This window comes from Aulonocara stuartgranti (genome assembly GCF_965226115.1).
Source record: "Aulonocara stuartgranti genome assembly, chromosome: 22".
NCBI classification, from domain to species: Eukaryota; Metazoa; Chordata; class Actinopteri; order Cichliformes; family Cichlidae; genus Aulonocara; species Aulonocara stuartgranti.
In genome coordinates this window covers 14,946,221-15,018,309 of record NC_138957.1, presented here as the reverse complement: position 1 = coordinate 15,018,309, position 72,089 = coordinate 14,946,221, and the positions used below count along the sequence as shown (strand labels likewise).

Sequence of the window (72,089 nt, the reverse complement as noted above, 5' to 3'; positions counted from 1 at the left end):
TTTAGAGTGCAACTTGCTGGTACAGAATCAGGCCCTCTATGATAAAGGCTTGATGAAACTCTCCGTTGTTGTTTTTTTACAGTATTTTTGCGTAGTAAGCACTATCCTCAATGGGAGCTCCAGCATATTACTTGCTTGTTCTCACTTATCTCTAGTCTGTGCTCTTCCTAAACCATATTAAGGAGGTTTGTGACTTTCCCGGTGATTTCCCCATTCTCGTACGGTCTAATATGTGTTTTTATTTTCTGCCACTTTTGTTCTTCCACATGATGCAAGAGAGCAGGAAATTGCTCGCTGATATAATCTGCCACAGAATGTAAAATTTAATGGTGTGTGTGTCTGAGTGGGTATGCATGTGCCTGTAGATGTTTGTGTTGAAGTTATATTTAGAAAAAATAAATAAATAAAAAAAATAAAGCATTCTTAGGATGGAGGTAATTGTCTCTGTCTTTGTCAATACCCGGACAGATGCATCTTCAGTGTCCTCCATTTGGCCATGGACTGCTGTTGCATCCGAAATTGCTACATGAGGCTTTATTATATTTGTGCATCCAGTGTGTAAAAAACACGGAGTGCACTTGGCTCCTTAATGCAGTGCTCCGGAGCCAGGCAGGAGCGGCTGCTGGTTTGTTTACCAACCAGCACACTGATTGTTATTAATATGCGGGAGCCCAGAGAGAGTGAGGCAAAAGTAAAGGAAGCTTAAAGAAAGTAGAACAGATTGTCCCTCGATCATAACAGATTCTTTTTCCAGGAAAAAAAAGGTAAAAGCCATAACAATGAAAATACTCCCTCCTCTTCTCCTCTTCAGACTCTCCCCTGTGACAGCCTTATGGCTTGTCATGCAGACAATGGTTTTCAGAGGCTCATTTGGGGTTTAAAGATGTCCTTTATTGCTTCCTGTACCACTCTACAAAGCCTTGCATTGATATCAGTAAAAGCGATTACGACCTGTCGCTTTAGCTTGTTGGCTACAGACACCAGAAACACATAGTATGGAATAAGTTTCTCTTTTTTGGATGTGGGTGGGTATTTTATGAGGTAAAAGCTAACACTGATATATCACCTTTTTCCTTTTAGCTTTTTACCCTTTTAAGCTTCATTAAAATCTATTTTTGATTCAACCAGCTCCTAAAAGAAATGGCATTTTGTTCTTAGAGAATACAGTGCAAAGCAACACCTCACAGCTGCTGTGGATCTTATTTATTTTTTAAAATGTGTTCATTTGCACCCCCATCCCATTATATTTTGCTAGAAAAAATGGGAAATAGGTGCAGTGATTTATTGAAACCTGTGCAGACATACATAAGGATATGGTATATACGTTTCTACCGTTCTAACGAGGTAGAAAGTCAATATTTTGGAGGACCACCTTTATTCTTAAACACAGGCTGAACTCTCTTAGACAAGCTTTCTTGTCATTTCGTTAAGCAGTCTTCAGAAATAGTTCTCCAGGCTTCTTCAAGGACATTTAAAATGCTTCTTTGATGTTGTCTGCCTTTTGTTATACTCTCTGTCAAGATCATTCCACACTGTCGAGGTCCAGTCTGTGACTGATGTGTTTTTCTAACCAGACATGCTTTTATGCACTAGAAGTGTGTTAGTGATCACTGTCTTGCTTGCAAATAAATCTTATTCTTCTGTTTATCATTTAATCAATTTTGACAAGACCTCCAACTCCACTGGTAGAAATGAAGCCCCAAACCATGACAGAGCCTCCACCATGTTTTACAGATGTAGACACTCACTGTTCTTTTGTTCATCTCACTTGTACTATTGTATACTTATTGATGACAATTCAATCAATTTGAAAACAAAGTTTTTTTTTAACTCAATGAGACCTTTTTCAGTACAGCACTTGCTTAATTTAGCATACCTCGGCCTTGTCTTCCCATTTTCTTTCCTTAAGATTCGTTTCTTGACAGCAATCCTTCTACTGAGAACATTTCTGATGAGTTACCAGTGAGCAGTAGCTGGCTCAACTAAAGAGTCTGATACATATCACAGGTCTTTTGTCTGGTCTTTGCTGGATTTTTTTCCCATTTCTTGCCAAGATGTATCAAATTTCTTTTGTTTCTTTTTAGGTAGCTCCTTAGGAATTGCCTTCTGTGTACAAAAATACTCTTTCATGCCTGTTAAACTGTTATGTTTGGCATTTTTCATAGATTCAACAAAAGAAATGGGAGAACATTCTGTGTTTTAGCAATAGGTTGCTAGTAGCACAGTACCACTGTCAGATTTAGCAAGCTAAAGTTTTAGGACTCCAGCAAAACAGGAAAAGGCAAGGCAAGAAGGCAAGAGGTAGTTGAAAATCTTTATTCAATCAGGCAATCATTTATATGAAATAACAGTGGCAATGGCCAACAGGTGAGTGGTGATCCAAGGTGGCAGGAAATAAGCGGCGTTCGTCTGAGGTGGGTGAAAGCACATGAGACTAAATCCGAGGGGTGTTGGGTAAACGTTGGAGACAAGGAGAAGATTTGTTAATGCACAGGAAACAATCACTAGAAAACGCCTAGCTGGACTGGCTGGTTTACCACACTGAGTGACCTGATAATTTGGTGAAGACTGAATGTCCGCGCTGGTCCGTTTGAATGGTAGTTGATTGCATCTGATGATTTGCAGGTGATCTACAGAGAAGAGACAACATCAGCTGGAGCGGACGATTACAGCTGCTTTCCAAAAACAAACTGCAAACTCATGGAACCAGGCCTCTTATGACAGACAGTTAAAATGTGTTTTCTTTCTAGAGTATTTTGAGATTGAGATGTTTGCACAGTACTGTTTTGCAGATTTTAAAAATATCCTTTAAAGCTGTGGTGATTTTAAAAATTGGGAGATATTTAGCTGTGGATTTTTCACAGGGATGGGACCTGCATGTTGGATCATGTAGATGCTAGCATGTGGGGAGTCTGTTAATAGTATAAACTTTGCATTAGGTTTAGATGCAAAACAGTAGATTAAAAAAAAAACCTAAGCACAGATAAAGCGTAGTTGGAAATGCAGGCAGGGTTTGACAGATTATGTGCCATAGTGAAAAATTAAAATATTACACTATTGCAACATTTTTCTTACAAAATTTCAGTGTTTGTAGCAGCAGCTTCACACCGTGACTCTTCCAGTTTTAAACAGCCAGCGTTTACCTTTATATATTTTACTGTATTGAAAACATTCAGATTGTATAGCCCTGACGACCTCCAGGAATCACTGTGTAGCAGTTTATTCAGTCACATGTATACCTCTATTGTGACTGCACAGCATGAAACCCCGAGTTAGATACTGTAGAATTTGAAGTTGTTTTTTATTGATGGGAGTTACACAGTACTGACCTTAACTACACATTGAAAACAAAAGCAAAATTCTAACACTATAAATGTAAAATTTGAAGAATAAAAGGCATGCTGTTAAATAAATATATATGTGGCTTCTGCTAGCTCGAGTGTTTTTCTCCTGCAGGCTATAATATTAACTGACAAAGAAAGGAGCTCTCCAAAGGAAATACAGCAACAATATCATTTGTGCCATTTCCACTGCAGTGGGGGCTTGAGACTTCCACGTTGCTCTATTGAATCTGCTGTTTGTAGATGATGTATGTGGAGAGCGAGCCTTCCCAAATGAATTAATACCATAACCAGTTCCAGATGGCTGCAACATCTTGTTCCCCTTTCTGTGATCGTTTTAATGCTTTATTGATTGCTGTTGTCCAGGGAACCCAACCTGTGTGCAGTAGTATTTATTCCTTCCACACACGCGCACGCAAACATGCACACACACACATATTATCCTCTACCACACACCTCTACCATTCCTACACTTCTCTGTCAGTAAACCCACAATCCATTTTTCATGGAGCTCTGGAATGATTATGCCACAAGCTGATTGGACACGCCTTTTCATCCAGTCAATTCTGGAAGAATGGTCAGGCTGGAGGAATGGGACATGGACACGATATAAATATTAAAGGGTCACAGTTCAGTAGTTTCATTGCGGTTGTTTTATTGTTGTTAGCTTCTTTTGCAGGAAACTAGGAACGGTGGTTTTTATCATTGATAGATGGTTTCGTGTACATTGTCCTGTTAAGTGTATTACCAGCCACTGCTTCTATAAGACTTTGTTTTATTTATGATGTATAGCTGTTGCTCTGTAATGCATTCAAAGCTCAGACTGATAGTGTGGTGAATTCATGCAATGCTGCATGAAAATAGACAAATTAGTGCTGCATTCAAACATAAGCAGGACTTTCCTAGCCTCATATGCTTCAATGCAAGGCACTATAACTTTTACATTTCTTTCTACAAAACCAAATTAACCTTTAGGGTTTATTTTGAAATTGTTTAGAAGAAGGCTTAATCATGGCAGATGAGGAGGTTGATACCCCTCGTTAGATTTGACTGTGGAGCCAGCAGCTGGTTAGCTTATCATCAGAAGTCTGAAGGTACCAAAATCAGCCTGTCCATACTTGGTTGCCTAGAAACTGGTCTGGGCTCAAAAATACTAAAGTCCAGTGTACATGTGTGTTTCTTTTTTAATACCACCTGGCATTGTTTGTCTATGGTACACAAACTTCTCAAATCTGCCACTGCAGATTTTGGAACATATGTGTTTTCTTGTCTTCAGATGGCTACTGGATTAAGACATGAAGTTTTTCATGCAAAATAAAATGGCAGGTTGTGTAAGAGTCACATAAATAAATACACACTGCGTTAATGATTTTGGTTTTAATAACAAATGCCAAACAACACATTTTGCTGCTAATTAAAACACATTTTCCTGATCATTTTAGATATCCGATTTATATTTAAATATTTAAACTGTAATTTTTGCACAGTTGGTCTAAGTAATTAGTCTGCTGTTGTTGATAGAATTATCAGGTGGCCACAGATTGATGTTCCACCTGAAGCAGCTGTGGGGGAGTGTGTTCTACAACTCCTCAGCCCACTGAAAGGACAAAATGAAAGGAAGAGGTAGACAGACGTACACAAAAAAAAAATGCAACAGGAAATGTGTAATTACATTTGATATCAGGGGGTTGATACTACAGAACATGCAGGAGCATGATTTAATACTGAGAAGAATTTCTCCATGAAAAATGATTTAAAAACTTTATTCAGAGATTACAATACATAAACATCTCAGAACAATCCAAACGAATGTGTCTTAGTAAACGGTTGAGCCACTGTGAATAGCTTCAGTGTAGCCTGAAAGACGTTAATGAGATCTTCAAAGCACAGGGACATAACACCATTCTTCCAAAATAGGTACTGTGCAAAAGTGGAGCCACACATTCTAAGAAGCCAGACTTTTCAAATTTTTTAAAGTGGTCTCATCCAAATGTTCTGAATGTGGAAAAGTGGCTGTTAAGAAGCTGTGCTTAACAAATAGAAACAGTGAGACATAATATGCCTGAAAATCAGTATCAATAGGTCAGACAGGTTGATGAATCCAAATCTGAAATTTCTGGTTCAAATTGTTTTCAATAAGTACAGAGAAAGACAGGAGAGAGACACAACAGTGTGTGTCTACAGCCATGTGTAAAATGTAGTGGAGGCTCTGCCATGGTTTAGGGCTGTATTTCATCCAGTGGAGTTGGGGATCTGACAGAATCATGAATACAGAAAAATACCATCACATACAGAGCCACCATGCAATATCATCTGGATCGTGTCTGATTGGCAACACCTTCTTTTTATTTAGAATGATCCCAAACATTGCCAATGCATGATAGAAAAACACACAATGGAACACTATCAGCCTCCTGCTGAGCCTGCACCTGAACATTCTTGAAGCAGTGTGGGATCATTTTGACAGAAACAACAACAAAAGTCAGCCGACATTCAAACAAGGGCTTTGAACATCCTCCAAGAAGCCTGGAGAACTATTATTGAAGACTACTTAGAGAACGAAAGATCAGGCTGTGTTGTAAAACGTGGTCATATATATGTTGGTGTTCAAGCTCATTAGAAATTTGTAAACACTTACATACTGTATTTCATGACAGTTTGCTCGTATCAGTAAATGACCTATTTCCCATTTACTGAAATAAGAGTTGGCCTAAGGTTTTTGCACACTTCTGTATATTCACTCATTTGGTATTTTGTCGACATGTCTAGTCATAAGATAAATGTTATCATTTAGAACAATTCATTTGGAGTGAATCTGCCTTTCAAGGGTACAAATAGTAGGTAGGTCGATGAACCCAGCAAGCACAACATATCCCCATTAACATACTGTATTACAGCCCCCAGATCTCATTATTGTAGGATTCACTGGCTTCATAGTTGTATCCAAATAGAAGAAAAACTTCTAATATCCCTACAACCCAGCAGTGTACACTCATATATTTATATTATATTTTTTGTTTTAAATTGGCTTTGAAAAGTCTGATAACCCCACTGTTACCGATACAATTGTCTGCATGAGCTGTTTTTTACTGAGTCCTGCTGTCTGGAGCGAAAGGAAAGTATTCTAACCTTCATCATGGCCAGAGTGAACACAGAGGGTGCTTCAGAGACACTGTACAAGGTAAGTATTTTGAACATTTCTTACATAGCGACCATTTTTTTTTCTTACCAAATGATACCCTGCCTGGCAGTTCAAATACAAGCAATTTGCTCTGGTGCCCTTGTCACTGGTTATTTGTAGTGATGGGTCGTTCGCGAACGAAATGGCTCTTAGAGCCGGCTCTTTGACGTGAACGACGCGAGCCGGCTCCTTATCGCGAGCCGTCACGTGGGTTTTTTTTTTCTTTCTTTCTCTCAGCCTCTCTCTCGCACTTTTTTTCCGCTTCACTCTGCACGCGAGCCTTGTGCTTTATGCTGGGCAGAGGGGGGAGGGGCGGTAGTTACACTCAGTAGCACAGGAACAGAGCCAGAGAGAGAGAAAGAGAGGCAGGGACAACAACATTAGAAAGGTATAGTAATCATCCACAACTATTTTCGGTTGCAGATGATAAAGGATTGAGAAAGTTTATTCATGCAGGTCCATATGACAGAGAATATGCATGTTCTTTTTGTTTTCATATTATAATTTATATTTAATTGTGTTGTGGTTTGCAGTGTTTTGTGTTCTTTTCACTTTAAATTTGTGAAAGGAAAAAGCTGAAAATTTAAATAGTTAAAACTTGAAATGTGAATAGTTGATTTTTGTATTATATTTATTTATTACATTTTATGTGGAGTGAATAAATAAAAGTATATTTACGGTGGCCCCTAGAGACAAAGCACATACAAACTTCAAATCACGTACGAACTCTGAAGCATGTACAAACTCCAAAACACGTAAAAACACGTACAAACTCCAAAACACGTAAAAACTCCAAAACACGTAAAAACACGTACAAACTCCGAAGCACGTAAAAACTCAGAAGCACATAAAAACTCAAAACACGTACAAAAGACAACAGAAGTGCTCCAGGATGCTGGGCGCAGTGTTGAGCCTTTGTTATCTTGTGGCTACACAAGCCAGCAAGTACCAACGACCGGATTTGGTGTGTGGTAGTAACAGGTAAATGAACTTTTTTTTAAATTATTTGAATATATATATGAGTGCCTGTGTATAAATACACAAACAATACACACATGCTTTCAATTGTGTAATTTAAGTGATCTAGTAGCTCTGCTTTGGAAGTTCAGTTCATGCTAGAAATGTGTTTTGGAGTTTGTACGTGTTTTGTCTCTAGGGGCCACCGCATATATTTATATATAAACATATATAAATAAAACCACTTGTTTTTACGTTAGTAATTCCTTTTGTGCATAATTTTATATTATTGTTAATAATAAATTAATTAAAGCAACAAAACAACCTGAAGAGCCGGTTCGGAGCCGAAAGAGCCGTCTCTTTTTAGTGAGCCGAACCGAAAGAGCCGGATCTCTAAAAAGAGCCGGAAATCCCATCACTAGTTATTTGCAGGTCTTTGCAGGAAATTCATGGAACAGCTGATGATTCAAGGGACTGGGTCTGCACTAGTCCTCTTATGTTGCCCTATCATATATGTATGTGCTCTTAACCTGAAAGGTATAAATACGGAAGTGTGTGTGCAATAAATGATGGCGCAGAGGAAGGTGTGTCCCTCTGATGTAAAACTCTAAACAACGTGTGTATGGTTTATTCCTCCGTGAGATATGCGAGTAACCCCGGTATTTCTGCCCTAAAAAAATGGAACCTCCAACAGGTTATGGGCCCAGAAGGGATGTGGGAAGCCGGTGGAACCGTCTATGCTTCGACGGAGACCAGAGAAACTATGAACTGTGGGAAACAAAGTTCCTGGGATACCTGCGGCTACTTGGGCTAAAGGCTGCCATTCTGAACGAGCCCGGCGAGTCGGAGGAAGAAGACAAGGACTTGGATGAAAAGAATGAAGTAGCTTATGCAGAGCTAATCCAAGTATTGGATGATAGAAGTCTTTCACTCGTGATGAGAGATGCCAAGGATGACGGACGAAAAGCGTTGGAGATTCTGAGAGAGCACTACGCCGGTAAGGGGACACCACGTGTGATTAGCCTGTACACGGAGCTAACGTCGCTACAGAAAACTCCCAGTGAGAGCGTCACAGACTATATGATAAGGGCTGAGACTGCCATTACAGCTCTGAGGAATGCAGAAGAGACATTAAGTGATGGACTGCTTATTGCAATGGTGCTAAAAGGGTTGCCTGAATCTTTCAAGCCGTTTGCCATACATGTAACCCACAGTGACAAAGCAATGACATTTAGTGAATTCAAAGCTAAATTAAGAAGCTACGAGAGCACCGAAAAGGCCACATGTTCTGAAGACAATGTGATGAAGGCAAGTAACTGGAAGAAAGAGAGAGACAATGCAGAAATAATATGTTACAACTGTGGAAAAGAGGGTCATATAGCACGTGAGTGTTACACAAAGACCGAAAGGAAAGAACAAAAAGTGAAGCAGTGGTGCGGTTACTGTAAAAGCTCAACGCATAAGGACAGCGACTGTCGCCGACGAAAGAAGATTACTGCTAAACACGTAACTGATGCAGAAGATCATAGTTTCGCGTTCAAAGCCAAAGACTGTGGAAATCAAGGGCTGAAACAGAGAGGCCTAACGGTGTGTTCACACCGAACGCGATGGACGCGAATAAAACGCCCCTAATTTGACGCGTGTACATTCGCGTCTCAACGCGTGTCCAAGAAAAATCCATCGCGCGTCAAAATATGATATTTTGACGCGCGTGAACCGGAAATGTGGGAGGAATGTGGGAGGGAGTTGTGCCAGACCTGGTTTTGCAAGATGGCAGCTATCGAGCTAGCGCTTGAAGAGAGAGTCTCCCTTCTCTATGTACTGTGGAGAGCAGAGCAGCAGCGTAAAAGACGTCCTCGCCGTACCTGGGTCCATCAAGTCCTCCAGGCGCGTGAGCAGTTTGGTGAGTTTCACCATTTGCTCCAGGAGCTGCGCCTGGATGACGGCAGATTCCAGCGATATCATCGTCTGTCACCCGGCCAGTTTGAGGACCTGCTTTCCCGCGTCGGTCCCAGAATCGCCCGCCTAGACACCAATTACAGGCGCTCAATCCCACCTGCAGAGCGCCTGTCCGTCTGCCTGAGGTTAGTAAAAGTGGTCAATACGGTAGTCCTTTATTGATACCTGTGCTAATATATGCTAAACCATCCATTTATACACTGCTAACATGGATGTGCTATGCTAACAGTGAATGCTGTCGGCGTTTACTGATGGCATAGCACATCCATGTTAGCAGTGTATCGTGTATACACTGCTAACATGGATGTGCTATAACAGTGAATGCTGTCGGCGTGTATAAACTATCGTTTATACACTGCTAACATGGATGTGCTATGCTAACAGTGAATGCTGTCGGCGTTTACTGATGGCATAGCACATCCATGTTAGCAGTGTATCGTGTATACACTGCTAACATGGATGTGCTATAACAGTGAATGCTGTCGGCGTGTATAAACTATCGTTTATACACTGCTAACATGGATGTGCTATGCTAACAGTGAATGCTGTCGGCGTTTACTGATGGCATAGCACATCCATGTTAGCAGTGTATCGTGTATACACTGCTAACATGGATGTGCTATAACAGTGAATGCTCTCGGTGTTTACCGATAGCAAACTGGTACTGTTTATAATATTTCTAGTGATACTCAGATGGTCTCATCAAGTCCCGATTTAATTCGATTTATGCTGTTATCAGTGGTTGAATGATAGCATGGCTGTGGTGTCATAGGTATGCTCTCGGTGTTTGCTGATATCAAACTGGTATTAGGACCACTGTGGGTTAATCTTTGTAGTGATACACACTCCTTTTGTTTATTTATACCTGGTTTAATTTCTGGGATAGTTGAATATTTGTATATAATCACTGCAGACTGTTTTAGATTATATCAAATATATATCATGTAATTATCCTTATAATTACAAAATGTTTTATGTAAGATTTATGTTTTGGAATTTGTAATTTTGGAATTTCAATAATGTATTTTGTAACTGCAGTACACATAATACACATTTTAAACAATTTTGTCCAGGTTCCTTGCCACCGGGGACTCCTTCAGGACCATCGCGTTCAGTTTTCGAGTCGGTGTGTCCACGGTGAGCTAGATCATCCCCCAGGTAGCGACGGCCATCTGGGACTGTCTAGTGGACGATTTCACGGCTGTGCCTTCAACTGAAGACTGGCGGTCCATCGCAGAGGGATTCCAGGAGCGCTGGAACTTCCCCCTCTGTTGTGGAGCTCTGGATGGGAAGCACGTCCAGACGAAGGCACCCCCCAACTCAGGATCCATGTTCCACAACTACAAGGGAACTTTCTCCTTTTTAAAATTTTCTTAATAAATGGATCTCTACTCCAAAATAACCTAACCTCTCTTTATTCTCTTAAGTAACTTGTCTTCACTATGTTCCTATAACCAGTGTGATGCAAAAGTTTGAGCAACCTTATTAATAGTCATTATTTTCCTGTATGAATCGGTTACAGTAAAAAATGTCAATTACATATATCATATAGGAGACACACACATTGATATACACTACATATTTATGTTATTTCTCTTTTTATGTGTTGCCAATATATGCACCTGCTTTATTTAGTGTAAAGTTATTGCACACTTTCTGTAAATCCAGTGAACTGCATTTCACTTCTCAAATATCACTGTGTGTGTCTCCTATATGATGTATTTAACTGACAATTTAAATTGTGACAAATAACGATTTGTACAGGACAATGATGGCTATTAACAAGGTTGCCCAAACTTTTGCATCCCACTGTATCAGTATATTTTGTCATTAGTATAATATGAAATAAATTCTACTTGTGTCAAGTCGGGTGCCAATATTTGCTGTGTAGTAGAACAGAGACATTTGTCATTATAAATGTTTATTTGATAAAATATATAAATTCAGTAATAAAAAGATTCAACATAAATATATGAAATTTAACTATTTACAGAGAGAAAGGAATAAAAAGGACCCAGCTTGGAGTGGAAGAGCCTCAGGGGAGAAGGAGGAGAAGAATAAGAACATTGTTTCTGCCCTGGAGAGCTGCTGCCTCATCAGAAAACTACTGATCATTAGGGTCCAATGTTTCCAAATTTAGCACAGCTGTGCTGTTGTCAAAAACTAATTTATGAATTTGGAATTTCACGAATTCTCGTGTCTGAGGCGGCATGCTCTCCAGAGCAGGAACAAGGCCGAGGAGGAAATACTCTGTTGCAGACGGGCGTGGCCTCTTTAGGGACTCCAGGATAGCCAGCTCCACCGCCGATGGACCATCCTGGGACCCTTCCCTCGACCGCCTTCGAGCTCTCCTCCTCTGTGGGCCTGTAAAAAACAGAACAAAACACCACAAAGAAATGAGAAGGCTGCTACTAGATTGTCATTTTCAAAATTGAAAAAAACCAGGATATGAACAGATTGGTTGTAGATATTTAGTAAAGGTGATCACAAGGGAATCCAAGCAAGTAAAAAGCTATCAGTGCTTGATGTTCATACCTGTGGGTGCAGCAGCAGGAGTGGAGGGACCAGGGACTGGGGAGTCAGGAGAAGCAACAGGGGAGGACTCTGCTGCATGATAACTTGACTCTATCAAGACAATATTAAATGTTAACAGGTTGAAGACAATAGTCATAGAGAATATTATATTATTATATACTTATTATTATATACAGTGGTCTCCCATTTATTGCAGCACATGAACAGTAGTCACAGTTCTCACAAGTTGATTCTCAAAGTGCAAACCTTTGTCGATTTTAAAACGTAAAAGTATTATGCCGCGCTTTTACTCCGTCTGCGGCGCCACTTTTGTGCGCCTTTTTTGCTCCCGGTGCAGGTGTCTATTTCCGAATGAGGGTCATAGTTATGAGTGTTTTTGTGCTGTTTTTTTCTATTTGAAGTGATGGTTATCAAAACCAAACATGATAAGTTTGGCAAGCGCAGGAGACACGACACGGAGGAGATTTGTCATTTGGGCTGCAGAATGCAATGCGCATCGTTGAAAGCTGTACGGTGCAATAAAAAAAATCAGCGAAAAGGCGAGGCAGTGACGGATGAACAGCGGGACTACTTTATACTGTTTATTAATAAACAAAATATATTCCTGTATGACAACACGCATAAATTAACTGCCTACATTAATTAATTGTAAACATACCTTCTGACTGACACTCCCCTGCTGCCTCTTCGGGCTGTCCCTGGTCCTCGGGGGAGAAGTTCTCCACGGTCCGCACCATATTACCGCTGGTCTCCCGCGGGGTGAGGAGGGGGTCCAGAAACCCCATGACCGCGAAGAACTTCCATCTCCTCCCCGATCCTGCTGCAGACCCACTCCTCTTCTCCTTCTCTGACCTCTTCTCCTTATTATAGGTGTCCCTGAGGCTCTTCCACTTTCTCCTGCAGATGTCCTCTGAATAAACGCATTATCTGGTTAGCGGAAAGGTATTTGTACAACAGTGGGAAAATCGCGGGACAGTAGGCGCGCTTGCTAGCTTTTGCACGGCTTCATCGGGTCAGTCTGAAAATTAAAAAGAAGAAGGAATGAACTTACCAGGTTGCCCGATCTCCTCACTTATGTGTCTCCAAGCTAGGTCCTTTTTATTCCTGTCTCGGTAGAAATAGGAGCTGGCATCGTATAGCTCGGGGTGGTTAGCCACGGCGCTGATCAGCTTTTCCTCCATACTGAATGAAGAATGAAGGGCTTTGGCTGGATCTGCCCCTTTGACCTAGGTCAGAGCCACGTCACCAGGCTCCTGATTGGTTGTCGCGGCGCGATTTGACGCTGGAGTTCAGATTTTTCCAACTCGAGCGGTAGACGCGAAACGCGCGTATGCACAAAGTGCAACACAAAAACTCACGCGCGTGGTTTTATTCGCGCGTCAAACGCGCCAGACGCGCTACACTGACGCGCGTTTCACGCGTTTTGGCGTTTTCGCGACGCAAATCTGCTTCCGAATTTTCGAGGGACCCGCAATCGCGCGTCATCGCGCCTTTCCATTGACTTTACATGTAAACCTGACGCTCTATTCGCGTCCATCGCGTTCGGTGTGAACACACCGTAATGGTTGATACAGGGGCCACTTCTCACATTATTACGGACATTCAGAGATTTAAGAGTTTTGATGAGACATTCACACCTGGAAGACACTTCATGGAATTAGCTGACGGAACGAGGACGAGTGGGGTCGCACTGAAGAGGGGAGATGTGGAGGTCTATCTACAAGACAGCGAGGGACGAAAGGTGAAGGCGACACTGCAGGGAGCACTTTACATTCCCTCTTACCCGCAAGATATCTTCTCGGTTCAGGCGGCAACGGCCAAAGGAGCCTCAGTAACCTTCAAGAAGGGCTGCAACCAGCTTATCCATAAGAACGGGACAAGGTTTAAGATAAGTGAATATGAACGCCTATACTATCTGAACAGTGTTACATCTGATCATTATGTTGACAACGACGAATGCAATGGCTGTCATGATGTAGAAACTTGGCACAAAATCCTCGGCCATTGCAACTATGAAGACTTGGTTAAACTAGAGGACATTACCGAGGGTATGAAAATAAAAGGTAAAGCTAAACATTACCAAGACTGTGAAGTGTGTACAAAAGGCAAATTTATCCAAACCAGGAATAGAGAGCCTGATGAAAGAGCAGAAGAAGCATTAGAGCTAGTGCACACTGACTTAGCTGGACCGATAGAACCAGAAGCTAAAGACGGGTTCAGGTACACGTTAGCATTTACTGATGATTACTCAGGCACAATGTTTGTGTACTTTCTAAAGGCTAAAAGTGACACCGTAAAAGCAACTGAAAAGTTTTTGGCAGACGTCGCCCCCTATGGGCAAGTAAAGAGAATCAGATCAGACAATGGAACTGAATTTACATCTAAAGAGTTTCAGACATTGTTAAATAAAAACACGATAAGGCATGAGACATCAGCGCCGTATTCACCTCATCAGAATGGGACTGCCGAGAGACAATGGCGAACACTTTTTGAAATGGCACGGTGTATGTTGATCGAAAGTAACCTGCCAAAAAGATTATGGACTTATGCTGTTATGACTGCCGCAGTAATTCGTAATAGGTGTTACAACAGACGCACAAAGCAAACCCCTTATTACATGCTGACAGGAAAGAAGCCAGACATGTCGAGGATGGGGATTTTTGGATCAGTTTGCTATGGTTACGGGCACAACAAAAAAAAGTTAGACGCAAGATGTGACGAAGGAGTTTTTGTGGGTTACAATAAAAACAGTCCGTCGTATCTAATCTACTACCCTAAAACAGGACGAGTTCTTAGACATAGGTTGGTCAAGTTCCTCACTAAAAGTGTAGTTGAGCACCAAACCCAGACCACTCAGGTTGATGACAATGGAGATGATGCTTTGACTCCAGGGGACATCTTGAAGTACCCCGCTAGAAAGGACAAAACAGGGAATGACCAGAGATCAGATGAAAGTATGATCCTGGAACCTGAAAGTGACATTCAGGACAATGGCATAAATGATGCACAAAACTCAGACAAACAGAGTGATAGAACAGAGTCTGAACGATATCCCAAACGAAACAGGAGAAGGCCAGATTACCTGAAAGACTATGTCCAAACTGCAGAAGACGACCAAACATCACTGACTGTAGATTACTGTTACAGGGTGATGTACGACATACCAAAGACTTTTGAAGAAGCTATGCAGTCATCGAACTCTAAGTGTTGGTCAGATGCTATGGAAGATGAAATAAGATCCTTGAAAGACAATAATACGTTTACTTTAACCACGCTGCCAGAAGGTAAAAATGCAGTGGGGGGGAGATGGGTGTATGTGATAAAAGAGAACCCAAATCAGACTAAAACATTTAAAGCAAGATATGTTGCTAAAGGGGCAGGGATAGCTCAGTAGGTAAAGTGGTCGCCCCATGATCGGAAGGTCGGCGGTTCGAATCCACTTAACGGCTACCCTGAGGTACCCCTGAGCAAGGTACCGTCCCTACACACTGCTCCCCGGGCGCCTGCTTAGTGGGCTGCCCACTGCTTCACTGAGTGAATGGGTCAAATGCAGAGAAAAACAAGTAATTTCCCCATGGGGATCAATAAAGTATCCATTATTATTATTATTATTATTAAAGGCTATAGCCAAGTTCAAGGCATTGATTACAAAGAAACCTTTTCGCCGACTGCAGATATGACGTCAGTGCGTACGCTGATGCAATTAGCAGTACAGCACAACTTTAAACTCCATCAAATGGACGTGAAGACTGCTTATTTGCACGCCCCAATCGATTGTGAGGTGTATATGCAGCAACCAGAAGGTTTTGAAGTAAAGTCAGACACAGGTGAAAAACTGGTCTGTAAACTAAACAAATCACTATATGGTTTGAAACAATCTGGCAGGAACTGGAATAAGATGTTACATGACCATTTATGTGAAAAAGGTTACAAACAAAATCCTGTAGACCATTGTGTATATTCCAGACAGACAGCGAGTGAGACAGTGATTCTTATCATCTGGGTTGATGATGTAATCATAGCTGCCAACGGTGAGGACGCTATCAGAAACGTGAAACAAATGTTGGATGAGAAATTTAAAATGAAGGATCTTGGTGAGCTCAAACATTTCTTGGGTATTGACTGTATACAAGAGAACCATGAGATAAGACTAAATCAGACACGGTCACAAAAATCCTGGAAAAGTTCAAAATGTCTGACTGTAAGCCACGTTCTACTCCTTGTGAACTCAAAAATGATTTTGGTGCACATGGTGAATCAGTTGATTCAGGAAAATATAGAGAATTAGTGGGCAGTTTGATTTACTTAATGACATGTACAAGACCAGATTTGAGTTGGATAGTGAGCAAACTGTCACAATCCCTGTCTGAGCCAAAAGAGCATCATTGGACAGCAGCAAAACATGTATTACGTTACCTTAAGGGGACACTAAACAAAGAGCTGTGCTATAAAAGGATAGAAGGAAACCTAAATCTTATAGCATACAGCGATGCAGATTGGGCCACAGACTTGAGTGACAGGAGAAGTACAACGGGTTATTGTTTTGTACTATCCAAAAATGGGCCAGTGATCTGCTGGAAAACCAGGAAGCAAGCTACAGTAGCTTTGTCAACGTGCGAGGCAGAGTACATGGCGATGGCCGCTACAGTACAAGAAAGCTTATACCTCTCACAGCTACTTAATGGCATGGACATTAAAAGGCAATATTCACCAGTTACCATTCTTGCAGACAATCAAGGTGCAATTGCATTGTCCAAAAATCCTATAAACCGTCAAAGATGTAAACACATCGATATCAAGTATCACTTTATTAGGTCTGCTATAACTGAGAAGGAAGTACAAGTTAAGTATTGTGCAACAGAAGACATGGTAGCAGACATCATGACTAAGTCTGTAAGTAAAGTGAAAATAGATAAATTTACGCATATTTTGTTTGGAACATAAAACGTTGATATGTGAATATCATGTAAATATGTATATCATGTAAATGTGTAATGTATAGTGTTAAGAGCAAGTGGGGGTGTTGCCCTATCATATATGTATGTGCTCTTAACCTGAAAGGTATAAATACGGAAGTGTGTGTGCAATAAATGATGGCGCAGAGGAAGGTGTGTCCCTCTGATGTAAAACTCTAAACAACGTGTGTATGGTTTATTCCTCTGTGAGATATGCGAGTAACCCCGGTATTTCTGCCCTAAAAAAATGGAACCTCCAACATCTTATCACACAGCAAGCACTAAACATTTTAACTAAGTGGAAAAAACCCCATCTGTCAACTGCTTAGGTTTTATATCCATTTTTCTTCTATTCTTTTATGCATGACAATTACCAAGGCCACGTCCTTGATTACCTTATAGCCGACTCTACAACTTGTCTTCTCAGCAGAAACTTGTAGATTAATACAAGTTTTGCACTGCCTCATTTGGACCTCCCACCTGTTCGTTCCTCACACTGTCCACCACCTGTGTGCTGTGTGCTCTGCACTTGGCAACAAAATGCAAAACAAATTCAGAAAAATAGTGATCTGTCAGAGTGCAGCTGGAGCTGGAAACTTCTAAACAAAAGTTATTCCATTTTTTTTTCCATGTCTGTCTGAACAGGCACATAGAGCTTGAAATTAAATAGTAATTGACCTATAGTGTCTCAGATAAATCATTTTTTTAAACTATATTTAATTTGGATTTTTCATTATATTTTCAATGACTGAGTAACCCCACTTTGCAGTTCCATTTCTTAGGCTCTTTGCCTTTATACAGTTGTTAAACAATATTAGGTATCTCTTGACTCCAAAGCATAAGTCAGCAGGCCTGGTCATTTTCAGGCCAGGTAGGTTTTGTCTGCTGCTTAAACTACATGAATGATGAAATATTTCTAGAATCATGCCAGTCTGGGAGCTAAGAAAAATGTCACAGCATAAAATCATCTCCTTGGTGATTCTACACATAAAACTACAAGGAGTCTTGAGGCATTGTTAGGGTATTGTGCATGTTGGTAAAGGCATATGGCAAGATATATTGTCCATCTGAAAGGTGGTCCTGGTGGTTATTCCTCCACATTTCCCCCCAACCCATTCCTATTCTACGTAACCTGCTACTGAGTGCAGTGTCTGGAAGCACAATTGACTGCAATCTCTCCTACTATTTATTTTATCCCCTTGCGGACCACAACAAGGCTGTTCCCCCACTAAACAAATCAATGTAAGGTGTAAAAAAGTAATGATGTGACGCTGAACTATAACACCCAAAGCTAGGAGCTACTAAATCAGCCCCAGTGCTGGACAATTCCCACCGAGTGCATGATTAAGTAGCTCTGACTATGGGTGGTCATGGGGTGTTTGCTCATAACTCAGTCCACAGTCAGAGTGTTATGGAAGCATTGGGGAAAAGCATAAAAAAGAGGGATTACACCCACACTGACACAAGCAAAAAAAAAAAAAAAGATAAACAAATGAAAGCTCAATTTAAAACTAAACAAAGACAAAAACAACCAGGAAACTATAAAGACATAATACAGAAATTAAAACTAAATACAATTTTAAAACACTTTAAAAATTATACAAAACATAAAGATACTATGGCAAAATAAAAATCAAATAATAAAAAAAGGAATAAAAAATCCTACAATAAATGAAAAATACAAAAATTAATTTATTAATCAAAAACATAAATATAGCAACAGAAAATAACTAAAAGCAAAATAGTAAATACACGAAGAGAGAGAAAAAAAATATAATCTTTAAATACACCACATTTCCAATTTTTTGCCACACATTTGACCTGTATAGCGTCTTTTGGAAGCCATAATTGATAACAGTATTCTCAAAACAACATGACATTAAATATTCATTAAATACATTTAAATGATTTGTTGCAGAAAAATAATGAATTGTATTTATTATTAACATTGTTACTTGTAGAAACATAAATTAACTTCAGAGAAACAGCCAATGACAATATAACAAATAACACAACCTTAATGAGTTTAATTTTAAACAAAACACCAAACACACTAACTCAGTCGAAAGAAAACTTGACGTGCCTTATAAACCAAGGCAAAACAGGCTTTTACATCTGTTTTCCATTGTTTTGTGGATATCAAGGTTGACGCAAACAGAAGCTGGCAGCTCTCTCTTACAGCTCTCTTCCTCGGGTCAATGTAACCAAGACAATGAAACAATGAATAAATAAATCAAACAATCACTCAAAAACAAACAAATAAAAATCATTAGAATCCTAACCTAACAAACTTAAAGTAGCAGTGCACTCTTAAAACACAAAACAAAATGACAAAGAGCCCTGAATTGCTCCTTCAGCCAACTTAGACCCTGGATTGCATCCATCGACTACAGAATTCACTGATAGGTCTGTAGTTCCATAAAAGGTGGAAACAAGAGGAGCCAGTAAGTAGGAAGGGAGGAACCCAGAAGCCAGGACCTGGAAGCAGCCTAGTAAACAAGAACACTTAATACAGTGGCTTGCAAAAGTATTCGCCCCCCTTGAACTTTTCCACATTTTGTCACATTACAGCCACAAACATGAATCAATTTTATTGGAATTCCACATGAAACACCAATAGAAAGTGGTGTACACGTGAGAAGTGGAACGAAAATCATACATGATTCCAAACATTTTTTACAAATAATTAACTGAAAAGTGGGGCGTGTGTAATTATTCAGGCCCCTTTGGTTGTCTAAGAGAATATTGGGAGCAACAACACCATGAAGTCCAAAGAACACACCAGACAGGTCAGGGATAAAGGTATTGAGAAATTTAAAGCAGGCTTATATGGACAGAAATCTGTGCCATCAGACACTGAATTTGAATAAGTTCAATTTGAATTTGAATTGCTCAGATTGAATCTGAATTGTAACTTGAATAAATGCTTTTGAAAACTGAATTTGAATTAGTCTAATTTGAAATTGAATTTATGGTTTGAAAATGATCATCACTAATTGAAATTGAATTTTATATTTTGAAAATGAATTGATTTGCTTTGAAACTGCATTTTATCCTTTAAAAATTCAGCTCTCGAATAATTTCAGTTTCACTTCTCACCATTCAATTTCAGTTCCAAAATTCAGTTTTTTGGAACTTACATCCGGTTCCAGTTCAAGCGCAGATTAATAGAACTACGTTTTACTAGCGGACCGAAAGTGTTACTGACGGGAATCTACAGCGTCTTGAGCTGAATTAAGACTTCAGAAGTCATTCGTCATGTCGAATGACCAGCGGATAAACTCTCAGGTTGGTAATAAATGTATTACATGTATAAGAACAAGCGTCATGTTAACAAATGATAGCCGTAAGGTAACTTTTATGCTTATTGTAGCTGTTAGCTAAAAGCGCTAATTTAGCGTAGTTTGCCCTGAATTCAGATTTGACAACAAATATGATCGACTGTTTCTAGTAGAATTCCAGAGTTGTCATCTTGGACCCTCTCAGAGTACTCTGTATGCTTGCAGAGACCCCTACAGTAGGGAAACATGCAAAACGGTGTCCAAACCTTTGTGTTTTAGCTTTATTTATGTCTTATGCTGGGCAGACACTGTGCGATTTTTTTCAGTTGCGCGATTCAGCTTCTGCTCAAACTGTACGATTGACTCGCAGGGGTTAGAAGTTCGTAGGTCACGATGCAGGGTCTCACACTATACGGCCCGATGCTCTGATGCGACACTGTGCGTCCATAAAATGAAGGTTATAAGAGAAATTCTGTTGCTCGCTCTCTCTCTGTCTTTCACTCACACAGACACACCACCACCATCAACTTTGCTAAATTGCTAATGAAAAACATTGATCAGGCAGCTGTGATTGAGCAGCAATGTAAATCCAACTATTTTCACGGTTGTTGTGGTCGTGATAATTTTGTTAGGCCACATCGAAAAGGTTCGGGTGAGCTTGCCATAGTTCTACAAGTTGTGCCTCCATCGCTTGTGTGTCCAGATCACACGCTGCACTGCCGTGCTGCGCCGTCTTTTTCGCTGACATTTGTGTTTGCGCGTGCGCAGTGTGAGAAGCTGCGGCGACACCCTCACGACCAAGCGATTGATGATCGGGAGCTGGTCGTGAGGTGTTAATCGCTTCTCGTTACCCCACGTATACTACACGATGCACGACGCACGATGAAGGCCAAAATCGGGCCGATCGCCAAAACGGTCGCACGACTCAAAAATCGGCTCAAAATGGGCCAAAAATTGCACAGTGTAAGCCCAGCATAACACAGCATCCCAACTCTTTAGCTAACTTAATAACTTTAGCTAAAGTGAATAGTTAGTCTAATTCATTAGTGCAGCATTACTGGATCACCTCTGTTTGAAGTGATATAATATGATATACAACTATCACTGAAACAGCAAACTTTGTAAATAAGCAAACAACACTTCTCATTCTCTAAACGTTTGGCCACAGCTGTAGATTACACTATCAGTGCTTGTTCACTCTTGACAATAATAACATTTCTAAATTTACTTTGTGCATTTACAGGTAAACAATATCTAATATTTTATTTAAATGACTGCTTTGTCTTTGAAAAGGGTGAAGAGCCTGAGGCCGGTGACAGTCCAGTTCTACTCTAAGTACATCCTTACAGTGGCTCACAGGACTAGGCCACATTCCTGTCCTGCCAGAAGAGAAGAGAAACTTCAGAGTCTTCATGCAGTTCAACCACACCTGTCATATTCCGTATGACAGGGGTCTCAAACTCCAGTCCTCAAAGGTCAAAGTGTCATGCAACTTTTCCATGCTCTCGAGGACTGGAGTTTGAGACCCCTGCTGTATGGTGTTCATGCTGTTTTCTACCCCACAGTTACAGCATGTCTGACTGCCTGTTCAGCATATGCAAAAATATATGATGACTTTAAGCATGTGATGACTAAGGCCTTCCATTATGGTGTTTGTCATCACATGTCACAGACATCTGGATGATCATTTGGAATAAATAAAACTAAAAACTTGTTACTTCATCTTTTATCTTTATTATTATTGTTCTTATTTTACACTTTTCATTGTTAGGCATTAGGTTTATTTGTAGTAGTCCTTTCCAACGTCTTTCCCTCTTCCATGTTACTGTGTCAGCTTGTCAGCATCTATTTGGGTTTGGAAGTGGAACAGAAAGTAAAGAAATCCAAAGTGCCATTAAAACCAGGAGAGGTTCTTATATTTCAGAAGAAGGGATTAATTCAAAAGAAATGACCTCAACGCCATATTTTATTTAGGAACCCTGGAGAGCACTTTGCAAAATAACACATTCTTATAATTTCACCCTCAGATGAGCCAAGCTACGACTGTCAGGGAAGGTGATGTAGGTACAGAGCATATGAGAGTGGTTAAGTTAATGTCTCTTGTCTAGATGAAGGCACAAGAGGGATCAATGGCAAGGCGTAGAGATTCAGTATCTTCAGTCTTCAGTGGACACTCCATTTCTGGCACAAAACACCTGTAAAAGATGGTCGATTTAGGAGGTGACCCGACAACTTCAGCCTGTCAAACATATTAATGGAGCAGTGTGTTTAAAAAAAAAAATTAATTAAGCATGCACTCAGTACCCTAAGAATTATTATGGTAGTTAAACACAGTGATAGTTGTATATCATATTATATCACTTCAAACTAGGGTTGCCAACTCCCTGAAAAATAAATAAGGGACACCTCGTGGCCAGGGCCGGGCAACCCAGTTGTCTTCACCCTTCCCAGCAAGGCTGGACTGGGACAAAAAATCGGCCCGGACATTTTGACTAGAGACCGGCCCACCAGGATAAAGATTGAAATGTGACGTCATTCAGGGATAAAACCGCAAAGGATTCTGGGAACTTGTGGCAAGAGGTACTAGCACACGCAGGCTTTCAATTGAACTCAGTTACACAGCGATAAAAAGAAACCCAAAAAATGGCAAGAAGCTGTTGTATTATTAACTGCAATAGCCGGTCGCATGACAGCCACGGGAAGCCGATGGGTAAAGAGACCGTTTTTTTTTTATCGGATTACGTCGTTGAAGTGAAAATTTTTAAGCCATGTTTCCGAAGTAAGAGCCGACGGATGGTCTGGATATACCAAATATAACATCTCAGAACACTCCAGCTCACATGTTAGTCTGATCCAAGCATTCCCACAAAGGTCAGAGTTTTGTAGTAGTTAATGCGTCATTTTTCTTAACATAATTGGTGATATAGGTTACAAGCAAGTCTGGCGCTGAACAGAAATTGTCGCGCTATGCTCCTTTGTTTATTGTGCATAAATAGTGAATTGTCCTGACACAATATTGCGTTTCGCTTCTGTTATAACCATGGTACACTGACAAAACCATATACTTTTATTCACAAGATAAAACAGTTGTTTTGTATCACTAATTGTCCATTGCGATTACAACATACAATATTATTGTCACTGCTACATTTCTGTAATGCTACTGTAACCGGTTTCTGCTTCATCCCGCTGCAACAGTTCGGCCCAAACAGACTCCTCGACTCTGCGTTGTGTAGTGTTTTTAAAAAGACAAGGAGTCTCTGATCGATCGTTGCCACTTTATTTCCTGAATGGAAACAACGGTGTATTATCAGTGCACAGGCTCGCCACACACCACTCCGCACAGCACACTACGGCAGAACATCTCATTAGCATTCCGCTTTAGCATACAGTTTCACACATTAATAAACAAATGAAAAGTACATAAAACTGGTGTTGGACATGTGTCCACTAAGCACTTATTACACTCGGTGCTCTTCAGCTAATCAAACATGTTTTATGTGTCTGTACTACTTAGCTATATTGTGTGCGGAACAATACAACTCACCTCTCGTATGGCTACGGCAGACTGGCAGCGATTACTGCAGCCAGCCACACCGAGAGGGGGGGCGCTGTTTCCCCATTACACTGATATTTGTGGCAAGTGGAATAATACCACATAAACACTGTTACACTACCAGAAATTATTTCCACTACTAATTAATTACCGTTGAGCTCAAAGGTCCTATTAATAAACTGTTAATGAATGTGTATTTATGAAGACGATTTGTGAGACTGGTAAACTTATGATATGTACAATAGTCTTTCGTTCTACACGGTGCGTTTCAAGGTCCTGTACCCATCCGTCGGTAAACTGTACCTGGGCTTGTTGCAGTGACCTGAAGTTACTAAACTTCATGAGTGTATGCACTCACTCCAAGAAGCGTATAATTATAAATCTGAGCGTGGTGAAAGTTGGGCAGCACGCTGACGTCTTTTGTCCACTCTTTCACTCCTTTGATTTTTTCCTCGTATCTTTTCTTTGTCTTTTCGTCGAGTCTGTCTTTGTACGGACCGGCATTGTTCTCCTTTTGTTTTGTACATTCCTTTTTTGTGCGGCAAAGAAAAAAAAGAAGGTATTGGAACCGGAGAATGAACGTTTTGCGGTGCTGCAAATGTTTGCATTTGATGCGGTACTTGGATTGTTTTGCCACGAGTTCCCGGCATGCAATGCGCGAAAATCACGTGATTGCTAAACAAGGGGGAGGGTGCATCCAGCCTCCTCGGCTGTAATTGGTCCAGCCCAGAGTCGATCATGACCAATTGGCCAATCCAACACCTTTCATTATATATACCCTTCCTAAAAAAAAAAAAAAAAAAAAAAAAATCCATCGGCCCATAAAAACAAAAAATCGCCAGCGGCCCACCGGGCAAATGCCCGATGGCCAGTCCAGCTATGCTTCCCAGTGTGGTAGCTCTTTTTTTGTGTGTGAAATTATTTTTTTAACCATTTGACTTGAAGTTGATTTAAGCAGATGCATATTCTTTGTGATATGAACACATGGGAAACAAATGATCATTTAGCCATTTATTTTTAGCTCAAAATGACAACATTAACACAGTAAAACAGGTCTCCTTCTTAAACAGAAGCCTGTCATGCTTAACTTTTGAGAATATAAGTAAATCTTTCTTTAAAAGAACTCTGTCCTGCTTAACTTAAAATTATATAAATTAATAGAAAACAATAGAAAGAAAAATATTCTTGTAACTGTGCACATATAGTGCATTTAGTACAATTGGCTTCAGTTGAGGTATTATTTCAGCTTTTCTAATGCTAATCAGCTGCTCCTGTTTGTAAACCCGCTTGTTCCCATGATTACGCATCATAACTCATCATCATTATTCATCTATGTATTACTTTTATGTATTAGTCATCTATTTGTTGTAATCATCTATCCTTACAGATGTTTATTACACAAAATAAGTTATATTATCACACTTCTGGCCACATAGCGCTGATATTCACTGCACATGCCCATATTAACTTTTTCCAGCCAGGTGTTTTCCTTTTCCCATTCCTCCCTGTGCTTTTGCAGCCTATTTTTCTTTCTCTGAGCGAACAAACATTGCTGCTCTAATGCTGGGCTCACACTGTGCGATTTTTGGCCCATTTTGAGACGATTTCTGAGTCGTGCGACGGATTTGGTGATCAGACCGATTTTGGCCTTCATCGTGCGTCGTGTAGTATACGTGGGGTAACGAGAAGCGATTAACACCTCACGACCAGCTCCCGATCATCAATCGCTCGTGAGGGTGTCACCGCAGCCGCTCACACTGCGCACGCGCAAACACGTAAACGTCGGTGAAAAAGACGGAGCAGCACAGCTGTGCAGCGTGTGATCTGGACACAAGCCATGGAGGCACAACTTGTAGAACTTTAGAAAGCTCATCCGAGCCTTTTCGATGTGGCATCACAAAATTATCACGACCACAACAACCGTGAAAACAGTTGGATTTACACTGCTGCTTAATCACAGCTGCCTGATCAGTGTTTTTCATTAGCAATTTAGCAAAGTTGATGGTGGTGGTGTGTGTGTCTGTGTGAGTGAAAGACAGAGAGAGCGAGCGACAGATTGTCTGTTATAACCTTCATTTTATGGAGGCACAGTGTGAGCTCTCAGGTCGCATCAGAGCATCGGGCGGTATAGTGTGAGACCTGCATCGTGACCTATGAACTTCTAACCCCTGCGAGTCAATCGTGCAGTTTGAAAATCGCACAGTGTTTGCCCAGCTTTAGGTGTACTGTCATCCGAGACTTGCACTGCAGTGTCGGCGTTTGTTTCCCTGTTGGCCATGCTTGTTGTTGTGGTCATCTGTTGTCTTCCGGTATTTTCTCTGTAAGCGACCTTTCCTCGACCAATGAGATAATCTGAATTGTCATACTCGAATTGTCATAAGTGTGCTGTCAGCTCATTGGTCACAAAGCAGGAGAGGGGCTGGGAATTATGTTTTCAAACAAAGCGTTAATTCCATTAACATTTATAGACTACTTTTGATTCTCACTATATTACGGGACAAAGTGCGTCCCTTATTAGCTCAATACGGGACGTGTACTTTTGTTTCGAAATACGGGACGATTCCGTATTTTAAGGGACGGTTGGCAACCCTACTTCAAACAGAGGTGATCCAGTAATGCTGCACTAATGAATTAGACTAACTATTCACTTTAGCTAAAGTTATTAAGTTAGCTAAAGAGTTGGGATGCTGTGTAAGACATAAATAAAGCTAAAATACAAAGGTTTGGGCACCGTTTTGCATGTTTCCCTACTGTAGGGGTCTCTGCAAGCATACAGAGGGGGTACTCTGAGAGGGTCCAAGATGACAACTCTGGAATTCTACTAGGAACAGTCGATCATATTTGTTTGTCAAATCTGAATTCAGGGCAAACTACGCTAAATTAGCGCTTTTAGCTAACAGCTACAATAAGCATAAAAGTTACCTTACGGCTATCATTTGTTAACATGACGCTTGTTCTTATACATGTAATACATTTATTACCAACCTGAGAGTTTATCCGCTGGTCATTCGACATGACGAATGACTTCTGAAGTCTTAATTCAGCTCAAGACGCTGTAGATTCCCGTCAGTAACACTTTCGGTCCGCTAGTAAAACGTAGTTCTATTAATCTGCGCTTGAACCGGAACCGGATGTAAGTTCCAAAAAACTAAATTTTGGAACTGAAATTGAATTGTAGAACTGAAACTGAATGGTGAGAAGTGAAACTGAAATTATTCGAGAGCTGAATTTTTAAAGGATAAAATGCAGTTTCAAAGCAAATCAATTCATTTTCAAAATATAACATTCAATTTCAATTAGTGATGATCATTTTCAAACCATAAATTCAATTTCAAATTAGACTAATTCAAATTCAGTTTTCAAAAGCATTTATTCAAGTTACAATTCAGATTCAATCTGAGCAATTCAAATTCAAATTGAACTTATTCAAATTCAGTTTCTGATGGCACAGATTTCTGCCCATAGGCTTAGGCCAAAAAGAGATTTCCCAAGCCTTGAACGTCCCGCGGAGCACTGTTCAAGCGATCATTCAGAAATGGAAGGACTATGGCACAACTGTAAACCTACCAAGACAAGGCCGTCCACCTAAACTCACAGGCCGAACAAGGAGAGCGCTGATCAGAAATGCAGCCAAGAGGCCCATGGTGACTCTGGACGAGCTGCAGAGATCTACAGCTCAGGTGGGGGAATCTGTCCATAGAGCAACTATTAGTCGTGCACTGCAATGTTCCCTCTAATTTTTCATGTGTCTGAGCGAACACACAAACTCCCTGAGCGGTCCCTTGGAGCACTGTGAGCGACAGCAGACGTGTGCACTGTGGTCACGCCAGCATCGAATCCATCCAAGTTACATGGTTTATTAAAATAATCAAATTACAGCATTTACATTTATGTTAGACTACTTTTAATTAACTGCTTTAGCCCATTTACAATGAAAATAAAAAAAAGCTTGTTCATGACCTGTGTAGTGTGTTAACACTATTGGAAGTAAAAATAACTTGAACTCCAATTTTGAAAACAAAATTTTTTTTTTATTTTGTATAAAGCTCTGACTTGTATTGTGAGTATGAGTCTGTGGTCTGGGAGAGAGTCCTGTAACTCTCTCTCTCTGTAAAAAAAAAATAGTATATAATGACCAATGTTGGGCAATAAATTATACAGTTCTTCAAAAAAGAGTTTTGCAAACAAAGTTTTTTGCAGCTGTTTACCTAAAAATACAGCCAAGGTGTTTTGTTTTTTTTAAAAAGGGCAGATAAGGGCAGATAATGCCACAATACACCAACCAGAATGCAAATAACCTCTACGCAGGTGACATCTAGTACTTTACTACAGACAGGTTGTTTTCTTTTTTTCTTTGTGTACCTAAGAGTTAATAATCCGGGCAGCCTGCGGTAAAGGCATATGTTAGTAACGTTATACTGGTTAATGATGTTACATGCTGCGGTCTCACACTTGGTTTTAAGGGCTGGTAGTTAGACACCCTTTAACTTGTTTTTGAATAACTGTATTGTTTTGTTTAATAGTGATGATAATGTACCTTCTGATCCTTCTTTTTGTGATATCTGGTTTATGCTTAATGTCTTTATGGAGCTACACAGGGCACTTGTTATGTCGGAGGTTGCGACAGAGGATGGTTGGAAGTACACGTGGTCTTGTTGGGAGGAGGGCAGGTTCCCCTCCCTGCTATGACCTAGGTGTATGTGTTTTTTTTCTGTTGTTTGTTCGTTTGTTTTTCTTTTTTATTATTTCTGCCGTGTTTATTTTGTATTTTCTTGGGTGGGGTTGTTGGGTGGGAAGGTGCTATGGTAGAAAATGTTCTAGTCAATATGGGACAATACACATAAATCCCTAACAATATGGTCTCAATAGATGGTGATGGAAATGATGGGGTGAACAGGAGAGGGCTTGTAACCCTTTGCTCTTGGAATGTGAATGGCATCAATGAACCAATAAAACGTGGTAAGGTGTTAGCATACCTAAAGTCATTGAGATCAGATGTTATTTTCTTGCAGGAGACGCATCTTAAAAATGATGCACATTGGAGGATTACAGCTAAGTGGATAGGGCAGGTTTATCATTCAAGGTTTTCCGCAAAGGCAAGGGGTACAGCAATAATTATTCGTAAAAATGTGCCATTCATACATAAATCGACCCTGGCAGATAAGGAGGGGAGATATATCATGGTGGTAGGAGAAATTCAGTCTATACCAATCACATTGCTGAATGTCTATGGCCCGAACAGGGATGACCCAGAGTTTTTTAGAAAAACGCTTAGCTTGATCCCGGATATTTCAACTACAAACTTGATACTTGGGGGAGACTTTAATTTAGTTTTAGATACCTATCTAGACAGGTCGTCAGCTCAGAGAATTGCCCCATCGAATGCTTCTAGGTTTCTGAAATCGTTTATTGATAATTTGGGTCTTGTGGATGTTTGGAGAACGTTGAATGCAACCGGAAGGGAATATTCCTTTCACTCTGGGGTTCATAATACGTACTCCCGTATAGACTATTTTCTATTAGATAGTAAACTGTTACATGGAGTCCAGAGTAGTAAATATCATAATATCCTTATATCAGATCATAGCCCAGTGTCTATTTCACTAATTTTACTGGAATCAGGTGGTAATTATAAACACTGGCGATTAGACCCTCAACTTCTTACGAGGAAAACATTCTGCGATTATCTGGAAGAACAGATCAAGTTGTTTTTTGAGATGAATGACAAAGATGATGTATCACCTCTTTTATTGTGGGAGATATTTAAAGCATATGTTAGAGGCTGTGTAATTTCTTTTCAGTCGTCTGAGAAAAAACGTAATAACATGGAACGCATACAGTTGGAGGTTCAAATGCAAAGATTGGACTCTGAGAATGCCAGACAACCATCTGTACAGCTACACAGTAAAATATCAGCTCTGAAGTATAAACTCAATAACTTACTCTCAGATAAAATTTCCAGGGCCTTCATGTATGTTAAGCAGACCTATTTTGAATTTGGTGATAAGCCACATAAATTACTGGCCAGGCATCTAAGGAAGAGAGAAAGTGATAGGGCTATTCATGCAATCAGGTCAGACTCAGGGTGGTTGATTAATTCGTATAAGGATATTAACACTGCTTTTAGACAGTTTTATGAACAGTTATATACACATCAGTGTAATGCACCTCCTGAAATTATGCAGGATTTTTTAAGCAAATGTAACGTGCCTTCATTGGCACAAAAGGACAGGACACTTCTAGATGCAGATTTAACATGTCCAGAATTGATTAATATCATACGCTCCCTGAAAAACGGGAAGAGCCCAGGACCTGATGGTTTATGTAATGAGTTTTATAAAAAGTTTAGCAGTTTACTAACCCCATATTTGCTGAAAATATTTAATATGGCCTTGAAAGATGGTGCACTCCCACAGACTCTGAATGAAGCAACTGTGACTGTCATTCCAAAGAAAGGAAAGGACCCAGAATTGGTGAGTTCATACTGACCAATCTCTTTATTGAACACTGTTTGACCTCGCATTAGAGCCGTTGGCAGAAACAATTTGGAAACATAAAGACATACATGGCTATAATACAGGATAGACCTCCAATAAGATCTCACTGTATGCTGATGATATTCTGCTGTTTGTAACCAGACCATTAGACTCAATCCCTAAGGTGCTAGTAACAATAGATCTATTTAGCTCTTTTTCAGGTTACAAAGTAAATTGGGGGAAAAGCCAACTGATGCCAATTAAATGCGGTAATCTTGATTTACTAAATCGTCTTCCCTTTAGAATAACGTTAGAAAAATTTTCATATCTTGGAATTGAAGTTACTAAGTCATACAAGTCATTATATGAAGCCAATTTTGTGAGAATTCTGGATACATTTAAAAACGAGGTTGAATTTTGGATATCACTCCCACTTTCCATGATAGGTAGGGTGAATGCAATCAAAATGATTTGTCTCCCCCAACTCCTATATCTGTTTCAAAATATCCCTGTGTATCTAAATGCTACATTTTTTCAAAAATTGGATTCAGTTCTTTTGCCTTTTATCTGGAATTACAAGAGCCACAGGATAAAAAAGGCCCACCTTTGTAAAGAGAAAATACATGGTGGCCTAGCCTTACCAGACTTTAAAAATTACTACTTTGCAGCTAATATGCAATACATAGCTTATTGGCTAGATGATACAGTTATAATGGGAAGTTGGTTGGACATGGAGCGAGAGGACTGTATGCCTTATTCTCTTGGTGCAATTGCATTGTCTCCTGTTTGTTTTAAAAAGACATATTACAACTGTAATCCAGTTATTCACAATACAATTCAAATCTGGAGACAGATCGTGTAAGAGTATAGACTCAGAGCCTTCTCGCTTTTGACACCTATTACAGCTAATCCTGCATTCAAACCCTCAGTTTTAGATGGGACATTTGATCGCTGGAAGGAAATGGGGTTGCGAAATGTGAGACACCTGTATTTTCAGGGCTCTTTTGCTTCATTTCAACAGCTGAAGGAGAAGTACAATTTACTAGCCTGTAATTTTTTTAGATACCTTCAAATAAGGAGCTATGTAAGGTCCCAATTACAAGAATTTGAGTTTGCAACTCCAGGTAAGCTTGACCAATGCCTGGCGGATTGTATAACAGAAAAACATGCGGTTGCTTCTATATATGAGATATTACAGTCACTCCGGCAGAAGGATACAGGTAAAATAAAATCAGCTTGGGAAAAGGAACTAGGGTCAGAAATTCATAATGATATCTGGACTAAAGGGCTACGCTATGTTAATTCCTGCTCTATCAACGCCCGACACAGGTTAATTCAGTTTAAAATTTTGCACAGATTGCACTACTCGAAGACCAGACTACATCGAATATTTCCTGAAACGTCACCCATCTGTGATAAATGTCAATGTGCAGAAGCTGATCTGCTTCACAGTTTTGTAATGTGTAGCAAATTACAAAGTTTTTGGGCTTCAGTTTTTTCTTTTTTTTCCAAACTTTTTGTTGTTTTGTTTTTTGTTGCTGTTGTTGTTCGCTTTGTTTTTCCTTTTTTTTTTTTTTTTTTTTTTGATGCCAAAATTGTAAAAAGGAAGCAATGTCACTCTATGGGACAATTTGTGATTGTTAGTTGTGCTTCACAATAAAAATATTTAAAGAGAAAAAAATAAACATTTTAAACTATTTACAGAACAATCAGCTGTTCTGCATCAAATTTGATGCCACACAAATTATTTGTGCCACTCCAAAAAATAACTTCTGTCCACTATGAGATGAAGGAGAACAACAGTCTGATACCTGCAGGCCTGACAACAGGAGATGTATCACTCCTGTAACATTCAGCAGTCGCCTCATTGTTCTGACACACACAACAAAACTATTGACTACATTACACACTAACTACATAATATTTGCCCTAAACGTCTCAAATCTCTCACATCTGAAAACACCGCCGTCACTCCTAAAACTTTTTTTTTTGTCACTCCTAAAACTTCCCCCCTCCCTAAACAACAAATGTCATGTTTTGATTGGTCGACATGGTACATTTTTTCCACCAATAGGAAAGGGTGGGGATTTTTGGTTTTGTTTTTGCTCACAGGCGGAGAGTGTTTTTGAGCGTTTTCCTTATAAAACACAGTTTTTACCGTTTCTCCCCGCAGTAAATATAAACAACGATAGTATTCAGGAAGAAAACCAAACACGGCATATATTTTTATCATAACTCTGGTTTTACGTGGCCTATCAACACAATTTACAAACTGGTATAAAGTCCACACTTTTTTCCGTCAATTGTTCCGTCTGTCCTGCTCACATCTCCAATGGTTGTACACGTTGTCATTGACGTGGCTTCACTCTACATCAGCCACGCTGCTTTGCTAGCTAAAACACAGGTGTCAGCACATAAGGACGCTATCATAGCCTGTCAACGACGTTGATTAGCTGCGTATATACGAATGTGAATCGCATCATTGGCTGGACTATAGGATAAGGTGGCATTGTTCTAATCCCATACGGGAGCAGCCAGTCACTTACTGTCTAACACTGCAACACAGAATTGTTAACATATTTACTTTAATTTCAATTCAGGTTAGATTTTTTTTTTTTTTGTGCAAAACACAGATTTTTTTCTGCGCGGAGACTGTGCCAGCAGTGTGCAATTGCACGGGAACATTGGTGCGCTGCACAAAGTTGGCCTTTATGGAAGAGTGGCAAGAAGAAAGCCATTGTTAACAGAAAACCATAAGAAGTCCCGTTTGCAGTTTGCCACAAGCCATGTGGGGGACGCAGCAAACATGTGGAAGAAGGTGCTCTGGTCAGATGAGACCAAAATGGAACTTTTTGCCCAAAATGCAAAACGCTATGTGTGGCGGGAAACTAACACTGGACATCCCCACTGTCAAATATGGTGGTGGCAGCATCATGCTCTGGGGGAGCTTCTCTTCAGCAGGGACAGGGAAGCTGGTCGGAGTTGATGGGAAGATGGATGGAGCCAAATACAGGGCAATCTTGGAAGAAAACCTCTTGTAGTCTGCAAAAGACTTGAGACTGGGGCGGAGGTTCACCTTCCAGCAGGACAACGACCCTAAACATAAAGCCAGGGCACCAATGGAGTGGTTTAAAACCAAACATATCCATGTGTTAGAACGGCCCAGTCAAAGTCCAGATCTAAATGCAATCGAGAATCTGTGGCAAGATCTGAAAACTGCTGTTCACAAACGCTGTCCATCTAATCTGACTGAGCTGGAGCTGTTTTGCAAAGAAGAATGGGCAAGGATTTCAGTCTCTAGATGTGCAAAGCTGGTAGAGACATACTCTAAAAGACTGGCAGCTGTAATTGCAGCAAAAGGTGGTTCTATACAAAGTATTGACTCAGGGGGCTGAATAATTACGCACACTCCACTTTTCAGTTATTTATTTGTAAAAAATGTTTGGAATCATGTATGATTTTCGTTCCACTTCTCACATGTACACCACTTTGTATTGGTCTGTCACGTGGAATTCAAATAAAATTGATTCATGTTTGTGGCTGTAATGTGACAAAATGTGGAAAAGTTCAAGGTACTGTATACTCGGGGCAGCAAATAAGACCAAAAATACTTACTGAAACATGAAACTAGTATAAATGTATTGTTTGTATTTAAAAAATTGGTTTCCGGGAATACATGTGTAGAGGACATTGCAGTCTTGCCCACTCATAACCATTTAGAAATCAAAATAGAGGATCATCAGAATGCATTTGCTTTCCTTATGTTTTGTAGAAGTAAACATTTCTCGCTGTGTAAGAAGGTAAGAGTAGGTCTGACTGGTTATGAGTTATGAGAGCTATTGAGAAAGTCACTTTTAATAACTAGCTTCAGTCAGACTGGATTTAGTTCCATGCTCATTTCAATGAGGAACTGGTGAAACATGTTTATTTGCAATCAAGTGGTAAGAGCAAAGTGAAATCACTCTTCAGAATTGTTTTTGTGTATTTATTTATTTATTTGTTATGAGCTTCTTCCCTAAGGGCACATTTTATTTTGCTTGCATATTTTTACACAAGCAGAGTCTGAATAATTATTTTGCAGTTGGACGATAGGTATTGCCACAATATTATCTTGCTACCTTCACTCAGGGCAACTAGTTGGCCTTTCTAAGAAATCGTTGCATACTTGCCTACTTTATGATACTGTCCATCATTTTATAATTGTGCAATAAAATGTTTACTACTAACCAAATGTCACTTTGACAAACCTTACAGGTGTGAATTGTGAGTTATAACAGAAGGCACGCAGTGAATCTTGAATCAACGCATTCCCTCTTCTATACACATTCCAGAGTTTTAAGTCATCCAGAATACCTACCTTTTAAAATATACAATTTACAAAGTTTGTCCCCTTTGCTAATGGAAACAGTGTAAAAATAAATTGATCTATTTAGGAAACTTCTATGGCATACTTATGTATTCCTTCCTAGAGGAAGCTGTAGGTGTCATCCGGTATCAGAGAAGAAATAATATAATGATGAATATACTCAACACAGTCACATTGCAACATTAATAAACAAGACAGAAATGTTGGGGAAACCAAATTAAGTCTTCACGTTTACCATGATGGATCATCATTTTTCCATTTTTTTTCAATGACAAGAAACACCATCTCCCAAATGTTGGGGAATAACATTTCTCTACAGCTAAGCTGACAGTTGTGTACTGATATAACAATGGACAATGGAAAGCAAAGGGGAACATAGATAAATGACACTGTCTTCTCTAAGTGGCTTTAAGCAATGACTCTGGTATCCTAAAATGTTGGCAAATAGCAAGGGTACAACAAAATCTTTCAACAGTACGAGTTGGGGTGCTTTTTTTTTTTTTTTTGGAGCTATACTATCAATAAACATATCCGTCCATTCATCCATTCCAGCTTGTCCTGTGTCCATCCATCCATCCATTTTCTTAACTGCTTGTCCAAGAGTTGGGGAGGGACTGGAGCCACTTTTACCAGCTGTTATTGATCAAAAGCAGACATCCTTCTGAATTTACTTATTATAGATTCAGACATGTAATAGTACCTAATGTTTCCACTTGCCTTCACCCCATCTCCTCATCAAAAATACACACTTACTAAGATTTAACGACTTCCCTATTGTTTTAGGGGATTTAGCAAAATGTCTTTTTTTTTAATTTGAAGGCTTGAAAAATACATTATAAATTCACCAACTAACTAAATATATAAGTTCATTTATATGTTAAAAATACATAAATAAATCTGAATAGGAAGTTACCAATTTACATCTAGCTTTTAGTGCTTGAATCCTTACAGATAAAGGGCTACTTTATCTTCAGGTTTTGCTATATTTTAATTATTTCTGAAATTTTATAGCTTCCATGTTAGCGGGGTTTCTTTCCTGCTGTTGCTGCCATCTTGCATGAGGCAGTTAAAGTCACTAGAGTGTATTCTTCTGCCCAGCACGTTGCTCTTGACTACACTTTGCTGATAAAAAAAAAAAAAAAAAAGAAGAAAGTATCTTCGTTTGTGACAGTCTCTTCCTCTCTGCTGTGCAGTGTGTGTCCCGGTCTCTGCATGATGTAATCTTTGGTGCTACCCACTGCTAATTATGTGAGAGTCGGCACAAGTTGTAGAGCAGAATGCTTATAGGTAAAGAGATTGTATGATAAAGAGAAGTAGATAAGCATGGTGACGTAGATACACACAGAGGTGTATAGATGAATAAGTGCGCTGGCTGTGACAGAATGTATGCCCACAGTGTGTGATTTTGCTGACAGCTCAGGATCTTCTAATAAGCGGTGGCCCTGTTTGACAGAGAGGGAGAGGAAGGGGGAGGGAGGAAGGGAATAAAAGGCCTCTTTCACCTTTCTCACCTGCTGAAGTTCCCTCCTCGCTAACGCTTGGCTGCTCACTGAGGTGCTCTACTGCACACACATGGCCCACTGCATGCAGTTTAATTAGAGTGCCAAGCATATGTCTCTACAGAGGGAGAGCTGCCTGTCAGATAAAAACTAGATGTCTATTTTGGGAAACCTTATTTCGTATTGTCACTAATACTGTTTGTTAAAGAGTTTACTTTGTATTGCCCCATAGAATAAAATAGCCTGCTTTTATCTGTGATGGTCTGCATTAATTCATAGGTGTTCAGAAATGACTTGAAGAAATGCCTTTTACTGTGTTTTTTATTTTATTTTTAGATTGTATCTAATAATATAATAATGGCAGACATGTACGTAAGAATGTGGGTAACAAGGTAGACGTTTCTGTTTTTTAAGAGAAAAGAGGTTCTTGTTAGGGCTCAGTGACACAGAATCCATTTGTTGTCAGACCAAGGGTGCTTTTGATGACACAGAAATGTTGTCAAATGATTCACAGAATTTCAACTCATGTGTGAAAACTTTCATGGATCAAAAACAGCACTCATTTTAAATGGACTTGTTATCCCCTTGTATGCAGCCTCCAGCACTCCTGCTACACATTTTCTGTTTTGTCATTGACCTAAAACATGCAAAGAGAACAAACATGACTTTTGAGTCAAACTGACATAAAACTGATTTTGAGGATCGTCATGGATAGGGTTACATATCTAAATAGCTTTACTCAGTGAAAGAATTCACAGCCTCCAAGGAAAGGATCTAAAAATTACCTGTGGGCTCACAGTAGTTTAGGGACATGTACCAATACATTTTGGTCGCCACTCGCCCATGTCTCACGGGGCTAATTAAGACTTATTCTTCTCCCCTAAAATGAAAGTTAAACTGAAGGGACAATGTCCCTTTCATGTCACAAATATGTGCTGGCGAGTGGTCAGAACAGGACTTCCAAGTGGTGATCGAAACACAGCAGGGGCAGTGTACGGCTCCAGAAAGAGATGATCCCAAAAAGGAAATTAGCCAAATTTACATCAGGCAAAGTTTGTGTCATATAGTTTTTAATTGAACCTTATATGCAGTACTATTCCAAAGTCTCAAGCCCTTTTTTACAATGTTATTATGAAAACTGGAAATAGGTACAGTGTTTTATTAAAACAAGAAATATAAGATACAAGGCAAAATCAGAGACTGTATAAGTCCTTTAAATCGCACCAAATTATTTGGCATCCTCAACACAGCCTGAACTCTCTCATTCAAGCTTTCTTGTAATTTCAATAAGCAATCTGGATGCTTGCTGCCTTTTATTTAGTTCTTTGTCAAGATGATCCAACAATGCTTCAATAATGTTGAGGTTCAGGGTGTGAGGAGACCAGTCCATCACTGATGGTGTTCCAATTAAAGTTTAAAAAAAAAAAATCTTTTAAATCTTGTGTGTTTGGGATCATTTTCATACTGAAGAATAAAGCGATTGCCAATCAAATGCTTTCCAAATGGTATTTGAACATTTCTAGATTCATAATTCCATTGATTTTGACAAGATCACCAACTCCACTGACTCAAATGCAGCCACAAACCATGACACTGTAGACATTCACTGTTACACCACCAAAAATGTAAAATTGAAATTCAACACTCTATAAGACCTGCTGTGTAATTTGCCTTTTCTCCCTTAAAAATGGCTTTTTGCACAGTTCTGTATATATCATTATGTATGCATCAATTTCTTAAAAAGCATCAGAACTGCTTTCATCATCAACCTTTTATAGTTTTTTTTCTTTTTTTAACCACAGATTACTTTATGTCTCAGTATATCACAGCTACTGAAACTTTCACTGACTATGAAGTTAAGTCACACATCACAGAATATCTACAATGTGTAACAATGTAGCTACTGCAAAGTGCAAATTGTAGCTCTGTTGCAAAATTAGAAATGTCTTAAATCTCTGACCACCCCTAACGTGAAAGGTAATTAGGCCAAGATATGGTCTGCTGCAATTGTAAGATAGCACTATACTACCATGCCGCCGTACTGCTGCACTACAGCTAGCAGCTCGTGAAAGATTAGACTGGTTAGAACCATTCTTACTCTTGCATGACCCAGTGGCTTGTGCTTTCAAAGTACTGAAACAAGGATATATATATATACATATATCACACCCAATTAAAACAATTAACCTCAAATTAAAACATGTGATAGGAGTACTCGTGTAAAGATGATTACTTTTGCAGTATTTCTCTATAGTGCTTAAACGATTATAATGCAGCTGCAGTGTTCATATTAATAGTTGAGTTTATTCTGTACACACTGCGTTATCACTTTAATGTGGTTAGACTGATCAGTGCCTGCAGGAACAAGTTAAAGCAGTTTCACACTTTGGTAAAAGACGCTTCCCTTTACTGTGCTCGTGCGTGCGAGTCTTACTGTACTAACTTGAAGATGAAAAGCAGAACAACAATTAATGCATATGCAAATCTGCAACAGTGAGACCAACGCCTTTGTTCCTTAAATCTGGCTGTCACTGGTTTTTAATTACCCGACTCCCCTCAGTGAGTGTGAATACAAAGTCCTTATCAATGACACAGTAGAAACACAGGGGCCGTACATGCTAACAAGGGCCTTTAATCAATGTCTGCCACACAGGCACCAAGAGGGTTACCACAAGCTCATTCGCATTTGCTGGCTTTATTGTTGTTGTAATAGTTCAGTACACAAATTTCCTTGTGTGTGTATTTGCCTTTTATTTATTTATTTATTTTTCTCTTGCTGTTCGTGTGCCGTGTCCTGTGTTTGAGTTCTCTTGCAGCATTCAACAGTTTACTCAGAAAACAGTAGGGGTGTCGGTGAAGTACTTAATGTGGGGATGAAAATAACAATAAACATTTATACAGCGCATTTCATTGAGATGGAGAGAGCACTGCGGAGGAACATTATTAAGGGCAAAGATTGTAATGACAAACAAATATAAATAAAAGCAGCTCATTTGCATCTTTGTAGGGCGAGCCAAAAACAACAAAAGGGGACTGTGTTTGTGTCTCGTGAGTGTTTGTGTGTGTGTTTTGAGAAGCGGCTGATCAACCTCCTCCCCCCCAGAAATGTGCAGGTGAACTTGCACAAATAAAACAGCGCTGTGCCTCTATCATATATGATCCTAGACGCTGGAACCCATTCCAGACTCAGTGCGAAGTCTTATTAAGCTTTGGGCTAATCAAAGATCCGTCTGTATCAGGCTTACTTCATCTCCAAGGACCCACTCCACGTCAGCGACACAGCGCGCTGACAGCTGATTGATCCGTAGTTTGCTTTTTTATGCTTTTACTTCTGTCTCTCTGAACAGAGAGACTCAACACAGGATGATCTTGGCACAAAGTGTCTGTATTTGTATTAGTGTCTCAGTTGCCATGTGGCGGGTATTTACATGCTCTGATATCAGGTTGTCATCAACTTGATTGCCCGTCTTAGTGAAAAGTGTTGGCATTCTTTTTAAATGCGTTTCCCTATCCTTCACCCGTATCAATTCCTGACTATGAATGAGTTAAAATCTTCAATAACTACGTCTCTACTCTCTCTATTAGGCTATCTCTTTGTGGTGCTTATGTGTGTGTTTGTGTTTGATGTGATTGTGTGTGTGTGGTTTGGTGGCAGATTGATGTGTTTGTCTCTCCTCTGTTGTTTTCCATCCTTTGTTTTGCGCTGTTGTTTGGACAGGCATAGGCTAGCTGGAGATGGGAATAAATGGGACTGTTAGGAGACATCCGTTATATGCTGACACAAAGCCATTATAAAAGAACAACTCCATATGTGTGTTCGAGTGTGCGTGCTGCATACAGTGCAGTTGTGTTTGTGTGATCTATTGTAGGAAACAAATGTAGGTGGTATGTTTGTTTCTCTGTTCAACAGTATGCATTTTCATATCTGCGTATGCACTTGCTGTCAAGGACAGTTGTTTTCACAAGCTACCAAAGAACAACTCTACATCATTAAAATTGCTGGTTTTGTTTGGCAAGCACTCCAAAAATCCTAAAAAGAATCACTGTGCAGAGATTGAAATGAGAGCAAGGCCCTACTCTAAAAAATAGATTCAACCATCTCTGAGTTTAAGCATATATCCAGAATTAAGTAACTCTGAGGTGGGCAGCTCTGAGTTTTCGGTTTGTGAAAGGGTGATCAGTTAGTTCAATCAACTCTGAGTATATTCACACTGAGTTAAGCACATGCAGGAGTAGGAAACTTAGCCCTGCAACAGACTAGCGACCTGTCCAGGGTGTACACCGCCTCTCGCCCTATGACAGCTAGGATAGGCTCCAGCACCCCCCGTGACCCTGGAAAGGATAAGCGGAAGCGAATGGATAGATGGATGGATGGATGGATGGGTGAAGCTAGAATCCTACACTTCATTTTATATTTTAAATCTAATTACTCAGTTCTAAATTTATCAGGGAGAAAATGTAGATGATAGAACAAGATAAGACAACAGTTTATTTTTGGACTTGTGATAATAGACTAGCTACCCAGATGAATGAATATTAACTCAGTTTTATTAATTGAAAAACAACTGATACATTTAAATACAATTTAATTTTCCCCCTCGCATGTTTAGTAAATGTAATATGGTGTAACAACCTCATTTTTATAGAGGATTTCATTATTTTTGCCATTACTGGAAAAACTGCCTAATGAGATTTACAAGAAAAAACTCTGCTTTGATGTTTCCCAGTTAAACCATTTATACTTTTATCTAATATTGGCCTTCACCAATTAATCATGTCTTTCTTACAGTCATAACAGGAATGTTTTAAGTACTAGTAACCACTTCACACTTAACATGCAGGGCAGGTTTCCTGGTATCGTGAAATATTATCATAAAAGCTGAACATATTCTAAGAAATGTCTAAGCTTTTATAGAGCTGGCTGCATGGTTGGCTATGCTTTAAATATTTCAGTGTCTGTTTTAGGAGGATGAACAAATTTTGAATAAGGATTTTGTTAAGAACAAACAAGCCACCATGAAAAGACCCAAAACTGATCAGGACAGGATGTGCTGAGAATTCTCTGTTTTATCGGTGCAATGGCCTTCCATATGATACTAGATCCAGTCTGGAATAACTTTGCTATCTGGGTAGAGCCACTGGCACTGATTTGGGTGATTTTCAGGGGAAAAGATCCAGACCATGACTTTGAAAAGTCAAAATGCAATCAGACTGTCATACTGCTTTTAAGAAGTCACTTTAAAGCCATTTCAGCCTGATATTCACTCTGACATTTACATATTCTCCAAGTTCCAACTGTGACTGTAACTGTGACAGACATGTTTCCATTTTATTATACAACAGGGCATGTTTTCTGATGTTTTCTACAGATATGTTTTATTCAGTCATTGTTTCAGTTAGTGCTAAATGTATCAGTGGGGGGGGGGGAACTGACTGACAGCTGACAACTTCCTTACTTTCACCAAAGTTAGAACGATTTAGAAAGATATTGCTTTCTAAATCACACACACACAAAAAAAAGAAAGATATTGCTTTTAGATTTTTTTAGATTTATTTATTTTTTAGATTAAACACCTGGGATTTCATTTTGGGCTTTGTGAGTCATTCAGAGGTAGACTTGCTGGTGTTTTGCAGATCATTGTCCTGATGCATAACCCAGGTGTGCTTGAGTCTGAGCACAATTCATGGTTCCACAGTAGGTTGTCCAGGTCAAGTCTAGACCATCTACCACCATCGTGTTTGACTGCTGGTATGATGTTAATCCTGTGTTAGTAAAGCTTCCAAAAAGTTAAACTTTCATCTCATCATTTCACAGAAAAAATTCCCAAGTATCTTGATGATGTTTTTGCGAAATGTGAGACAAACCTTTGTTCTTTTTGATCAGCAATGGTTTTCACATCACGGATCTCTCATGGATCCTGTTTTCTTCACACAGGGCCAAGTCGGTTTTGATTAATTATTGCAAACTTTTTTCTCTTAATAAATGAAATCATCTTTTAAAAACTGTACTTTGTATTTACATAAGTTATCTTTGCCTGTTTGATGATCTGAAAGACTACAGTGTGACAAATGTACAAAAAAAATCATACCACTGTAACTAACTGATAACAGAGCCACTTCACCAATTACAGATGACAAAATTGATATTCCCATAAAGCAGTGTATCAATATTGCCATTTAGCCACCTGGTTTGACATTCAATCTGTGCCTAAATGACCTTCTCCAGGTACTCTGGGACATAGTCATATTCTCTGAATGGAAGGTCAGTTTGCCGATTTCTCAATAACTTCTACGTCTCAATGAAATAGACTTCAACCCCCACATCAAAGTTAGATATTGAAGTGTCTCCAAATTGACACTTTTCTCTCGGGTACTGTGGCCTGAAACAGGGTTTTGCTTTATCTATTCTTTATTATGCCTTTGACTATCATTCTCTTAACTGCATCAATTTTTCTCTTTCTATTGTGGCTTATTTTTTCTCTCACTCCTGCATTAAACTTTTGAACTTAACAACTCAGAAAATGAATGTTCTCAGCCTGGTTGAGATTAAAAGGCCAAGGCTGATGTGCATGCTTGTGTGAGCGCGTGTCTCCACTGTGTGCGTGTTTGTTTGGCAAGGGACGAGGACGTTGCAGCCGTGGTTTATGGTGCTTCATGAAAATAAATGTTCTCTGTCTGACTTCAATTATAAAGGCGAAAATGTAAAGGTGCCTCGTTCATTAGCTTCCTTTTGCTCTGTGAGCGGGGGAAGTGGATTTGGTGTATTTAATGTTTGACTGTTGTCCTAAGTAGCAGGGATTATTCTAATGTTCTGTCAGGAACGAGACCTAGTCTAATTCTCTTTTCTATCGCTATTATCCGTTACAAAGGCTATACTAATAGACCTCTGGCTGTGAAATACAAAAACTGGAACTACAATCTCCCAATTAAACTGTCGCAGATAGCTCAGCGTATGTGTGTGTACACTTCTGCAAATTAGAACAAAGTTGTGTTTGCAAACATGTGCGCAGTCACTTTACTGTGTCAACTCAGTGTCCTCCCTTGCCATGAGCTGCCTTTGAGACCTGATCTGAAAAGAACTCAAAGCCTTTGTTCATCCTGCACTTTGGTTTATAAGTGGCCATCACTGCAATCGTTAGGTTTAAATATTGTGCTATATTTAATGTTTAATGCTGTGAAGTTGTCTGCCTGTGTCTGCACATTCCTAACACAACCACGTGGTAATCCGGTCGTTAAGTCTGACGTCACTAGCCGTGTCTGGGCCTAATGATCACTATGGCATTACTGAGAGTTGAAAAACTGTCTAAAGTCTTTCATCTTTAATAAAATGATCAGCGTTCTGCTCTACCAGGTGTAACAATTGAGTTTAACATCCAGGCATCCATGAAAACGGAATTTATGACATATAACAGAGTTAGAAGTTAGAAGCTAGCGAGCTAACTTCCTGCTATCTAAATACAATATAGCATGTCCTGACTGCGGGGTTTTGGAAACAAATTAAAAAGTACAGCTCTGTTATCACTTCCAACATAAATGAAGACAGAAAACTAAACAGCAGTGATGTTTGTAGGGTTACTGAAGTTTGGCTAGCTGGTATATAATGATGTGCTACGTGACCGCTAGCGACACAGCTATGTTGGCATAATATAAACAAGCTAACTTTTTTTTCCCACTTGATAAAAGTTACCGTGAGTGTTCTCGGTGGTCAGGAACAAATGTAATCGCATGGCAGGATGCTGTAAAAGGACCAAAGTTCAGCCAGGAGAACAATTGAGATATACCATCCACAATACGAGGTTAGTCATTCATATACTGCTGCATGGGCTGGGCTGTAGTTACATCCTAAGATTTTAAAAACTGAGCTTAAATAAATGATTAGCGGTAATAAAAGCCGAGGGAGGTCAACAGTGATCACTGACTGTTTTAGGAGGTTTTTGAGATTAAATAGAAGAAAATACAAAACATTAAACATGTTAACAACACAAAAGCCATATTAAACGCAGACTACTTTAGGCCCGGAAGTAGGATTCGTCACGTCATCACTTAACAACCGGATAATGAAGAAATAGCAAGTCACACTTGAAAAACTAGAAGATACCTGATATCATCCTATCCCATCAGCCACCTGTAGCCTTAGCCTTTTGGGACACCAATCAGTGTTTTGGGGTTTCTGATGTACCCAGTATGTGTTAAATGGGGTTGGTTGATATAATTAAGACTACAAGACGTTTTTTAAGAAATTAATGTGTAAATATCTGTTCACAGAGGAATTTCTTAATGGTTTTGGCAATTACACTAATGCTAACTAGCTTTAAATGATAGATTGTGCTTAGAGAGCCCAAATAATCTGAATTTCAAAAAACTGATAAAATGTGCCATCCTCTGGCTTCAGCTTTGGTGCTGTGCTGGAAAAAAAATGGGTATATCAAGACTGCAGACCAACAGAAGAGACCCTTTTCATTTTTGCAGCAAGTACAAGGAGAAAAAGGTGCTGTGACAGATCAGCACAATTGTCCCCTGTCACATAGAGGATCAATCTTTTTATATTTAGGTCACAACAGTGATCAATCAAACTCTGTTATGACAGAACAGAAGTCCCCCTCATGGAGTTTCCCTAAAACCATAATTCATTAGTAGTATATTTCATGCCAGGAAGCACAATTTCTCAAGATAGTTGAGCCACGTTCAAATGACCTGAAATAAAGCGGACATCAACTCATCACCCTCCCTCGCTCCACCACAACCACCCACACATGCAGGGCCTTGGGGTGCAGGTGTGTCACCTAGGGTGCAGGGGAGGCACTCCCCCTCTGCCCTTCTGGCCGCCTGTGCCTCAATTTTATTCTGCAACCTAGACATCCACATTACTCACACTATCATTACACATACATATAGGGCCTTGGGGGTGGACACGTTAAACGGTGTCCAGAAGACGGTCTGTGTATTCAACCTCACCTCTGGCGGCAGTGCCCACTTCTCAATTTTAAATGCATGTAGACATTGAGGGCTCTTGGGAGGGGCAGTGCTACACCTGCTGCTCTCTGGCAGGAAGCACCATGCCCTTTAGAACAGTAGCAGCAACACTACATATAAGCAGGCAGAGGGAGGTTTGGGGTCTTCACACACCCCCGTTCTCTGTTAGCCATTGGGGCGAAGGGGCTGGTAGGAGGAGTTGGCCATCCAATTGTGGTCTGGGATGCGGGGCCTACCTGCTACTGCGGTTCTGGGCGAGGGCTGCTTGTCTCCATCCCAGGGAAAAGGGTAACATCTCCTGAGTCAAGGTGTGGTTTCCCCCTCTGGGGGTGGTGGTGGTGCCTGGGGTATAGAGTATGTTTGGGGAGTGTGATTGTGTGTACAGTGTCTTTTTGTGTCTGTCTACATGTTGGGTGAGTGCTGAGTATTTGTATATGTGTGCATGAGGGTGGGAATGCAAGTTTGGGTCTGTGTGTGCCTGTACATCTGTGTCTATATGCCAGGTCGGGTCTTAGACTCCACCTCTATGGGAACATCTCAGGCTCTCCAAGGTATGAGGCCTATCTTCCCCCACCACACTCCCTGCCGGTGGCTGATGCCCTCAGGTGTCATGCGTTCGTGGTTCTTGTTGTCCGGGGCTGGGCACTCAGGTATGTACTGGCTCACTATCAGAAATTTGCCTTGATTTTATGAAGGCCAGTTCATTAGAACCATATTTGTACTATTCTCCATTTGTAACAATGGAGATTCACAGAAATTCAACCTGAGAACTTCAATATTTCTGTTTGTCTCGTTTTCTGCATACATTAAAGTGCATAAGTGCTGACAGGGTATTATCTGTAAAATAATCTATCATAGTCTCCATGTCAGTTGCACCGCTCACATTGACCTAAAATTAAAATTATGGGAAACCTTCTCAACAATGATATGCAGATATAGTACTGCCGGCTGATTAATTTTCTTTCAGCTTATTGAGACAAGATTGGGGTTTGCTGCCAACCAGTCACAGCAGGTGATGCACACTGAATATGCATTTTGTAGTAGGGTAATGTGGAATTTAAAATGTGTGAAAGAAGGATTAATTATGCATTCAAGCCTCTGATGGCTTTAAGAAAATACTGAAAACTTTATTCAAATCCCAGGGGAACTTTATGTCACCCCTAAAAATATTGTAAATGCTGCGATTTACTTAGTTTTCTGAGCCAAATGATTTCAGTGTGAACTTGAAGGTTTGTGGTTTTTGGATGATAGCTTTCTCTGATACTAAGATAGTCACAGCCTGAAGGAAAAGAAAAGAAGTGTGGAGTAAGACAGGGAAAATGAGCTTGGCAACTGGTCTACTGGTCATCTAAAACTGATGGGCACTTAAAACATTCCTAGAATCATAAACTGTTTGATATTCTTTGCCCCCCCCCCTGGGACTGATGGCAAAAAAAGAGGATGGGAATCAATAGAAAGGATGTAGAAAAGGAAAGGCACAGATATGAGAAAACCCTAAAACTGTTATGTGTTTTCAGGTCTACAGAAGAAAAGATGCAGAAGCACATACAATTTGAAAAAAAGAAAAACACAGAAGACAATAAAGGTTTATGATAAGAAGCATAATAAAAACAATGTAGTGTTGTTGTTGTGTTATTTGAAGTTCTGAGAGTGAAAATGAGTTGTCAGGCCCACAGCACTGTACATATTGAAATTAATGAAGAAAACATATTCCAGTCAAACAACATCCATACAATATGAATAATTACTACAGGTTACAGAGTCAGAAAGTGGTTAGGGAGGAATCACTGATGGCAGAGTTGATGTGGAGTGGGTCCCTGCTCTGTATGCTGGACTGAGTGACTGAAGTCATTATAGGTGACCAGAACTTTATCAAACCCTTCAACAGACTGGAAAGTTCAATTCATGTTTGCTTTTAAGGTTTACTGTCCTAAAATTCAGTAACTTGTATTAATATTCCTGGTCTGAATTACTGTTATTCCATCTCAGAGCCTGAACTCTCTTAGGTAACTTTCTTGTCAATTCTTCAAAGTGTCATTAGGAATAGTTCAACTTATTGAAGGAAATGGCTGCCTTTTGTTCTGTTCTCTGTCAAGATGATAAAACACTGCTTTAATAATGTTGAGGTCCGGGCTCTGGGGAGGCCAATCATGACTGAAAGAGTTCTGTTGTTTTGTGTTTTTCTACCTAGGTATGATTTTTACTGCATTGGCAGTGTGCTTCAGATAACTGTCATGAAGAAAAGTAAGACATTGTCAGTTAGACACATTCAAGACTCTATTGTGTGGTAGATCAAACAGTAATTTTCTGCATTTGTAATTGACAAGATCTGGCGTAAACGCAGCCCCAAATCATGACAGATTCTCCTCTGAGTTTTACAGTCACTGTTGTATCTCTCTGCTGATGATTCAACACACGGATGGCCTGAGGATAAAAACTCCTCGAGCCTTTCTGTTTTTGTTCAGATGGTGCAGCCTGATTTCAGAAGCTGGAACAGTTCGTTGCTGGGATAGGATGGGTCCTTCAAAATCTGAGTTGCTCTAGTCCAGCATCTCCTCACGTAAATGTCCTGTAGGGAAGTGAGAGCAGTCCTGCAGCAGTGTTTTGCCATACGGATCACTCTCTGAAGAGCTTTTTTACCCTTGACACAGCTGTTTCCATACCAGGATGTGATGTTCTGTGTGAGGATGCTCTCCACAGTGCCTGCATAGAATTTCCTGAGGATCACTGGCGAGACCCTGAACTTGCTCAGTTGTCATAGGTGATACAGGCGCTGCCTAGCCTTTTTGGTTTGGACCTGAATGTGGGCAGACCATGTCAGGTCTGAGGAGAATGGACACCGAGATACTTGAAGGACTGCACTCTCTCCACTGGAGCTTCATTAATGATAATGGGCTTGTAGTCTCGTTGCTGACTCCTTCTGAAGTCCACCACCAGCTTCTTGGTCTTGCCGACTCGTTGCTGACTCCTTCTGAAGTCCACCACCAGCTTCTTGGTCTTGCCGACGTTCAGCTGGAGGAGGTTGTTCCGGCACTATGATGCCAGATTCTTTACTTCATCCATGTAGACCGCCTCATCGTTGTTGGAGATGGCGCCCAACACCACTGTGTCGTCAGAAAACTTCACAATGGTATTGGAGCCGTGGGTGGCCACACAGTCAAGTCAAGTCAAGTCATCTTTATTTATATAGCACATTTAAAAAGACATCAAGTGTCGGCCAAAGTGCTGAACAGAGGGATAATATAATAAAAGAATTAAAATAGAAAGAAAACATTTTAAGAATTGTAAGACATGTAAGAGTATATAGAATATAATGTACATGCAAATATGCACATGCATATAAAAAACTGTACACATTCACACACAAGTACACATATGTGAACATAACGTATATACACATACAACATCATCCAATAAGATAAGAGACTAAAGTGTAGAGTCTGAAGTGTAGAGAGAGTAGAGCAGTGGCGAGAGCATGTGGGGACCACAGACTTAGCCAGGGATTCACTGAAAATCGAAGTGAACACACCTGCTAGCTGGTTAGCACAGCACCGCAGCAGACGGCCAGTGATGCCGTCTGGCCCCGCCACTTTCCTTATGCTCACTCTCCTCAGCGCCGCTCGGACGTCGTGCTCTGCGATGCTGATTGCCGGTCCCTCTCTGATGACATCAGTTGTCAGGCAGTCGTTAGAATTAGCTGCCTGGCTAACTTTGAAATGGGCGTAGAACTGGTTCAGCTCGTTGGAGAATGTAGTGTCTGCATTGGTCGGCGCAGTGTTCCTGGCTTTGTAATCCGTGATTGTGCGTAATCCATGCCACATGCTCCATGTGTCGCCCTGGCTGAAGTAAGACTCCACTAGCTCCCGGTGCCGACATTTGGAATCCTTCACCGCGGGTCGCACGCCATAAGAGGCTGCTTTGTAGGTGCTCATATCGCCAATTGCGAGACCCGCGTTGTAGGTGGCGGTCCTCGTGTTCACTGCAGCGCGGATCAATCTGTCTACCCACGGTTTTTGGTTCGGCAACGTCACGACTCTTGCAGTGGGGATGATCTCATCTGCTAGCATATTTACGAAGCTTACTGCTACATCCATAAACTCATTGATGTCGACTGCGGATGCTCTGAACATGTCCCAGTCTACGTCGTTGACCGCGTCCTGTAGCATAGCTTCTGATTGGGCAGACCAGCGTTTCACCTGTGTCAGGTCTTTGCTGGATATCTTCTTAGGGCTTTCAGATACATATAATGTGCGGTAGATATTTTTAGGCCACTTCTTTTTTGTCCTCCACATGTCCAGTTTCCCAATGTTTTAAGCACATGGCGTATCCCGCAACATGCTAAGTTTCCAGCTCCTAGCTCTTTGTGAATCACCTTGCAGGTGCAAAAATACTATTTTTAAAATATTTTTTTTAAATACTATTTCCTGTCAAACTGTGTTACCTTTGGCAATATTTTTGCAAATTCAACTACAGAAAATAAAATAAATGATTTTTGTGTTTTTGTGACAGGCTACTTGTACAAAGTAAATACATTATTTAAAATCTACTGCAGTTTTTGAAAAGGAGCACCTCCAAATGGTTTAAGGTATTCTATTGAAAGGATATTTATATATAGGTTAAATAATCAAAGAGGGGAAGTGAAGTGATGAAGTGAAGAATACTTTTCATCATAGCATCTGTTAGTTGGTGGGATATATAAAGAAACAAGTCAACATTTTGTCCTCAAATCGATGTGTTAGAAACAGGAAAAATGAGCAAGGATTAGGACGTGAGAGTTTGATTGCTAGACAACAGAATAAGGCAATCTCCAAAACTGCAGGTTCTGCTAAAAAGGTGTCAGAATACACAGTGCATCTAGATTCTAAAATCTGTTACACTCCCATACACAACACATTTAGTTGTGTATGGGATTGCATAGTCACAGACCAGCAAGGGTGCTCATGCTCATGCTGACTGCCAACAATGAGCACATGAGCATGAGAACCATGGACCATGGTCTGGTGTGATGATTCATGTTTTCTTTTACATCACATCGATGCCCAGTTGTGCATTCCTTACCTGGGGAATGCCAGGCACTGGTATGCACTATGGGAAGAAGGCAAGCCAGAGGCAGTGTGATGCTTTGGGCAATGTTCTGGGAAACCTTGGGTTCTACCATTTATGCAGCTGTTACTTGAACACCTACCGCCTACCTAAGCATTGATGCTGACCATATACACCTATTTCATACTAGTATCATGTGATGGCTGTGGCCTCTTTCAGCAGGATAATTCCACAAAGCAAAAATGGTTTAGGAGGTGTTGATTTGGCATCCAAATTCCCCAGATCTAAAGCAAACTGTACTGTAGTGCTCTGAACCCCACTTTCTGTTTTTCTCTAGCTTTAATTCGTGCTGGTTATTACTCATCTATGTCACTACAGCCACTATTATTCTAAAATCTGTTACACTCCAGAACACTGCAATCCCCAAATCTAAGCATCTTGTCTTTTATGAAGAGAGAGAGAGAGAGAGAGAGAGAGAGAGAGAGAGAGAGAGAGAGAGAGAACACGCCTTTGCTGGTTCTGTGGAGAACAGCTGGTTTATTCTCCTGCCTTCTTTCTCTCGGGTGTTCCAAGGCCTCAGGTATGGACAGCTTGCTGTATTTACTGACATCAAGACAAGAAAGCTCCTTACCATGCATGGAGGGTTTCACCCCAAGTCCAGCACCCTGAGGCTGTACGCTAAGCGGAAGGAAGGGGGCCGGGGACTGGTGAGTGTCAGCGCCACAGTCCAGGATGAGACAACGAACATCCACAAATACATCACGAAGATGGCTCCAACTGACAGCGTGCTCAGTGAATACCTCAGGCAGCAGAAACCCAAGAAAGTGGAGGAAGGCGAGGAACCATCATGGAAGGACAGGCCCTGGCTGATATCCAGAAATCCTACCAGTGGCTGGACAAAGCTGGACTGAAAGACAGCACAGAGGCACTAATCATGGCAGCACAGGAACAAGCACTAAGCACAAGCTCCATTGAGGCTGGGCTCCATCACACCAGGCAAGACCCCAGGTGCAGGCTGTGTAAAGATGCTCCAGAGACAATCCAGCACATAACAGCTGGGTGTAAGCTAGCAGGCAAGGCATACATGGAACGCCATAACCAAGTGGCCGGCATAGTGTACAGGAACATCTGTGCTGAGTATAACCTGGAAGTCCCGAGGTCAAAATGGGAGATGCCCCCAAGGGTGATGGAGAATGACCGAGCTAAGATCCTGTGGGACTTCCAGATACAGACGGACATAGTGGTGGTAGACAAACATGAGAATACGGCCGTGATCGATGTAGCGGTTCTGAATGACAGCAACATCAGGAAGAAGGAACACGAGAAGCTGGAGAAATACCAAGGGCTCAGAGAAGAGATCGAGAAGAGGTGGAGGGTGAAGGTAACGGTGTCCCAGTGGTAATCGGAGCACTAGGTGCAGTGACTCCCAAGCTAGGCGAGTGGCTCCAGCAGATCCTGGGAACAACAGCGGAGATCTCTGTCCAGAAGAGCGCAGTCCTAGGAACAGCTAAGATACTGCGCAGGACCCTCAAGCTCCCAGGCCTCTGGTAGAGGACCCGAGCTTGAAGGATTGACCGCCCACAGGGGCGAGTGGGGAATTTGAGATATGTATGTGTGTGTGTGTGTGTGTGTGTGTGTGTGTGTGTGTGTGTGTGTGTGAGTGCGTCTATGTGGTATGGATTGACATTTGACCTGCGCTGTACCTGGGCTCCGGGGACATTTCGACTTTTTGCTGTGTATTCATGTGTCCCCCTAAAACATGACTTGTAAATGCATTTTTAAGTGTCTAAATAATAATTTTTTCTACTTCTTATGAGGTCATTATTTATCTTTTGACCTGTATTTGCTTAAACTGTAGTGTAAATTCATTTATTAAACTATAATTAAAAGATTTTCTGATTTTCTTAAAAGTCCACCTATACCCCCTCACCTGATTTTTGTGTATTCCAGTGTATTGCACAGCGACGTTTCGAGTTAGAGTGGATGTGTGTAGGTACTGCAATTTAATACACATTTTCAATACACACGGCCGGAAGTCATTGTGATTGGTAGGCTATATATATAGGCGGTACCTACAGGAAACGGCGCCACAACTTTCGCGCGCGTGCCCTTTAACAAGTGTATGTCGACGGCAATACGAAGACGGATTAAAAACACAAAGGTAAGCCTTTTTTAATGTAAAATGCACCATGACTTTAATACTATATGAAATTATAGGTGCACAGGCCTATATTAAACTGGTTTAATTTATGCTTTATGGACTGTTAGTGAGTCTTTGAAGAAGTAAAACGGCCCCAGCGTTTGTCATTGAGTAAATAAAATAGGGCTGACGACTAACCGCGTCAACGCGATAAAGCGGGCTAACCCGTGTTAGGATTTACTCGGTGTTAAAGCATTATTGTGGCTTAAACGTGTTAATGCCGACATCGCGACTAACGCGATTAACAATTAAACCAGCGCAGTCTGAGTCAAAATCCCTGATGTCGCTGTTAGCTAATTTCGGGCAGTTTGTCCAATGTCTGTCCATTCTGCTGACAGCCCTAAAATAAAAGCAAGGGTATAAGTGTATTTAGTCGTGTATTTATTTATATGCCTGAAGAAAAAACTTCTTACAGTTTTGATGCCTAAGCTTTCTCAGTACTTGTATCACTCTCTGCAGTCGCCATTACAGAAATGTCACATGTCGCCATTTTGAGTACTAGGCCTTTAACATTTTAAAAGAAGGCATAAATTAGCACTATGAATAAGTCAGCTGTGTTTATGCTGTAAACTACACTACTGCTAGTTCTGCTACTACTGATGATGATGACAATGATGACGATAATCGTAATACTTTATATGCTTTGGTAATACAGCCAATCAAAACGTACAGGAGAACATGCGAAGGAGACGCATTCCTCCACGGGAGGATGCAGTCTGTCATGTTTCTGCTGGAAGGGACAAACTGGGACTTGATATCCACTACATAAATGCCTTCAAAGGTAAGTTGGTCTTTAGTTTGGATTAGATTTGGAGTTTGTCACTTTGTCTTTTGTCACTCACTTGGTATGCCTCTGCAATTCAGGTCGGGGCATTTTCACGACTGTTCCATTCCAAAAAGGAGACTTTCTTTTGGAATACAGAGGTAAACTCATAACAAAAGAAGAATGTGAGCGGAGACACAGAGTTTATCATGACAGCCTGAAGGTGTTCATGTTTGAATTCAAGTTTGATGGAAAACTCTGGTGGTGCGTATTATATCAGTGTAGTTTGATTAAGATTAAATTACACATTGCTTTTGATTTATGAAAAAAAAGCTTCCTAACTAGTTAAGCTAATACTTTTTTGCCTAACCCCACAGTGTGGATGCATCTCAAGAAGATGGGTCATTAGGCAGACTTGTCAACGACAACCACATCAGTCCAAGTGCTAAGATGAAAATATTAAATATCAATGGAAAGCCCCATCTATGCTTATTTGCAAGCAGAGACATAAGTCCAGGTGAAGAAATAGACTATAATTATGGTGACTCGGATTGGCTCTGGAGATGCAAGGTATTTCTACAATTGTACTTTTTGGAACTGATAAATTGCATACCCTAAGCCATTTTTACATTTGTACCTACTCAAATTGGCTTAACGTGACTTACGGCATCTAGTTTTTCACTGAAATTGAGTATCACCTACTGTGCCTGGGGTAACTATAGCAATGCAGCCGAGCATCCAGTGATATAAATGCCACAGCAAGCATGGACGTCAAGGTGACAAAATGCCTGCTGCTCAGTCTATACTTTAGTGTTCAATTCAGGGATCACGCTGTTAATTTTGGTCGCTATTTCAAACATTTCAGAGTTTCAAAAATGATGGCTTGGATTTTCACGAAGGAGGCGCACTCATAACTTATCGAGTGACACCATTGACCAGCCACCTGGTGGCATTCAGTCTATGTCAAATTTTCTGATCACTTTGGATCACTTGGAACCTTGGTGCAGTAGTTACTGAAAAACTACATGGTACTATAACCTACTGGAAAAACGGGGGTAGGTACTAATGGAAAACAGGCAATTGTGATGGCTGCCACATCAAAGCCCTCTAAAAGCACTAAAAAAATATCAGCAGGTATGCAGAAATAAAAAATGGCTTTCGGTTTCTAAATTTTAACAGTGATTGATGTTTAATGTGATTCTACACAGCAAAATCTCCAGTGTTAAATTAACACTGGAGAGTGTCTATAAGGGTCCACACCTCTGAGTGTTAAATACAACACTGTTGAGTGTTAAATTAACACTTTTGACAGTGTTATATGTTTAAAAGTAACCTAGTCAGTTTTGAAGATTAACAATGGCTAACACTGAGCAGTGCTGATTTTCTAACACTGGAAAATAACTCAAAATGTTAGAAATATTCCAGTGTTAGAAAATCAGCACTGCTCAGTGTTAGTCTTTGTTAATCTTCAAAACTGACTAGGTTACTTTTAAACATATAACACTGTCAAAAGTGTTAATTCAACACTCAACAGTGTTGTGTGGACCCATATAGACACTCTCTAGTGTTAATTTAACACTGGAGATTTTGCTGTGTAGCCTCTTTAGTTAGATTCATTTTAAATTTTGTCCCTCGAAGATAAATGGGCCCTAGTGACAGTTCGTTGCTGCTACAGGTGATTGTTTTACTCCTTTAGCAATGGCTTAAAAAATGAAGAAATCACACTGACTATTTGTCTCTTAATCATAGGGCCTTAAATTCTCTATACATGACAGTGAATATTTTAAAGACAATAGCTTGAAACTTATCTTTCTCATACAGTTTATTTAATGTTTCAAAATCCTCTTCAAAAATGCACTATATATTCATTTTCTATCTGTTACACACGAAGACGGAGACCAGCCAGATTCAGAAGACTGTGAGCTGCCTAAAGCCGCAACCAAACAGCTTTCCAAACAATGATCTGGACCTGAAACATCCAGAGCCTGAAAGGGTAAATATAATCCAGTGTACCACTTAATGAACTAATAATTTAATCTATCATCATTCTTTATGGATGCTGTGTGTGTGTGTGTTTGGCAGTCACCTGGGTGTGATGTGATTTACATGGACCGTGGCTTGTAGGTCCTTTTCATTGTTTCAAAGTGCAAGTCTGGATAACATCTGAGTGTGTGTGTGTGTGTGTTAACCACCCAAATGTGACTTAGGAGGACCACACTGTTATTGGGGGACTCCGTCAAAGTTTGCTTCATGGTGACATCACTCTGGTTTTAGGAGGGGTCTTCTCGTATGTCTTGACAGTTTGACCTACAGCATGCAGAACTGACTGCATGTGCTTTGTTTCTATGTTGAAATTTTTTGAAACTCAGGCTTGAACATTAAGATAGATAGTACTATACAACTTCTTAACTTGTTTTAGGCACTTTTTACTGCTTTAGTGCGTGGGCTCTCTCTGGCTGTGTACTCTGGCTTCTTCCCACAGTCCAAAGATGTAGCTTATGGGGTTAGGTTAACTGGTGATTCAAAACTGCCCTTTGGTGTGAATGCAAATGCTTGTCCTTCCATGTTAGACTGGTGATCTGTCCAGGTTGTACTGCCCTATGGTAGCTGGTATAGGCCCCAAAACTGCTACCCCACAATCCTGATAAGGATAAGTGGAAGAGGATGGATGATTGCAAAGGAATCAGTTGTTAATTATTGTAGCCAGTATTTTTTTCAGAAGAAAACATTTCTTGAGTGGAAAGCCCCCCCCACACACACACACACACATGCAAATTAAAAACAGAAGCACAGGCCTGCCCAGTACAGTTGCAAGAAGAGCACTTGGTCTAATCTTTGTGCCATCTTTTCTTTGTTGCAGGATCTTGATGAAGAAATGCCTCAGCAAGGCTCAGAAGCCATGCATTCTTCTTCAGTGCAAGATTTTGAAGAGGTAACATTGACCTAGGACAGATTTTAATGAATGTTTCTCATGCACGATGTGTACCTTACGCTATTTGCCGATAGTGAAATGGTTTATTCATCCTCTTGAGTGATGCATTTTTAGTAACTGTCAGATTACTGTTCTTTTGTCTTCATTCTCTATCTGTTACACACGAAGACTGAGACCAGCCAGATTCAGAAGACTGTGAGCTGCCTAAAGCCGCAACCAAACAGCTTTCCAAACAATGATCTGGACCTGAAACATCCAGAGCCTGAAAGGGTAAATATAATCCAGTGTACCACTTAATGAACTAATAATTTAATCTATCATCATTCTTTATGGATGCTGTGTGTGTGTGTGTTTGGCAGTCACCTGGGTGTGATGTGATTTACATGGACCGTGGCTTGTAGGTCCTTTTCATTGTTTCAAAGTGCAAGTCTGGATAACATCTGAGTGTGTGTGTGTGTGTGTTAACCACCCAAATGTGACTTAGGAGGACCACACTGTTATTGGGGGACTCCGTCAAAGTTTGCTTCATGGTGACATCACTCTGGTTTTAGGAGGGGTCTTCTCGTATGTCTTGACAGTTTGACCTACAGCATGCAGAACTGACTGCATGTGCTTTGTTTCTATGTTGAAATTTTTTGAAACTCAGGCTTGAACATTAAGATAGATAGTACTATACAACTTCTTAACTTGTTTTAGGCACTTTTTACTGCTTTAGTGCGTGGGCTCTCTCTGGCTGTGTACTCTGGCTTCTTCCCACAGTCCAAAGATGTAGCTTATGGGGTTAGGTTAACTGGTGATTCAAAACTGCCCTTTGGTGTGAATGCAAATGCTTGTCCTTCCATGTTAGACTGGTGATCTGTCCAGGTTGTACTGCCCTATGGTAGCTGGTATAGGCCCCAAAACTGCTACCCCACAATCCTGATAAGGATAAGTGGAAGAGGATGGATGATTGCAAAGGAATCAGTTGTTAATTATTGTAGCCAGTATTTTTTTCAGAAGAAAACATTTCTTGAGTGGAAAGCCCCCCCCCCCCCCCCCCACACACACACACACACACACACATGCAAATTAAAAACAGAAGCACAGGCCTGCCCAGTACAGTTGCAAGAAGAGCACTTGGTCTAATCTTTGTGCCATCTTTTCTTTGTTGCAGGATCTTGATGAAGAAATGCCTCAGCAAGGCTCAGAAGCCATGCATTCTTCTTCAGTGCAAGATTTTGAAGAGGTAACATTGACCTAGGACAGATTTTAATGAATGTTTCTCATGCACGATGTGTACCTTACGCTATTTGCCGATAGTGAAATGGTTTATTCATCCTCTTGAGTGATGCATTTTTAGTAACTGTCAGATTACTGTTCTTTTGTCTTCATTCTCTATCTGTTACACACGAAGACTGAGACCAGCCAGATTCAGAAGACTGTGAGCTGCCTAAAGCCGCAACCAAACAGCTTTCCAAACAATGATCTGGACCTGAAACATCCAGAGCCTGAAAGGGTAAATATAATCCAGTGTACCACTTAATGAACTAATAATTTAATCTATCATCATTCTTTATGGATGCTGTGTGTGTGTGTGTTTGGCTGTCACCTGGGTGTGATGTGATTTACATGGACCGTGGCTTGTAGGTCCTTTTCATTGTTTCAAAGTGCAAGTCTGGATAACATCTGAGTGTGTGTGTGTGTGTGTTAACCACCCAAATGTGACTTAGGAGGACCACACTGTTATTGGGGGACTCCGTCAAAGTTTGCTTCATGGTGACATCACTCTGGTTTTAGGAGGGGTCTTCTCGTATGTCTTGACAGTTTGACCTACAGCATGCAGAACTGACTGCATGTGCTTTGTTTCTATGTTGAAATTTTTTGAAACTCAGGCTTGAACATTAAGATAGATAGTACTATACAACTTCTTAACTTGTTTTAGGCACTTTTTACTGCTTTAGTGCATGGGCTCTCTCTGGCTGTGTACTCTGGCTTCTTCCCACAGTCCAAAGATGTAGCTTATGGGGTTAGGTTAACTGGTGATTCAAAACTGCCCTTTGGTGTGAATGCAAATGCTTGTCCTTCCATGTTAGACTGGTGATCTGTCCAGGTTGTACTGCCCTATGGTAGCTGGTATAGGCCCCAAAACTGCTACCCCACACTCCTGATAAGGATAAGTGGAAGAGGATGGATGATTGCAAAGGAATCAGTTGTTAATTATTGTAGCCAGTATTTTTTTCAGAAGAAAACATTTCTTGAGTGGAAAGCCCCCCCCCCCCCCCCCCCACACACACACACACACACACACACACACACACACACACATGCAAATTAAAAACAGAAGCACAGGCCTGCCCAGTACAGTTGCAAGAAGAGCACTTGGTCTAATCTTTGTGCCATCTTTTCTTTGTTGCAGGATCTTGATGAAGAAATGCCTCAGCAAGGCTCAGAAGCCATGCATTCTTCTTCAGTGCAAGATTTTGAAGAGGTAACATTGACCTAGGACAGATTTTAATGAATGTTTCTCATGCACGATGTGTACCTTACGCTATTTGCCGATAGTGAAATGGTTTATTCATCCTCTTGAGTGATGCATTTTTAGTAACTGTCAGATTACTGTTCTTTTGTCTTCATTCTCTATCTGTTACACACGAAGACTGAGACCAGCCAGATTCAGAAGACTGTGAGCTGCCTAAAGCCGCAACCAAACAGCTTTCCAAACAATGATCTGGACCTGAAACATCCAGAGCCTGAAAGGGTAAATATAATCCAGTGTACCACTTAATGAACTAATAATTTAATCTATCATCATTCTTTATGGATGCTGTGTGTGTGTGTGTGTTTGGCTGTCACCTGGGTGTGATGTGATTTACATGGACCGTGGCTTGTAGGTCCTTTTCATTGTTTCAAAGTGCAAGTCTGGATAACATCTGAGTGTGTGTGTGTGTGTTAACCACCCAAATGTGACTTAGGAGGACCACACTGTTATTGGGGGACTCCGTCAAAGTTTGCTTCATGGTGACATCACTCTGGTTTTAGGAGGGGTCTTCTCGTATGTCTTGACAGTTTGACCTACAGCATGCAGAACTGACTGCATGTGCTTTGTTTCTATGTTGAAATTTTTTGAAACTCAGGCTTGAACATTATGATAGATAGTACTATACAACTTCTTAACTTGTTTTAGGCACTTTTTACTGCTTTAGTGCATGGGCTCTCTCTGGCTGTGTACTCTGGCTTCTTCCCACAGTCCAAAGATGTAGCTTATGGGGTTAGGTTAACTGGTGATTCAAAACTGCCCTTTGGTGTGAATGCAAATGCTTGTCCTTCCATGTTAGACTGGTGATCTGTCCAGGTTGTACTGCCCTATGGTAGCTGGTATAGGCCCCAAAACTGCTACCCCACAATCCTGATAAGGATAAGTGGAAGAGGATGGATGATTGCAAAGGAATCAGTTGTTAATTATTGTAGCCAGTATTTTTTTCAGAAGAAAACATTTCTTGAGTGGAAAGCCCGCCCCCCCCACACACACACACACACACACACACACACATGCAAATTAAAAACAGAAGCACAGGCCTGCCCAGTACAGTTGCAAGAAGAGCACTTGGTCTAATCTTTGTGCCATCTTTTCTTTGTTGCAGGATCTTGATGAAGAAATGCCTCAGCAAGGCTCAGAAGCCATGCATTCTTCTTCAGTGCAAGATTTTGAAGAGGTAACATTGACGTAGGACAGATTTTAATGAATGTTTCTCATGCACGATGTGTACCTTACGCTATTTGCCGATAGTGAAATGGTCTATTCATCCTCTTGAGTGATGCATTTTTAGTAACTGTCAGATTACTGTTCTTTTGTCTTCATTCTCTATCTGTTACACACGAAGACTGAGACCAGCCAGATTCAGAAGACTGTGAGCTGCCTAAAGCCGCAACCAAACAGCTTTCCAAACAATGATCTGGACCTGAAACATCCAGAGCCTGAAAGGGTAAATATAATCCAGTGTACCACTTAATGAACTAATAATTTAATCTATCATCATTCTTTATGGATGCTGTGTGTGTGTGTGTTTGGCAGTCACCTGGGTGTGATGTGATTTACATGGACCGTGGCTTGTAGGTCCTTTTCATTGTTTCAAAGTGCAAGTCTGGATAACATCTGAGTGTGTGTGTGTGTGTGTTAACCACCCAAATGTGACTTAGGAGGACCACACTGTTATTGGGGGACTCCGTCAAAGTTTGCTTCATGGTGACATCACTCTGGTTTTAGGAGGGGTCTTCTCGTATGTCTTGACAGTTTGACCTACAGCATGCAGAACTGACTGCATGTGCTTTGTTTCTATGTTGAAATTTTTTGAAACTCAGGCTTGAACATTAAGATAGATAGTACTATACAACTTCTTAACTTGTTTTAGGCACTTTTTACTGCTTTAGTGCATGGGCTCTCTCTGGCTGTGTACTCTGGCTTCTTCCCACAGTCCAAAGATGTAGCTTATGGGGTTAGGTTAACTGGTGATTCAAAACTGCCCTTTGGTGTGAATGCAAATGCTTGTCCTTCCATGTTAGACTGGTGATCTGTCCAGGTTGTACTGCCCTATGGTAGCTGGTATAGGCCCCAAAACTGCTACCCCACAATCCTGATAAGGATAAGTGGAAGAGGATGGATGATTGCAAAGGAATCAGTTGTTAATTATTGTAGCCAGTATTTTTTTTCAGAAGAAAACATTTCTTGAGTGGAAAGCCCCCCCCCCACACACACACACACACACACACATGCAAATTAAAAACAGAAGCACAGGCCTGCCCAGTACAGTTGCAAGAAGAGCACTTGGTCTAATCTTTGTGCCATCTTTTCTTTGTTGCAGGATCTTGATGAAGAAATGCCTCAGCAAGGCTCAGAAGCCATGCATTCTTCTTCAGTGCAAGATTTTGAAGAGGTAACATTGACCTAGGACAGATTTTAATGAATGTTTCTCATGCACGATGTGTACCTTACGCTATTTGCCGATAGTGAAATGGTCTATTCATCCTCTTGAGTGATGCATTTTTAGTAACTGTCAGATTACTGTTCTTTTGTCTTCATTCTCTATCTGTTACACACGAAGACTGAGACCAGCCAGATTCAGAAGACTGTGAGCTGCCTAAAGCCGCAACCAAACAGCTTTCCAAACAATGATCTGGACCTGAAACATCCAGAGCCTGAAAGGGTAAATATAATCCAGTGTACCACTTAATGAACTAATAATTTAATCTATCATCATTCTTTATGGATGCTGTGTGTGTGTGTGTTTGGCAGTCACCTGGGTGTGATGTGATTTACATGGACCGTGGCTTGTAGGTCCTTTTCATTGTTTCAAAGTGCAAGTCTGGATAACATCTGAGTGTGTGTGTGTGTGTGTGTGTGTGTTAACCACCCAAATGTGACTTAGGAGGACCACACTGTTATTGGGGGACTCCGTCAAAGTTTGCTTCATGGTGACATCACTCTGGTTTTAGGAGGGGTCTTCTCGTATGTCTTGACAGTTTGACCTACAGCATGCAGAACTGACTGCATGTGCTTTGTTTCTATGTTGAAATTTTTTGAAACTCAGGCTTGAACATTAAGATAGATAGTACTATACAACTTCTTAACTTGTTTTAGGCACTTTTTACTGCTTTAGTGCGTGGGCTCTCTCTGGCTGTGTACTCTGGCTTCTTCCCACAGTCCAAAGATGTAGCTTATGGGGTTAGGTTAACTGGTGATTCAAAACTGCCCTTTGGTGTGAATGCAAATGCTTGTCCTTCCATGTTAGACTGGTGATCTGTCCAGGTTGTACTGCCCTATGGTAGCTGGTATAGGCCCCAAAACTGCTACCCCACAATCCTGATAAGGATAAGTGGAAGAGGATGGATGATTGCAAAGGAATCAGTTGTTAATTATTGTAGCCAGTATTTTTTTCAGAAGAAAACATTTCTTGAGTGGAAAGCCCCCCCCCCCCACACACACACACACACACACACACACACACACATGCAAATTAAAAACAGAAGCACAGGCCTGCCCAGTACAGTTGCAAGAAGAGCACTTGGTCTAATCTTTGTGCCATCTTTTCTTTGTTGCAGGATCTTGATGAAGAAATGCCTCAGCAAGGCTCAGAAGCCATGCATTCTTCTTCAGTGCAAGATTTTGAAGAGGTAACATTGACCTAGGACAGATTTTAATGAATGTTTCTCATGCACGATGTGTACCTTACGCTATTTGCCGATAGTGAAATGGTTTATTCATCCTCTTGAGTGATGCATTTTTAGTAACTGTCAGATTACTGTTCTTTTGTCTTCATTCTCTATCTGTTACACACGAAGACTGAGACCAGCCAGATTCAGAAGACTGTGAGCTGCCTAAAGCCGCAACCAAACAGCTTTCCAAACAATGATCTGGACCTGAAACATCCAGAGCCTGAAAGGGTAAATATAATCCAGTGTACCACTTAATGAACTAATAATTTAATCTATCATCATTCTTTATGGATGCTGTGTGTGTGTGTGTTTGGCTGTCACCTGGGTGTGATGTGATTTACATGGACCGTGGCTTGTAGGTCCTTTTCATTGTTTCAAAGTGCAAGTCTGGATAACATCTGAGTGTGTGTGTGTGTGTTAACCACCCAAATGTGACTTAGGAGGACCACACTGTTATTGGGGGACTCCGTCAAAGTTTGCTTCATGGTGACATCACTCTGGTTTTAGGAGGGGTCTTCTCGTATGTCTTGACAGTTTGACCTACAGCATGCAGAACTGACTGCATGTGCTTTGTTTCTATGTTGAAATTTTTTGAAACTCAGGCTTGAACATTAAGATAGATAGTACTATACAACTTCTTAACTTGTTTTAGGCACTTTTTACTGCTTTAGTGCATGGGCTCTCTCTGGCTGTGTACTCTGGCTTCTTCCCACAGTCCAAAGATGTAGCTTATGGGGTTAGGTTAACTGGTGATTCAAAACTGCCCTTTGGTGTGAATGCAAATGCTTGTCCTTCCATGTTAGACTGGTGATCTGTCCAGGTTGTACTGCCCTATGGTAGCTGGTATAGGCCCCAAAACTGCTACCCCACAATCCTGATAAGGATAAGTGGAAGAGGATGGATGATTGCAAAGGAATCAGTTGTTAATTATTGTAGCCAGTATTTTTTTCAGAAGAAAACATTTCTTGAGTGGAAAGCCCCCCCCCCACACACACACACACACACACACATGCAAATTAAAAACAGAAGCACAGGCCTGCCCAGTACAGTTGCAAGAAGAGCACTTGGTCTAATCTTTGTGCCATCTTTTCTTTGTTGCAGGATCTTGATGAAGAAATGCCTCAGCAAGGCTCAGAAGCCATGCATTCTTCTTCAGTGCAAGATTTTGAAGAGGTAACATTGACCTAGGACAGATTTTAATGAATGTTTCTCATGCACGATGTGTACCTTACGCTATTTGCCGATAGTGAAATGGTTTATTCATCCTCTTGAGTGATGCATTTTTAGTAACTGTCAGATTACTGTTCTTTTGTCTTCATTCTCTATCTGTTACACACGAAGACTGAGACCAGCCAGATTCAGAAGACTGTGAGCTGCCTAAAGCCGCAACCAAACAGCTTTCCAAACAATGATCTGGACCTGAAACATCCAGAGCCTGAAAGGGTAAATATAATCCAGTGTACCACTTAATGAACTAATAATTTAATCTATCATCATTCTTTATGGATGCTGTGTGTGTGTGTGTTTGGCAGTCACCTGGGTGTGATGTGATTTACATGGACGAAGTTTATTAGTTGATATCTGCAACTGAATTGAAAACACCTCACCTTTCCAACTGTCCAAAACAAATAAATGTTGCAATATTTTGCTAACAGTGTCACAATCATCGTCTGGTGTGCACAACAATATCATCTTTGGACAAGTGCATTCAGTGTGTGGGACTGGTTTCCTCCCTCAAGTGGCTTGGCTATAAGTGCAAAGGTGAGACATTTAGTGAATAGGTACATTATATAGTAAAAAGCATTAATGGAGTTCAACAAGTTAAGACTAGCTGAAATGAACACTGCTCCCTTTTTAATTAATGGGTGGTCACGTCTAATTAAAGAAATGTAGTATTACCTCATTGGTGCAGGACCTTGTAAAAATGGTATACTTGGGATTGTCCTCAATTCCCCATTCCATAACATAAACTGCTCAAAATAATAAAGGGAACACTTAAACAATGCGATGTTACTCCAAGTCAGTCACACTTCTGTTATATCAAACTGTTCACTTAGGAAGTAACACTGACAACCAGTTTCACATGCTGTTTTGCAAATAGAGTAGACAACAAGTGGAAATTATAGTCAATTCACCATAATAAAGGACTGGTTCTGCAGGTGGTGACCACAGACCACTTCTCAGCACTTATTCTTTCTGGCTGATGTTATGGTCACTTTTGAATGCTGGCGGTGATTTCATTTTAGTGGTAGCATGAGACAGTCTACAACCCACACAAGTGGCTCAGGTAGTGCAGCTCATCTAGCGTAGCACATCAATGTGAGCTGTGGCAAGAAGGTTTGCTGTGTCTGTTAGTGTAGTGTCCAGAGCATGGAGGTGCTACCTGGATGTGGAGTAGGCCATAGGAGGGCAACAACCCAGCAGCAGGCCTTAAATAGTAAAACTATGTACTATAATTTCCAGTATTTGCTCTGTTTTTTGTCATATCTCGTTGTTAATGTGAGGTTTTTGGGGGGGTTGTATGTGTTTGGTTTTTTTGGTTTTTTTCCCCCACAATTTCTCAGATGAAATTGCATTAAGTGATGCTGAAACAAAGGACAGTGAGAGTGAATCAGATGATGATGACACATCACTCACAATGTCGGCGTGTGGCACCAGTGAGCCTGTACATGCAGTAGCTGATTCCACAAACACAGCGCAGCCCCAAGACACTGTAGATTGTGGTAAGTTACCACTAGCTTGGTTTCTGTGGATAAAATGTTTGTTACAAATATTAAAACTTAATCAAATTGTGTAATCAGCAGATGAAGGACTACTCACAATGCCTGCAGCAAGTGAGACTGCTGCTCCCTCTGAAGGTAAGGGGTGCAGTTGGTTCTCGAAGCTTATTATTGTTTCATCACTTTGCAACATATGGCAAACTGCAGAGTGGTGGCAAAAAGTCACTTGGATGAGTGACAAAATGTTTCTCCCACTGAAAACGCTACGTCCAGATTAACAGAATCAACGTTTTGGGATTTACTTACCTGGATGATTGAGCATGCATCAAGAGACTTTTATTCAACTTTTTATTCAGTCTTTTATTCACAGCGGAACACTAAATGTTGTCTCATTTTAGAAATTTGATAAATTTTCAAACAGAATTTTAGCTCGTTTTGATATTGATGGTAGCAACACATTTCAGAAGTTAGTACAGGGTAGCATCCATTCTTTTAACAAGCAAATGTTTTTTGTTTTTTTTGTTTGGTTTTTTGTTTGTTTTAACTACTACTACTTTATATATCTTCCAGAGAAAAATGCTGCTCAATCCCACAATTCCCGAAGAGCTCCCAAAAACATGTGGTCCAAGGCTGAGGTTGCTGCAGTGATGAGGCATTTGAAAGACCACATAAACGAAGGGAAACTAGCCACCAAAAATGAATGCAGTCATTGCAAATTGGTAGAAGATCCGGTGTTGGCAGGAAGAACAGTTCAAAACATAAGAGATTTTGTAAGAAACAGAGGATTAACTGCAAAAAGGCAGAAAAAAATGAACTAAAATAACTGTTTAGAGAGCTGTGGTTTTACATCTTGGTCAGATTGCCAATTGTTGTTAACACTGATGTTCTGTTTAAAGAAAAAAAAGTTCTTGTTAAATACAGAAGTAGTTTGTATTTCATAATTTTTACATTTAATTTATTTAGGTTTTTTTTTGACGGGTTATATTTAAAATAAAAAATTATAAATGCATATTTTCTCCCCTTAATATTTACCTTTAAACTATTAAAATTCATTTTAAATGTTTTTAATTTTTCTGTTTTCTATATTTTTATATTTCTGTGGGAAGCGTGGGCATTTTTGTCCATAGATTTCTTTTTTATTTATGGTTAAAATTAATGTTCAGATCCAAGAACACTAATAAAATGATGTTCCAGTAATCCTGTGTCCTGTCAGATGTGTATTCATGGTAATGATGAGCTATTTAAATATTACATCATTGTCCCTTTAAAGACCCAATATTGCTTTTTTTGGACCTCATAAAACACATTGTTGTCAAGTGGACAATGTCTCCAGAAAACACAATAGAGTCTGGTTGGTGTGTATCAGTGTATCTAGACTTCTATAGGGAGTGTATGAGGTCTGAAGTGACCCAAATTTTTTTCAGATTTTTTCGAACACTTTAACCTCGCTCCCTTGGCTCTAAGTCCTTTCAAAAGGGTAGTCCACTTAAACCACCACCGGGCGGATTGACGTAGTATAGTCCCGCCATACCACATAGACCCGTATGTGTGAGTGTGTGTGTGTGTGTGTGTGTGTGTGTATATATGTGTGTATGTGTATGTATATTTCAGTAGGGCATTTCAGCACCTACTGAGTAGCCACTGAAACGACAACAGCGCTTTGTCATTAAGAACACGAGCAGTAAATGAACAAGAATCCTTTTGCTGAAGGGAAAAGGTCTAATTTTCTAATACAAAAGCATTAATAACATGTAGCCACCAAGCCTAAATGATACACTTGTACTTGTGACTACAGCAGGATAAATCTTTGTAGTTGTTTCCATTTAACAGACAGAACATTTATTTTTCTTACACCTTATGAGGGTACAAGACTGTCATTTAAGTATTCCTTGTGTTGTCACTGACAAGATTAAACAGGCACTCGAACACACCTGTTATGTTTCATCGCTTTGACGTGTTTGTTACTGCACTATGACCTTGAGGCGACAGCATTCATTGGATACCACATCTTCAAAATAGTAATACAGTATATGTAGGCAATAGGACTCGAAATGAAAACAATGGAACATTTTAATTTATTAACATTATTGTGTTGTTTTTAATGAAAAATAACAACCTAACATTGACTGTCACATTATGTTCCCATACATTAAAAAAATGATCAGTAAAAATGTACAATACTCAGTAGGTAAAGACAACAAGAAAGTTTTTTGATTTCTTTTTTCTTTAACCATAAACAATTAACATTATACATAACTGGGTCAGTTCTTAAGTCCTACCCTTGCCCTGAATTTAGACCAAACGCTTCTAATTGGAACTGATCCTCATTGCAAATTGGACCAAATCCACATCCCCAACTACTAATGATATTTGGCAGCCATGCATGAGCCAAAGTTGGCTTGTATTTTGCCCTCAAGGGTCAGCACACAGCCAACTGCTGGAATTGTCCTGACTTGACTGATATCTTCAAAAGACGGATGGTGCTACTTCTCAACAGTCAATGATGGACAAAGTTTTAAGATTGTTTCAAATATTTTCATATATTTTTAACAAGAAATTATTACTGAGAAATCAATTAGAGTAAATGTTCCCGTCACTGTTAAGCATGTAATTTTAATCTTTGAAACCTTAGTTTCTAAAATATATTGTTTTTTGTCTTTATATCAGATTAGTTATATGGACCTTTTTTACATAGACAATTGAACACACTAATATGAACATGCATACATAAAGTTTACATTTTTGCACATCCAGAATTGTCTGAAGTCGATGTAAGGGTGCATCACATCTGTTTACACTACTTAAATATTAATGTTCAAGAGCTGTCAAAGATGTTTGGCTCAGCCCACCCCTACCTCATCAGCTCCCCTCCTTACTAATGCATGAACAAATATGATTTATTAATCCCCCCCCCACTCATTACAGACTCCAATTGTTTCAAAAGTTTTTGACTGCGTAATTTGCCACTCTTGTTTATCAGCCTGGTTTTGCAACTCAGAACACAATGAGGCACAGTGAAGAATGTCGAGCGCCGTCACAGGAGAATTCGATAAAATATGCACAAATTACAAAGTGGAGACAATTTTCTTGCTTTCCTCACTACCCCTCACCCACCCACGCCTTCTCATTTCCCTTTTCATCGCTTCATAGCTCTCATTCTTGGTGATAAGTGCATGTCTGTGCGCCTGACAGTCAGTGAGCATATGGAGGGTGTGTGTGGTCCTGCCAAGCAATGAAGAAATCACAGACATGATGGCAGCACTGTAGCGCATTAGAGTAATCAGAGGGAAATTATCGCCCTTAAGTAGCTTTTGGACATCTGCAACGGGCGCACGCATATCGCACATATAGCAAATACACTCACACGCACACAGGCACCCAGCATTTTCAGATACCTGACAGCAAACAGATGGACTCGGCACAACCTCTTTCAGACATCCTTCTCGACTTTAAAGGAGTAATCATAGAAAACTAAAAGCTGGCTCTCCCTCGGGCTAGTTTTTTTTTTTTTTTCCCCCGTTGAGCATATGAGTAAATTCTTTTTGGAATGATGAGAGAAAAGAGAAAATCAGGTGTTTATGAGCTTACTCAGAAGTGTAGTCAGTTGTGACTTACCATCTTGTGCACGCACTAAAAGAAACAAGCATTAAATTTGACAGGTGTGTGCTTACCTCATGAGAAACAGCACACTATACCATTCACTTGGTGTTGAGTGGCTGAATAGTAGTTAAAGTTACTAAAGCTAAAGAAAGCTTATGGGTGAGAGTTTCATTATTAGCATTATTCTTATAATCATGATCATCATTATTATTATTATTGTTGTTGCTGTTCCCCTGATTGTAATATAATTCTGTTAGCCAAAACGCTAAACAATGATCATCCTCAAAATGCCCTACAGTTCGGCCAATTCGTCACAACAATTTGACTCTGACTGAACCAAACAAATTAGCTGTATCACACCCATCATTTACAGAGCTTTTGAGATGAGAAGAAGAAAATTGTTACACTTTACAAGTAACTATAGCAATTCTCCGTTTTCTCAGCAATTGCATGGTATGAATCAGAGTTAGTATAGTTTTGGATTTTCTAATTACCTTTTATTTTTTATGTCATTTTGACTTTTTGCTTTTAATCCAGCTTAGTTTCTTTTAGTTTCCAATTTTTTTTGTTTCAAGAAAGAAGGTCCTGAGTTCAGTTCCAAAACCTGGCCTTGCTGTGTGCAGTTTGCATGTTCTCCCTGTGTTTGTGCGGGTTCTCTCTGGGTGTTCTGCCTTCCTTCCACCGTCCAGAGACATGTAGTTACAGGGTTAGGATAATTGATAATTCTAAATTGTCCATAGGTGTGGATATGAGTGCAAATGGTTGCCTGTCTCTCTGTGTGAGCCCTGCAGAGTGAGCAAACTGCTGTAGTAAATAAATTAAATCATTCAGCATAAGGCTTTAGTCTTAAATTGTAATAAATAAATGTTAAAAATGACCTAAAAGTTATGACAGCCCTCTGGCCAGACTGTCATGTAATTATAAAATAGAAAGGTTTTGTTGATTCATAGAAAATGTCCTGTTTATTTTTTTGTTTTTTTTCATAGACAATTAAAAGACAGGAACTTTTCTTTCATTTAGTTGTTATAACTTTGGTGTAGTATGAATGGCTATGGGGGAGGTCTTTTTCAGTGGGAGAAAAATCCCAAACTTGTCAAAATCCAAATTTCCAAAGCTGGCCAGTGGGCCAGACTAGAGTCTGTGCTGGGCTGATTATCTTTCAAATAGACAGCTGGTCATCTCCTCCATGTTAGTCATTTCTTTAATTTTGCACCACGTTCAATCAATTTTAGCCAGATTTAGTAAAAGTTAACTTAATCATTTGCTCAAATGTTTATTTTTTTTAAATGCCCAAAGTGTGTTAGTATTCAAAAGTACACGAGCTCTACCTTGGCAAATCACTCAGCGTGAGAGTTTGTTTTTGTTCTTTGATTGGACTACTTAAATTATTGCGGGAGTAGCAAGCTTGGCGGCTCGTGCCATTACGCGCTCAGTCTGCAAGCAGAGTGGTGGAGATGTGTATACGTTGAGATATTCAGCTATTTTAGCACGGGCAAAAGTTTTGGTAAGCTAACATTGCATTTTGTGTTATCTTTAATGATAACATGAGAGCATGTTTTTGCTTTTCAGGACGGTCCTGTTATTCTTCTAAATGGTTTATGCTGAGCATGGACCGAAGCATTGTATACGACAACATCACCTCCTTCATTTCTGCCCTGTGCATGATGTTCGGGAGCTATTTTTGCTTCAACATTCATTACCCATCACAGCTGGCATCAAACCTGGAGTTTCTGCAGAGGTACTTCTTTTTGGATTAGTTTAGCTAGCACTTAAGTGGAAAAAAAATAGTAGTTGTTGAGGTGACTTTGAGTTTAGGGGACTTCATTTTGCCATTTAAATAGCTTTAAAGTAATTGTTGGAATAAAGAGTTATTATGTTATTGATGTGAAGTTGTTCTCGATAAAATTCAACTAATCATCTGTTTTTCTTTTTTCCAAGATGTTTTTTCACCATCAATCCAGAGAAGGGCACTAAAGTGGAGAAGACAAACACATCCCGTCTTCACGTGAAGCCAAGAGTCCTTACTTTGATACAGGAACTTTCAGATTATGAATGGCGTGATGTCTGAACATGGACTAAACACACTAAGAGTTATTTAAGGGGCCACACTCACAGCATGAAGGTTTATTTCAGCCCTTTATCAGGTCAGTTCTTCAAGCTTAAGAGGCACAGAAAAGTTTCAGACAATGTTATTCTGTTCTGTATGATTGTTGGTTATGTAATTCCTCATTCGCATTCCTGTACCTTAATTTAAAAAAGATATATTTATATTAGTACAATTGTTCTATTTTGAAAAGGCAATACAGTAATTCTTATTGGCTGTTTAAAAGTTCTTACATTTATTAATTAAAAGTACTGCCAGGGGTTCTGTCATTGTGTTTTTGTTTTTTTATGAACACATTTTATTGAAACAATTGTGTTTCAGATGGATGTAACAGTTCACTGTACCACACTAAATTATTAAATTGTAAATTGTCTTGGCCTAAGCTTTTCAATTTATTAACTCTCAAACTTATATCTGGATTTGGTTTCCAATTTTAAATGCTTACATTTTGTCCATTGGGTTGCTGCCTTTAATATATTCATTTGGATTTTTTCATAGACCAATAACTTTTTAAAGCAATAAATTCATAGCGTTATTTCTATTTTCACTTTGTTAGAAGTCAGAACAGAGTTCTAACTCAACTTACAATGAAAATTTAAAAATAAATTAGATGTTATCGTGACTGTAATGCATTAAAGTTGCAGACCTGCTAGAGGTACAGAACATCAGAAACCTCTTTTGAGTAAACCAGAAAAGACCAGAAAAATTCTGTTAAATAGCAGTTTTATAATGAGGCTTTCACAATAAAATGCTGTTGTATTTTATTTTTATTTTTCTGCAAAACTGAGATTTAGTGTACAATAAGCAGCAACATTCTGTAAATCTTACAGGGAAAATGTGTTTAATAGTAGTTTGGCCATGCTAATTTGACATAAAAGGGCTGTTGAATTTACTGGCTTGAAATTTATTTTTGGGGGGAATTATAATGGTTTTAAGCTGTAATTTTTACAGCTTTTTAAGTATTCTTGTTTCTAGTTCACAGTTTTTTCTACAGAATTATTCTGGCAACCACAGCTGCCAGATTTTTTCTGTAAAATCAACAGGATTTTTTTTTTTACAGTGTAGACTGTCCAGGGTGTACCCGCCTCTCATCCTATGGTAGCTGGGATAGGCTCCAGGCCCTCTGAGACCCAGATAAGGATAAGCAGAAGAGAATGGATGGAGTTTAGTTTAATTTTTCTTCGTTTTTTATTAGTTTCAAGCAGGGGCGATTCTAGGATCAGAGCTTTGGGGGTGCTGAGCACCCAGAGAGCTGCCCAGCCAGGCAAGATAAATCATATGATTCTTAAATTCATCAAGTCTCTCTGTCCCTGGGTCCTTGTCTCAAAACATGACATCACTGTTTTGTACATTTTAACACAATTTAATCCCCACATTTGAGAAAGAAAAGCAAAACACTTTTTTGAAAAGTCTGTAACAAAACCATCAAATCTGATAAAGGTTATTTAAATGCTGCAAA

General features: G+C 40.1%; 2 protein-coding genes across 3 annotated transcripts; one reads left to right on the top strand and one right to left on the bottom strand.

Annotated features, from left to right (window-relative positions):
* Positions 1 to 9,083: 9,083 nt before the first annotated feature.
* On the bottom strand, positions 9,084 to 12,732 carry LOC309699308 (uncharacterized protein). Its single transcript, XM_082522288.1, has 3 exons — positions 12,632 to 12,732; positions 11,974 to 12,063; positions 9,084 to 11,802 (listed from the first exon to the last, which is right to left on the bottom strand). The coding sequence occupies exons 1-3, from the start codon at positions 12,708 to 12,710 to the stop codon at positions 11,543 to 11,545; spliced, it is 429 nt and encodes a 142-aa protein (XP_082378414.1). The 5' UTR covers positions 12,711 to 12,732; the 3' UTR covers positions 9,084 to 11,542.
* A 39,019-nt stretch (positions 12,733 to 51,751) lies between these two features.
* On the top strand, positions 51,752 to 66,445 carry LOC309699296 (uncharacterized protein). 2 transcript variants are annotated; one of them, XM_082522264.1, is made up of 23 exons: positions 51,752 to 52,283; positions 52,978 to 53,103; positions 53,187 to 53,349; positions 53,463 to 53,655; positions 54,977 to 55,078; positions 55,946 to 56,017; positions 56,186 to 56,287; positions 57,171 to 57,242; positions 57,411 to 57,512; positions 58,413 to 58,484; positions 58,653 to 58,754; positions 59,638 to 59,709; positions 59,878 to 59,979; positions 60,856 to 60,927; positions 61,096 to 61,197; positions 62,093 to 62,164; positions 62,333 to 62,434; positions 63,308 to 63,379; positions 63,548 to 63,649; positions 63,862 to 63,967; positions 64,771 to 64,929; positions 65,011 to 65,064; positions 65,497 to 66,445. In XM_082522264.1, the coding sequence occupies exons 2-23, from the start codon at positions 53,001 to 53,003 to the stop codon at positions 65,742 to 65,744; spliced, it is 2,346 nt and encodes a 781-aa protein (XP_082378390.1). In that variant the 5' UTR covers positions 51,752 to 52,283; positions 52,978 to 53,000; the 3' UTR covers positions 65,745 to 66,445. The 2 variants fall into 2 exon arrangements, with proteins under 2 accessions (XP_082378390.1, XP_082378389.1); XM_082522263.1 differs by having other exon boundaries at positions 65,008 to 65,064.
* The last annotated feature ends 5,644 nt before the right edge of the window (positions 66,446 to 72,089 follow it).

Excerpts from the sequence above, each read along its gene's own strand:
- LOC309699308 (XM_082522288.1), bottom strand. The coding sequence starts at position 12,710 with ATGGTGCGGACCGTGGAGAACTTCTCCCCCGAGGACCAGGGACAGCCC. Across the intron at positions 12,064-12,631 it reads AGGGGAGTGTCAGTCAGAAG|AGTCAAGTTATCATGCAGCA; the intron begins GTATGTTTACAA and ends TTGTCTTGATAG. Across the intron at positions 11,803-11,973 it reads TCCTGCTGCTGCACCCACAG|GCCCACAGAGGAGGAGAGCT; the intron begins GTATGAACATCA and ends TGTTTTTTACAG.
- LOC309699296 (XM_082522263.1), top strand. The coding sequence starts at position 53,001 with ATGCGAAGGAGACGCATTCCTCCACGGGAGGATGCAGTCTGTCATGTT. Across the intron at positions 56,288-57,170 it reads AACATCCAGAGCCTGAAAGG|GATCTTGATGAAGAAATGCC; the intron begins GTAAATATAATC and ends TCTTTGTTGCAG. Across the intron at positions 57,243-57,410 it reads CAGTGCAAGATTTTGAAGAG|ACTGAGACCAGCCAGATTCA; the intron begins GTAACATTGACC and ends TTACACACGAAG.